The sequence below is a fragment of the Lampetra planeri genome, chromosome 4 (assembly GCF_965212315.1).
Source record: "Lampetra planeri chromosome 4, kcLamPlan1.2.h2, whole genome shotgun sequence".
Lineage (NCBI taxonomy): Eukaryota > Metazoa > Chordata > Hyperoartia > Petromyzontiformes > Petromyzontidae > Lampetra > Lampetra planeri.
In genome coordinates this window covers 9,122,955-9,195,043 of record NC_136110.1, presented here as the reverse complement: position 1 = coordinate 9,195,043, position 72,089 = coordinate 9,122,955, and positions in this window count along the sequence as shown.

The following is a 72,089-nucleotide window of genomic DNA, read 5'->3' as shown; positions in this document are numbered from 1 at the left end:
CTGGCAAATGAGGTTCCCATAGTGTAGATGCTTGCCCCGAGCTCTCATACTCTGATGGTGCATTGTCTTTGAGTTGTGCGCCTTTTGGCGTCATCTGGTCCAACCAATGTGAGACTAGGCTCTAAGGAAAGCTGTCTCGGGTGTGGACCAATCAACTTCAAGGACAGTGCACATTATCAGAGTTATGTTCTTTTGTTTGTATTATGACTGCAGGTATTGCGGTCTATGCAAACATGACTCCTTGTAAAAAGGTGTCAGTTTTGTTGCCAGATAGAAGGGTAAAAAAACAATTATCATATTTTTACTGGCAAATGAGGTTCCCATAGTGTAGATGCTTGCCCCGAGCTCTCATACTCTGATGGTGCATTGTCTTTGAGTTGTGCGCCTTTTGGCGTCATCTGGTCCAACCCATGTGAGACTAGGCTCTAAGGAAAGCTGTCTCGGGTGTGGACCAATCAACTTCAAGGACAGTGCACATTATCAGAGTTATGTTCTTTTGTTTGTATTATGACTGCAGGTATTGCGGTCTATGCAAACATGACTCCTTGTAAAAAGGTGTCAGTTTTGTTGCCAGATAGAAGGGTAAAAAAACAATTATCATATTTTTACTGGCAAATGAGGTTCCCATAGTGTAATGTACCTCGTCGATTATTGCACCTCTCAACGCAATTATTACGTAAAACTGCAAATTAAAAGGAGTAAAAAATATATTTTTTAAATAAAGGAAACAAAAGTTAGTTTACGGACATCTCACTGGGAAATATTTTAGAGAGTTGGGGAAAAGCAAACCACTGATTTTGTAATATAGAAATATCGATTGTAGGTAAACAAAACATTATAAAAGGGGATGATGACTGATGCTCGGAATTCGTGAGTCTGGCAGCCAATAAATGGAACGCGACTCATGAGAATGTCTAGAGAGGCGATGGAGCAAATCTCATCAGCTCGTGTGTTTGTGCTAGGTGGATAGGTGAATCGCGGGACCATCAGATACAGTGGCCAGCTTTGGGAGACCTTCATCCAGCAGTGGACAAATCATGGCTAATGATGAACTATTTATATATTTATTATTAATATTTTCTAAGTGAGAGAACAATTTGATTATTTTTTTTACTTCAATTGTATGGAATTTAATAATTAAAATGTATCGCCCATTGTCAATCCACTAATAGTCGTATGGGTTTGTTCGTTGTGGGAGATAATGGACTATGTTTCACCACACTGATCGGTTTCTCTCTGCTTGTGTGTCTGTCTGTGTGTCTGTCTGTGTGTCTCTGTGTCTGTGTTTTGTCTCTCTCAAACTTAGGTCTACCTGATGACGGTTGCTTGTGTTGCAATCAAAACGTCGTATTCTATTATTTAATTTATTTTCTTTCTACGTGCCTTTACCGAAAAAACCAAAGAGCATAGTCTACAGCTTTGTTACACAATGGAGCAACTACAGCTTACCACCACTTCCCCAACTAAGTTTTACAAGACACATCAAAAAGAAACAGAGACGGCCGATGCCTTATAACAATTTCCTTCAAACATTGCGACATTACTGTTGTGATAGTGAGGAGTCGATCTTGTCGCGATACCACGGTTCTCTCATAAAAGTTCCATAGAACTTTTGCAGAAATTTCCTCCGAATTAAGCATACCTTGTACTGACTGACAGGCTCTGACCTCAGGCACAATCTGTGTGCCCACATTATCTCAAGCGCGTACAGACATTTTCCGTGTCACAACTACAACAATTTTGGCTCTGGTCGAGTGAGCCAGATTTTTCTGCACGCAGCAAGGTGGTTCCTCACCAGCTTGCAAACAGCAACGTGGTTGTGCTCTCCAGGTGTCTTCTCAGTTAGTGTCCTCTCCCCAATGGCCCTGCACATGTATGTTGAACTTCTTTCGCACTGGGGGAAGGACAACAAACTAAACACAAAAATTAGTTCGAAAAAAATAGTTTTTAATCTAAATTTGAAATTTACATAGCGTTCCAGACGGCCACAAAAATGCATCTGGAAGCACGCGATGCAGTCACTGTCTTTGTTCGATGGCCAGACAAAAGCGGCTGCGAGGATGACAGTAGTTCGCGTGATGGTTTATGCTCATTTGCGAGACCAGCAATGTATTGTGGTTCATTTGTGGCACTTTGTGTGTAATGAGTGCGACCTATGTACTATCGTTGGCTCTATTGTTTCCAACGGCAATTCCCTCCTGCCAGAACGGGCTTCGGCCCGTCTTAATTAAAACACGTGCACATTGGCCTCTCAACCAATGAGAGCACGAGCGATTAAAATACATGCGCAAGGTGTCGCTTCGTACCTAATCAGATCCCAGCAGTATGACTCACCAAAAAGTTTGTTTAAAGGCTTTAATTCATGGGTCTTAAGTGACCTGGCACCTCGTGCATTATACCCTCTGCCTCTACCAGCAGCCCAACTCCACACCTTACAGTGCTTTATATTGTGGGGCATTGCAGGTGCATGCCTGTCATTCAAAGCTTTTGAGGCGAGTTTAGTAGATTACGCAGATTGATTGCATCATGCGTTCGACAATGTTTCCTGGGCATGGTACTACAGCAAATAGATTCTTAATCTCTCTATTCATTGGGGGTGCAGGTGCTAATTGAAACCGATAAAAGTACGAAAATGACAGACGGCTTGGGAAGGCCTTCATCCAGCAGTAGATAGATCATGGTGATTAAACACTCAATAAAATTTTACAAAACACCCCAGTACAGGAGGACCCTGCTGAACGTCTTGAGATTTAGTGAGGCATTCCTGACTACTAGGGTATTTATGATTATATTGCTCTGTGGGATTTTGGACATTGTTGTAAAGGCATCATGACCCAGCCAATGCCACCTTGCCTGCCAGAGGAACTCACTGATGGGAGTGTGTCCAGATATTTCAAGGATGTGACCTTACTCAATACAGCCTGGTCAAACCAAGATTGGATCGTAGGTAGGCCAGGCTGAATTTTTCAAACCAGTGCAGATTTTCCATGAGAGGGGTCCGCATTTCGCAAGCTGGAGCTTCGTGTGGAGTGACAGTCCAGGTAGCTTCCACACAGTGTTATGCAGCTGACGAAAATATGATGCTGCTCAGCTAATTCGGAGTGAGACCTCTACTGCTATACCGGAGTTGGTCATAAGCATACTGCCCAGATATAGAAACGTATTCACTCTCTCCAGAACTGCTCAATCACTCACGGGGAGTTGGGGGTGCAGTTTTGGATGATACAAAATACCCAGGCAGATGTTTAGTTTTGGTAGGGCGGATGATAAGGCCCAATTCTCTGAGTAACATGCTCCAGGTTCAGCAGCAGAACCTCAAAATCCTTCTCAGAGTGAGCAGCAACCACCAGATCATCAGCATAAATAACATGGTTAACAAAGACGAAGCCATCCCTTGACTACACCCGGACATCGATCAGCCTCCCATTGTATTTGTACCAAATATAAATTCCACTGGTACAGCTATGGAAAGCTTCTCGAACTTTGTGGTTGAAGAATATGTCAAATAATGTGAGCCAAAAGGCATCCCTTTCACACCCCAACATGAACAGGGAATATCTTTGATTCCCAGCCATGTAACTTTACCCAGGCCTACCCACCATCATGAAGGACTTAATGATTGTGAGCATAAAGTCAGGGACCCCAGAAGCAACCCAGAGCCCTGGCCTACCAATGGTATTATGATACCATTGGTAGGCCAGGTCAGTAAATCTTGACTGAAAGCTTTCGTGACTGCAGGAATTCATATTCGTTTGGTCTTTCAGTAAAGCCACGTAGGATAGAACAAATAATAAAAAAAAAGAAAAAACATAATCATATCACGACGTTTTGATCGCAACACAAGCAATCGTCATCAGGTGAGAAATATAGCAGGAGAGCTGCTGAAAATATATGGTGGGAACACTGCTAAGGCAGGGAGTTATAAAGGTTTGAGATGGGTGTAGCCCAAGGGTCAGTGGGCGTGGCTGGAGATGAAATTTGCATGTGGCTGATCATTGTTTAAACGCTGTGGGCACACACGAAATTGATTTTGCCAAGACGAGGGTACTCTGCAAGCCTACTGGCTATCAGCAAAGACTCGTTCATGAAGCCATCCAGATATATAAATACAGACACAATTTCAACCAAGAAGATGGGTACAAACTGAGCAATCATTGGAAGGAGGAAGGACGGTATTAACCAATTTAGGTCATAACTGGCTGTGATGTTCCCTCCTTACCTACCTATGTTAGCAGTTATTTTCGACTCTCTGAGTTACATTCACTAACACAGCCACTGTTAGCTGTATTAGTAAATGATGGCTTGCCATCCTTTTCCACCTCCATGTGGCGATGGCTCTTTCCAAGCTCTCTCTGAGCTTACATTTACAAGCAAATTTCTTACATTGACATGCTAATCTCTCACAGTACAATGGTCACCCCCACATCTTCGTTTGTCAATATTTTTCCGATCTTACATTTACATGCAAATTTCATCTCTAGCCTCGCCCACTGACCCTTGGGCTACACCCATCTCAAACCTTTATAACTCCCTGCCTTAGCAGTGCTCCCACCATATATTCTCAGCAGCTCTTCTGCTATATTTTTCACCTGATGACGATTGCTTGTGTTGCAATCGAAACGTCGTGATATTATTAATTTTGTTATTTGTTCTATCTACGTGGCTTTACCGAAAGACCCAAAGAATACAGGTCAGTAAAGCAGAGATGTAGGTCCAGTTGAAATTCCCTACACCTCCGATGCAGCAGACAAACAGAGAATATGACATCCGTGCAGGACTTCCATAAACTACAGTCGGGCTCTGCAAGCCTCTCCTCAGGCGTGCCTGGCAAGACGATGTTGAATAACCCTTGGCAAAACCTTTCCCAGTATACTGAGGAGGGAAATCACCCAGTCGTATATAAAATCTGCACGGTTCTCGTTCTCAAAGAGGGGGATCACCAGGGCATTCTTCCAATCCCGAGGATCCTGTTGTGTGGTCCAGAGAGTTGTGATGTGATATAGGGAAATCTGCACACAGACTCCACCCTCTCTCTGCATTATTCTAAGGAGTTCGTCCCTTCCCGGCGCTTTTTAGGTCTCAGACTCCGAATCGCCCCACGTACTTCCTCACCAGATGGCACTCACAGAGGGTGGCAACCTCTGCCAATATTTGAGGCACCGCATCTCCAGCAGGATCATCCCCACCTTACCCTATGATGTTATTTTGGCTGAGAAAATTCCCCTCTCCCAAGACCTCAGAAATGCTCTACAAACCTGCAGACCTGTTCTTGGGGGTCAGAGCTTGGATCACCGTTATATCCCTGAAGAATGATGATAGGTGAGGTGCTGCAAGATACATTTTATGGAATTAAAGAGTGATTTGTGATCCCGAGCTACCGAGGCAGATTCCATCTCCTCATCAACCCGTGCCCACAACTCATCCTTGCAGCGCCGCACCGATCTCCGAATCTCCGAGTGAAGGCTGCGGTAAACCTCCTCATTCTCTAACGTGGGATGTTGTAGAAAGCGGGAGTGGGCCTGCTATGTTCTCTTTGCCTGTAGGAACACTTCCTATTTCAGCCAAGGTGTCTGGGGAGGTCCGGACTGCATAACCAATGCAGCCATTGCAGCTGCATGAACTGCAGTCCTGAACCTCACCCATTTCCCCTCAAGATCATGAGAAGGAGGAGGACGATGCCAACGCCAACTGCAAGCAATGTTGAAATATCTGCTTGTATCTATCATCAGCTAGCTGAGACCAGGCGACTGTGGGGTTTAATGGGGTCCTAGATGGACACCCACCACCGCAGTGGAAGAATGACAGGCGCATCTTACCGATTATAAGGTGATGGTCAGTGGGAAGATCAGCTCCACGGTAGGTCCTGATGACAACAGCATATAATCAAATACTGTACTCCAGTAGTCATCATACCATTCATTCCACATGTGACCACAGGACAAATAATTATTATTACCTACATACTCTGAAAGTACACTGCCACATTGTCTTCTCATACATAGCTTTGTTGGTTTTGTAGTTTCTTAGGTTGTTGTTTATTTCGAAAAAAAAATATTTTTAGCAAGGAGGTGTGCATTTGTGTAAAATAAGGTAAGAAAAATATATGACCGTGAACAAAAAAAACATTTCAAAATCTACATTAAAGCCTTCTGTTCAACGTATTCAATCTTGACTTAAAGCTTTCGTGGCTGCAGGAATTCATATTCTTTGGGTCTTTCGGTAAAGTCACGTAGATGGTTCAAAGAAAATAACAAAAAACTACGACGTTTCGATCACAACACAAATAACAAAAAACTACGACGTTTCGATCATAACACGATCGCTTGTGTTGTGATCGAAACGTCGTAGTTTTTTGTTATTTTCTTTGAACCATCTACGTGACTTTACCAAAAGACCCAAAGAATATTCAATGTATTCCCAAATTTCTTCAAACACGGATGCTGACAATGAGCTGACATTATACAGTCACATACACAATGTGTATTATCTCATTTCCTCATTTAAGTTGAACAGGTCACAAAATACCACAGGTTTTGTATTTTTTGTCACAAGCACTTCACCATGCAAACGCAGTGTAATGCTCAACTGAAATATACAAGAATATCCAGAATGGAAAGTAATGGAGAGGTATTATGTCTGGCACTCCACCAGTCTGTGTTTACCGCTGCTGACAATATTTACTGTAAATATATTTTTACAGTAAATATATTTTACTGTAAATATATATTTTGTATTGTTGTGTTCAGAATCAATCTTTATTTATACTGGAGGAATCCGATGAGCTATTAAGCTCTTTTTCACATATGTCCAGGAGTGGTGGGTTTCAAGTAGTGGGATGAACATTATTTACGCATAACAGATAAATGCATGTTTCAGAAGAATGGCAGCCTTTACTTATATTTTATAATAGAATGATCTCGGTAAATAAGGCCCATGTGTTGGTGGACTTAAAAAGTAATGAAACAGCCCCCGGATGTTAATTATTCTGGTACATTATTTGGTCTTAAACATCTGAAGTTGGTAATGTGGAAAGGTCAATGTAAAGTGTACTCAAACATGTATGTGCCATTAAAATTCCAATAGTTTTGTTTAAATTAGCATTTATATGGTTAATTAATCATTGAATGCATTCAGTTACTGTGAGCTTTCGGTAAAGCAAAATTTAGCAGGACAACTTAAAACTAGATTATTCAAATGTTAAATTTGAATTTAAAACTTTCGTGACTGCAGGGATTCATCTTCTTGGTTCTTTCGGTAAAGTCACATAGAAGGGAAATAATAAAATAATAAAAATAAAACATAATAAATAAAATACAATTTTCAGAACAGGTCTGTCGGAAAGACAGCGTCAGATGCTGTCTTTCCGACAGACCTGTTCTTCACCTGAGGACGGCTGCTTGCGTTGTGGCCGAAACGTCGTGAAAATTGTATTTTATTATGTTTTATTTTTATTATTTTATTATTTCCCTTCTACGTGACTTTACCGAAAGAATCAAGAAGATATTCAAATGTTGCTATTTTTTGTGTGCAAATGCATCAACAATGCTTAATAGCCATTATTAAAGAAATGCACTTCCTCACTAATATTTTATTAATTCTTGTATCCTTTTTCATGAAGCGCATACTGTTATTCTTCTTTACAGAGTTTATTTTTTTCTTTCAATTAGCATGGTTCGTTACGTACGGTGAGAAATAAGTTCAACATACATACATTTGCACTTGGATTGACATTTTGGAGAGCTCACTCAGCCATGTCACCGAGTGATAGTTACCATAGCAATGCTGACATCCACAGGTCAGAAAAAATAAATTGCAGATGGCCTTGACAAGTGAACAGTTCAGCAAAAGTGATCCGTTGTCAGCCACACATCTGATTAAAATACAAATGCATTTCCTGTAGATTAAACAAACCGATTTGGCTGCAGACTATTTTGTACGGAGTCAAGCGGCCTGTCCACTCCATATGTTCCTTTGTTTACGTAAGTAAAACCTCAGGTGCTGCCGGGGTAATGGTTAGCACAATGGACGTGCACATCAGAGTTTTCCGGTTCCATATCGCAGCGCGTCCATAGTATAGGGGGCACTACGGTAATGAGACGTTAACTACCTCACCTGGTATGCAGGATGTCGTGGGTTCCATCCCGGCCCTGATGCCTGTATATTTGGAGTTTGCATGTTCTCCCCGTGGTGGCATGGATTTGTCTATGGGTACTCCGGGTTTTCCCTCCACATTTAGAAACATGTGTTTCGAGTATTTGTTTACTATACATTTCCACATAATAAGCCACTTCGCTGAGCTATTATTTGTGGCCAGGTCGCTTTTCCAAAAATAGCGATATAGCTGAGTGGGCCTTACCTGATAATATAATAAATGGGTACACCACAGTCGATCAGCAAGAGCTTTTGTAGCACCGTGGGTACTCCTCTGAGATCCATCGCATACGATAAATATGGTTCCCCCGAGGCAGACTTTTTAGCAGTGCGTATTGGGTGACTATACTCTTCTAATCAAGTCCGAATAAGGAATGAGCTGGTCAAACAGTCAGTCGGTCACATTTGCTCATTCATTTGATGGCCCAAAACAGGAGAAGAAAAATGCAGTTTCATCAGGATCTGTCGATCATTTTTTTTATAACACACAAAGGCCGAGTGCATTCTGTACACAGTTTTGTGTGTCGTTTGGTAAATTAGTTGTATAGCCTGCATGATTTTCTCTGTCACGATAGATTTATATTATCATTTACATATTTAATTACCATATTTATGAGCTATTAAAGCAGGGAGTATAATTTGTTTAAAAAAAATTCTCATCAAAAACTTGATCAAAGTTAAGCACCGCATCATCAATACTCTGATTTGCTTACACTCTCATCTAATGTTTTTGGATTCACATAAACTCTGAAAATGTTTAAAAAATATCCACGACTGACATCTACCCAATAGCCATCTTTATAACAGTGAAACGTAGTCCTGGCTTCTTTGCTCTTGCAACAACCAACCAGGAAAGCAATCACTTGAGGTTGCTGATATTATAATGCCGAATTTAAGCAGTGTATCAAGCAACATATTATTACAAAATAGAAAACAGCTTTCAATGTGAAAAGCAAATTACGTGTTATCCGATAGTTTAAAACAAAATAGCTCATTTTGCTTTCAATTGTATTCACATATTAAGTCTAATGCTTAGATATACGATTTCTTGCAAAATAACGTTGTGATTGGTGACGCCATTTTTAATTTATTGTGGTTATTGTTCTTTTGTCTGTGCTGAGAGAGTGACAGACTGGTAAGTGGGAAAACAAATATGACATTAATCCATGCAGCTAAGACCTATCGGTATTTATATATGCTGTATATATACACACATGCACATTTTACGAAAATAAAATACATGCATCAAAATTAAATTACGCCCATGGGTTATACGGGCTATGCTGATGCTGCAAATGCATTGACATTGGGCTAATGGTATACATATGCTCCCACCTTCCACTGAAAATTTGCCCTCACGACTGACACAAGGTTGAGAGGTATTCATCCAGCAGTAAACTGAGAAAGCTCAGCAAGTCAGTAACGTTATTAACGAAAGTACATGTATTAAAAAAAAATGTATGGGGAATTCATCATGAAGCAGTGGAACGCTGCAACACAGTACGTCATTTTATAAGCGATTGCCTTCACGATCAACAATGGTCCATGAACTGTCCACTGCTGTGCATGTTTCCTAAATGGAAAAAAAAAAACGCTTCCATCAATCTCTCCACTCACACCCGTTCCAATGCCCTTATCTTATCCGCCACCGCTACATACCTTCCCTCCAATCCACAGTGCCATGTTCATTCCTGCTCCCTGTACCTCCACAAGCCTCTTCTTTTTTTATGAACCTCGCTGCCCTTTTCCCTGGCACAATACTGTGACCCATCTCGGTCAGTGATCATTGCCGTTTCACACAAGAGGTGCTGCTGTTATGAGTTTTAAATGCGTCTGCGCATATCGATCTGTGGGGTTTTATCCTAATCCCATGCCAGCAAATAAACATCCATGGGAATAACTAGGGATTTGAACAAACAAACAAAAACATATTTTGTACGTTGACATTTGTGGCCTTGTTTTCTTCGCCAATCAGCAAGGCGGCATTGTAAGGCATCACAGGAGGCCAGTCCTCTATAATGGCATATCCATGTGCACAAAAGACCTTGCAAACTGCAGCAGAAGTCCAATTAAATATATATGAAGAAAAGGATTACCATATTTCTCTTGCACGCCATTGCAAGATTATATTAATCCACAGGAAATAAAGCAATGGATGAATGTTAGTTTGATGACAAAGTAGATATACTGAATTATATTATTCTTCAAGTTATGCAATGCATAGTGTGTACACAATGTGTTGCATCTTCAGCTACTACAGTATAAATGGTTACATTGTGGAATATGTGCATTTGTCATTTTTCAATGAAACTACGATCTTAAAAGCAAGGTAATGAATTAGATAACATTCATATGCAATCACCTTCATCAAAAATGATTCCAAACGACACGTTTGTAAGGAATCCCACGGCGCTGTGTACACAAACTGCTACAGTACTTTACAATACTGCACTGCAGTGTTGTATTGTCAATCAGCTCAATCGTTATAATCCAAGTTCATAGAAATAGACCTTTCAAATTAATGAATTTAAATGTCTACATTTTTTTTCATTTGACGCATCTTTCCCAGCAACATACTTCAAAAGCCACCTTCACACAGGCCGATCTTTACATCGCTAGTATCAGTTGTTAGCAGATCCACTCAGCTCCAAATCCTCCTGTACCACAACATCAGCCTATCTCTTCTCTAACCCTTCCCGTACATATGCAGACTTTGCTATCTCGCCAAACAGAAGTTGATCTGGGCATGAGGTGGCTTGACATGTGAGCTACTTAATCCAGACGTGCCGGAGGATCTTTCAAGAATGTGTAAATTGTCACAGAATCCAGTCTCGTTAAAACCAGGATGGACCTAGTCAAACCATCGCAAATCTTTCAACCAGGCACAGGTGTTCCTACAAAAGGACACAAGCTTTGCAAGTGTAGTGGTGGTATTGACGTGCGCCGACTGTGACAGTGATGGATCACGGGGCGGCGCGGGGTGCGGGGTTGGGCACGCGTTGTGGGCGTGGTGTGGACGCGCGCGCCGGGAGTGACAGATGACGAGGCGGCGCGGAGTGAGTGGTGAGGCACGATGAGATGTGGGAAAAGAGGATCGTAGCCAGCACCCGGCGATTGGTCGAATAAGTGGGTGCTCGCAGCGACGTCCGCAGGTGGGGTATAAAGGGGGACGCGCGAGAGCACTCGGGGAGAGTTACCCAGTTGAAGACCCGAAGACGGAGCTGAAGACCTAGTGAAGCCGAGTAGCTCAGTGGCGTTAGTCGCCGAGTAGCTAAGTGGATGTTGGTCATCCGAGTAGCTCAGTGGCGTTAGTCGCCGAGTAGCTAAGTGGATGTTGGTCATCCGAGTAGCTCAGTGGGCGTTAGTCGCCAAGTAGCTAAGTGGGTGTTTGTCACCCGAGTACTAAGTGGATGTTGGTCATCCGAGTAGCTCAGTGGCGTTAGTCGCCAAGTAGCTAAGAGGATGTTGGTCATCCGAGTAGCTCAGTGGGCGTTAGTCGCCAAGTAGCTAAGTGGGTGTTTGTCACCCGAGTACTAAGTGGATGTTGGTCATCCGAGTAACTCAGTGGGCGTTAGTCGCCAAGTAGCTAAGTGGGTGTTTGTCACCCGAGTACTAAGTGGATGTTGGTCATCCGAGTAACTCAGTGGGCGTTAGTCGCCAAGTAGCGAAGTGGGTGTTTGTCACCCGAGATACAAAGTAGGTGTTAGTCACCTGTAACCAAGTTTGATAAAATAAAGAGTGTGTTACCCGTGAAGTCGTCTCCCGTGGAGTTACTACATTACAACTGGCGTCAGAAGTAAACCTGTCTTCAAGAAGTATGGACACAAGGAAGACTACCCGTACCCACGAGCGAGGTCGGGATGACGACGGCGTACCGGGGACACCAACCTCGGGAGGAGAGGACGAGGAGTGGCCGCCGATGCAGCACCTCGCGGTGATGGCCGACGCTCTGCTTGCCTCCGACACCAGCCTCCAAGACGCACACTCCCGGTTGGCGGAGTTGCTGCTCGCCGCCGCTGCAATCTTGGCCGAGATCTCCGTTCCAGCGGGCGGGAAAATGGCTGCGGGGTTGGAGGAAGGAGCGAGGCTGGCGGGATCCCGCCAAACGGCGCTTCGCGCCGAAAGCCTGGAAGTTCCCGCCGTTTTTGAGGGGCCGCCATTGATTGGCGGGAAAGACGGACGCCACGTGGCCGGACACCTCCGCGCAGCGCAGCCCACGTCATCAGCGCGCGCCGGAGCCCTCCATTTTGCGCCTGACAACCGAGCCGACATTTTACACAACTCCAGCGGAGCGCGGGAAAATCTCTCCGACGTCGACGACGATCGGGTCCTCCAGCAAAGATTGCCCGCGCTGTCGGCGTTCAAGGCGGATGGGGGCGACTGGGGAGCCTTCCAACGAAGGTTCCTCGCTCATCAGGAGATGTCGGGGTGGTCCGACACCACTGCCCTGCGTGCGTTGCCAGCGATGCTTGACGACGACGCGCTTGCAGCCTTCACATCTGCTGCAAGGTCGTCCCGCTCTACGCTCCGGGCCGCACTACACCTGATGGCGAAGGTGTTCGGGCCGCCCTCCACGTGCCGCCACCAGTTCTACGATCGGCGGAAGGTGGCTGGGGAAACGACGCTAGCCTACCGCACGGCACTGCTCGCCTTGGCGGACGCGGCTTTTCCCCGCATGGATAAGGAGGGGAAGGACGCCATGGTGACGGAGCAGCTGCTGGTGTTGGCCCACGAGTTGGGGGTCCCCATCAACGTGGCAGACGAGATGGAGATCTGCTCCCTGGCGATCGCCACGAGCATTCACGCGTACGAGGTCCTCAAACGCAAGCCGGGGGTCGTCTGCAAATGGCCGGGGAATGTGGCACTGGCCGCCACGATCGCCGAACCTCAGCCAGCTGCGGTGCAGGAGCGGGGCTTCGCTGCATCGTGTCGGGGGGAGTGGAGAACGGGAGGTCGTTCGCCCACACGTTCGCCCCGCAAGCTGGAGCAACCGAAACCTACGACTTCCGTCGTCTGCTACAACTGCGGCCTTCGGGGTCACGTCGCAGCCGGGTGCCGGGCCCCGCGTCCGCGCGCCGCAGGACCACGTCGGGACGACGACCAGGGCCACAAGTCATCCCAACAAAACCCGGCAAGTCGCGGCACCTCACACGTTCGGTCCACAAACACGGCACATTCGGGTCGCCGCTTCGCGGTGGGGGGTTCGCGGCTGGGTGCCGGGGGTTCAATTCGGCGAGGGGGGTCCGTACGCGGCCCGCAAGCAGTCGAGTGGTCCGAATTGGCCCACAGGATCGTGGCTGCGTCAGCCGGGTCGTCCGTGGTAACGGGGTTCATTGACGGGGTTGAGGTCCGGGTGCTTGTTGACACGGGTGCGTCGGCCACCATCATCTCGGACCTTATTTATAACATTCTTCCCGTCCAAAGTAGACCCCTTCTGCCGGTAGACGTGCCATTTTATGTGGCGAATGGGGGATCCCTGGGGATCATCGGCCAGATTCGGGCGACTATTTGCATTGGGGACATTAAATTAGCGGGCCCTATTTTTGTATCATCATCGCTGGCCGTTCCCTGTTTGCTAGGTACGGACTTTTTGTCAAAAATGCCCATCAAAATTCTTATTGATCAGGCCTGCATAGAGCTTCCGTCAGGTCGGCGGGTTGCCTTCTTGTCGAGCCCTATCAAAGTGCGCACGGTTTGTGCGACGGTGCAGGCGCTGGCGACTCACACTGTACGGGTACCCCCGGGATCGCAAATGTTAGTACCCCTTCGGTTCAGGAAGCCACTCGAGGTGGGTGCGGAGGCACAGGGGGTGCTGTTGGGGCCGTCAAACAGAGCCAGTAAGGGCCTCGACTTAGCGGTTGCTCAAACCGTGGTGAGAGGGGACAGTGAGCCGTTCGTAATGGTCCTGAATACGGGGTCGCGGCCGGCCGTAATTGCGCAGGGAACGGTGCTGGCTCACGCCGCGCCGCTGCCCGTTGAGGAACGGCTCGTGGCTCAAGCAGATTTTACTGTCGAGTCGCATCCTCAAAGTGATGAGGGGACTGAGTGGTTGGACTCGCTGTGTGCGGGTTCTGATAACTTGTCCGGGGTGCAATTGGGGGCATTGAGGGGTTTGCTCATCGAGTTTGCTGACGTGTTCAGCAAACATAAGTACGATATCGGCTGCACTGACCTGTTGCGCCACCACATAGCTACAGGGGACGCGGCCCCTATTCGTCAGAATCCCTTCCGGCTCAGCCCGGCCGAGAAGGAACATGTGCAATCGGCGGTTAATGATATGTTGGCGGCCGATATCATTTCGCCCTCTTCTAGTCCGTGGGGTGCTCCTATTGTCCTAGTAAAGAAACAGGACGGGTCCTTGCGGTTTTGTGTCGATTTCCGCCGCTTAAACAAAATCTCGATGGCGGATGCGTATCCGCTCCCCAGGATGGATGAGTCGCTGGATGCCTTGGCGGGAGCGCAGTTTTTTTCCACACTCGATCTGCTTTCTGGATTTTGGCAATTGCCACTCGATAACGAGTCTAAACCTAAAACCGCTTTCCGGACACCTGGGGTCTTTTTGAATTCAACCGTTTGCCCATGGGCTTACATTCCGCTCCCGCCACGTTCCAGAGACTCATGGAATTGGTTTTGTCGGGCCTCCAATGGGATACCTGTTTGATTTATCTTGACGATATTATCGTCTTTAGTCGGACTTTCGAGGAGCACCTCCAGCGACTGAGAGCGGTGTTCCTCAGGATGCGTTCCGCTAAGCTAAAATTTAAACCGGCTAAATGTTTTCTGCTTCGGGAATCGGTCAGGTATTTGGGCCATATCGTGAGTCGTTCAGGGATCTCGACGGACCCTGCTAAGACGCATTGCGTCAGCTCATGGCCAACGCCAACCTCGGTCACGGAGGTTCGTAGTTTCATTGGTTTTGCCTCCTATTACCGTCGTTTTGTCAAGCAATTTGCCACCATAGCCAAGCCCCTGCACGCTTTGACGGCTAAGGGTGTGAGGTTTCACTGGGGGGCAGAGGAGGAGGATGCGTTCTGCTCCCTCCGTGACGCTTTGGTGCAGGCTCCCCCCTTGTGTTACCCCGATTTCACACAACCGTTTTTGCTTGACACGGACGCCAGCAATACGGGTATCGGGGGGGTGCTCTCACAGTTGGTCGGGGGGGTTGAACGGGTGGTCGCCTACGGTAGTAGGGTTCTTTCCCCCGCAGAACAACGCTATTGTGTAACTCGTCGTGAATTGTTAGCCATTGTGTTTTTTACACAGCAATTCAGGCCGTATCTTTACGGCCGTCATTTTACGGTCCGGACGGACCATGCGGCTCTACAATACGCTATGCGCGTGGCGCAGCCATCGGGCCAATTGTCCCGATGGTTGGAGGTCCTTCAAGACTACCAATTCACGACGATTTACCGAAAAGGGTTGCGGCACTCAAACGCGGACGCATTGTCGCGGTTGCCGCCGTGCACGGACTGCACATGTTTGTTGGGATCAGCGCGGTGCAAACCCCCGGTCGCCGGCACCCCGGGAGTTGCGCTCGCCGCCACTGACACCCCGGGAGAGGACGCCCCCACGGGGAGGGATTCGCTGTTGTCGTTGCCCCTCATTGAGTGGGGCCGCCTCCAGATGTCCGACAGCTCCCTACTTACGCTGCGTCGGAAAGTTGGCGCTCCCGAACAAGGGGAGGCGCGGGTCGGTTCCTGGGTGTGCAGACAGGGCCTGTTGATGAGGTGGGACAACATGTCCCGGCGTCACGTGCTCGTGGTGCCTGTTGCTATGCGGGGTAGGATTGTTCTGGCAGCTCATGAACGGCTCATGCATCTGGGTTTTCACAAAACGCTCGCCCTAATCCAGCGAGACTATTATTGGCCGGGGATGGGTAACGACGTGGCAAATATTCTTAAGGGATGCGTAGAGTGCGCCAAAAGGAAACCGCCACCATTGGCGGCTAATCCACCGCTGCAATCCATTCAGGTTTCGCGTATAAACGAATTGGTAGCGTTGGACATCTTGGGGCCCTTTCCGGTTACACCAAGGGGAAATAGGTTCCTGCTGGTTGGCGTGGAATACTTCACCCGATAGCCTATGGCATGGCCGCTCGCCAACCAGTCGGCTGCGGCGGTGGCGGACGCCTTTGTCCAGGGTTATGTGTTGGACAAGGGCGCCCCCGAACGCTTGCTGACGGATCAAGGGAAGAATTTTTCGAGCGTTTTGTTGCGCGAGGTGTGCGACCTGTTGGGTACAAAGAAAGTGCGTACTTCCCCCTACCACCCGCAGACTGACGGGATGGTTGAGCGTCTGAACAGAACGATTACGTCTATGTTGTGCCAACAGGTCTGCGACGATCAGGTTGATTGGGACTTACAGGTGCCGGGGGTACTCGCGGCCTATCGAATGGCCCCTCATGCGGCGACAGGGTTTTCCCCATTTTTTCTTATGTATGGGCGGGAGGCCGATCCGGCCATGGACGTCCAACTGGGGATTTCCCAGCCACGTGCAAAATCTAAATTGGCAGACCACATCAAATTTAATATCGCCAAATTGACTGAAGCGCGGGAGGGGGCAAGGTTGAATTCGCGGTCACGGCAAATTGCAAACGAGAAATTGCATGAGCGGAGGGTGCATACGCATGATTGGAAACCAGGCGATAAGGCCTGGCTGCATTGTCCACATGCACCGTTGGCTACGTCCCCCAAGTTGTTGAGACCTTGGAGGGGACCGGTGGAAATTGTGCGGGTTGCACGGCCCCAGAGTATACAGATTAAATGGGGGAAACGCCGTTGGTATGTGCACCCCTCCCGACTGAAGCCCTATGCGGCACCGTGTGACCCCGTTCTGTGCCGTGACGACCGGGCGTGTGATGTGACCGTCGACTCGGGGAGGGAGGTGTCGCAGGCTGCTCCTCACGTGTCTCCACCTGACCCACCCCCAGGTGCCTCGGGCTTGACGGCTGCTGACCATCGAGAGCCTGAACCCCGGGGCACGCACGAGTCCTCGATGCATGGCCGATGTCTTCCTGAACCGCCGGCACCACCGGACGTTCAACCGCGTCTGGTGCCGTACGACGGACCGGCAAGGCGGACTCGGGCTAGGTCTCAACAATTTTCATGAGGACGGTTTTTTTTGTGCTCTACACCGAGCTCGCCCGGTGTTCCCCTCTGCCGGGATAATGTCCCGTTGTAGGGACGCTCGGAAGAAAAGGGGACACTGCACGAGTCGAAAAAAAAAAAAAATTCCATTTATTTTTTTTGAATACACATTGCTATTGTCACTCGCCGGTTTGTATATATTGTTCTATTGTCGCGGTGGCATTGGTTGAGGGTTGCGGATGGGGGTGTTCGCGTCGTGTTGTGTTGTTAGCTTAGTTGTTGTTCTTGTTGTTGTGTTGTGTTACGGGGCACACAGGGAGGGTTTGTAATTTTTGTAGCAGCCGGGGCGGCTGCGAGCTATGTGGTAGGGGGTGATGTAGTGGTGGTATTGACGTGCGCCGACTGTGACAGTGATGGATCACGGGGCGGCGCGGGGTGCGGGGTTGGGCACGCGTTGTGGGCGTGGTGTGGACGCGCGCGCCGGGAGTGACAGATGACGAGGCGGCGCGGAGTGAGTGGTGAGGCACGATGAGATGTGGGAAAAGAGGATCGTAGCCAGCACCCGGCGATTGGTCGAATAAGTGGGTGCTCGCAGCGACGTCCGCAGGTGGGGTATAAAGGGGGACGCGCGAGAGCACTCGGGGAGAGTTACCCAGTTGAAGACCCGAAGACGGAGCTGAAGACCTAGTGAAGCCGAGTAGCTCAGTGGCGTTAGTCGCCGAGTAGCTAAGTGGATGTTGGTCATCCGAGTAGCTCAGTGGCGTTAGTCGCCGAGTAGCTAAGTGGATGTTGGTCATCCGAGTAGCTCAGTGGGCGTTAGTCGCCAAGTAGCTAAGTGGGTGTTTGTCACCCGAGTACTAAGTGGATGTTGGTCATCCGAGTAGCTCAGTGGCGTTAGTCGCCAAGTAGCTAAGAGGATGTTGGTCATCCGAGTAGCTCAGTGGGCGTTAGTCGCCAAGTAGCTAAATGGGTGTTTGTCACCCGAGTACTAAGTGGATGTTGGTCATCCGAGTAACTCAGTGGGCGTTAGTCGCCAAGTAGCTAAGTGGGTGTTTGTCACCCGAGTACTAAGTGGATGTTGGTCATCCGAGTAACTCAGTGGGCGTTAGTCGCCAAGTAGCGAAGTGGGTGTTTGTCACCCGAGATACAAAGTAGGTGTTAGTCACCTGTAACCAAGTTTGATAAAATAAAGAGTGTGTTACCCGTGAAGTCGTCTCCCGTGGAGTTACTACATTACACAAGCATAGAGAGGGGACATGATTGTGGCTGAGAAGACTCGGTTTCTTGAGAATCAGACAAGGCAAATACCACACAGCGTTATGCAGCCAATTAAAATAACACTACTCAACTCATTTGGAGTGAGACCTTCACCGCCAAACCAAAGCTGGCCATGAGCACACTGCCCAGGTATGGAAACTCCTCACCCTCTTCACAACCACCCCATTACTCGGAGAGAGTTGAGAGGGGTAAAGTGTTTTGTGACATTCAGTCGTCATCAGGCAGTCGTTTTGGTGAGTCTGTTGGCAAGGTCCCAGGATTGCGCTTTACGCCTTCTCAGCGGGTGGCGCATTAGCCAGCCACTTACAAGAAGGCAGATGTTTCTTCCAAACTTTGAGGTTCTATCCCTCGCAGGGTCTGCCCTCTTGCTCCTTGATTTTGTTCAGCCTGAGGGGTTTCCCCTTCCAGAAATGCACGCAAGAAAAATCTGCATACCAAATCCTGGGGGTTGGAGATCAGATCACAATTTTTTTCTTTTAAGGATAATAATAGGGGTGGCACTGCATGTTATTATTTTCGATTGTATTAAATGGAGATTTATGATCGTGGGCTGTGGAGGCTGTTTTATCTCCTCAGCAACCTACGGCCGCCACTCGACCTTGCAGCTCTATGAACCCCAGAGCAGATGCTGCAGTAAGTCTCATATTTATTCAGTGTGGGACAATTTCAAGATCAATGAACATATTACTTAATAAACCAAATAATGTATTTGTGTTTTATTATTATAGTGCAAATAGCAATGAAATGTAAAATATGGGCCCCTCCACTTTCTCTCAGCTAGTTAGAATAGGTCTGGACTGGGTACTCAGGACATTTCTACAGCAGCTGCATGAGCCACATTCCTAAACATCACTCACTTTCCCTTGGCATCAGTACTGTGGGAAGATGCAAATTCCAGTTGCAAATGATAAACAAATTGACCCTTGCTGAGACCATGCTATTGTGGGGTTGGAGTCCTAGGTGGAAACCAACGTCCACAGTAGAAGAATAACAGCAGGAGCATTTTACAGACAAGCCAAGAGTCAGCACACGGATCAACTCCACAGAAGGTTATATTATCAAAGACATGTAAAATATGCAAATTACAGTTTACAGTAATCATATGTAAACTCAAATACATGGATAGGCCCAAACATTTGTTTCAGGTTAATATTTCAATTGCTGCATTCATCTTACATTTATCATGCCTAATGTGCATATCATTATGAACATTACTTTTTCTCCCGTCATGCTACCAATTCTTTCAATTTGACGTTCAAAAATGCAATTCACATGAGTTTGTTGGTGTTTAAGTATAATCTTACGTAATTTTTTACTGTATATACAGTATTCTAAGTCTACGTAAAAAGATCTTTGAAGAATGTTTTCATTTCTTTTTGAGGAATGATTTGCTGACGAAAATAAGAAATGTAGTAATAAAATATGGACTTCCATTATTAGTATTAGCATGCAGAATTTCGTTCTATTATACATTTTGGAAAGATTTTGCACAACGTTTATAAAGCAAAAAGTTGCAATTAATAATTCTTAAAAGTGTGATTATTGAAAATCTGGATTTAGCAAATATATATACAAGCCCGCAGTTTTTTGCACCAAAATCCCATTTTACCACCAAAATCTGCAGCTGTTCCACAGATTCTTGTCTGTTTGTGATGCTGTAGAGAGGCTTAGAGAGGTGTGGATGGGTTTCCTCATGCGTGTATATATGATTTTATCTATTTTCTATTTCCTATATAATATATTTAAGCTGAGAAGACACCTCTGGAGAGAAAATGTAGTTTTACAACAATTTGCTCGTTTTGCTCATATTTTCCAAATAAAAATTATATTAACACGATTTCTGTATATATATGTAGAACCTATTTTGCATCATACATAGCCAACCGTGCTAAACGTTAAATTAAATTATATGTCCTTCAAATTGATACTACCTCCAATTACATTTATACAAAACAGTGAACATACAAAAATAAATACAGTAAATTGCATTTATTTTTACTAGTGTAGAAATCTTTTTGCGAAATCTATTGGTCATGATATTTCATCCTCAAATTCGAACTACATCCATGTGTATTAAATGTCGGAGTGAAAAGTTGAAAGCGTACAAACTTTTTTTAAAGCACCACACATCTCTACTACAGCAGTTTCATTGTGGCCATAAATCCTGTCGAAGCTGCTTGGCATTTAATAAATAGAAGACTTAGGAGCTTGCCTACTTGTCAGAGAACAGATTACACTTTACTGGCATCTGAAACTTTGGGAAAAATCAACAGATTCCATGGGCACCACAAAATACAGTTTTAAAGTTAAACATGTTCGGTATTTGCAATACATTTATTGAATTCAGCATCACACATGTAATTTGTCATGTTTTTATTGAGCTTGTACAGTTCGGGTCTAATTGGACTCTATTACTTGGTTTGGATCGGGACAATAATCCAACCCTGAACTGTTTGAGATCCAATCCTATTCATATTGCCATGGATCCAATCCTGTGGAGTCTTTAATCTAATCCTGATCGGTAGGAATGTAATTTTCTTCACAAATTTTTTTACAAAATTTTCATAAATTACATTTCGACTTGAATGACATGGAAAAGTGTGTTAAGCCATATTTTCATTGTTATTCAAGTATGAAAAAAATGTATACAAGAAAGTCTTTCTGAGCCTCAAGAATATTTTTCATGAGAACCCTGCATTTGAATAGTTGCTGCATTCTATCAATGAGTGTTTGGCTTGTGAGAAGATACCAGAGTACCCAAAACGAATCTATTCACATGAGGGTATAACATTAAGATCTACTGATGGGTTTATGAACCTACTTTATCCTGATGCCCCATGGCTATCTCACAGTGCTGTGGGTTTGGCAGTCTCACAAACCTCTATGTAAACCACCAACCCGTGCCTCCAAAGCACAGGTTACACATCTGCACTAAAACTTCATGGAATAATACAGTAAAATTATCAATTTTAAAGTTGAATCACGCCTCCAGTAGGCTATAATTTATTATACTAAATATATAAAGAATCAATTTGTGAATCGAATCATTACTCCTGCAGCCTTTATCAATTCTATTACGAAACGTTAGAAAAAGCAATCAATAACTCACATGTAATCTCAAGTCCTGCAGCCATTTTTAGCTCTTTAGGATTGAATTTAAAAAGTATGCTATCAGCCAATCAGGTGACCCGATGTTTATCGGGCCACATTCAGATTAAACCTCCTGGTCGGTCCAATTTGCCAAACCCATTCCGATTTTAGCTGCTAAAATTGGTTGATCCAATTTCATACCAATTCGAAACGCTCAAAGCAACGGAAAATTGAAGGAAAAAGGTCGGTTGAAGACCCCTTGGTGTAATTAGCGTTGGATTGGTTGAAGGGTGAGAAGTGGTTGAGAAGGTTCTAGAAGTGGGTCAGGTTAGCTCCATAAGAGCTGACATATGGCACATCGGGTCTCACTTGGGACTGTAAACTTACGTGATTTTGTTATCGGCAACCCCTAGTTAACGACGTGATTTTTTTTCTTATTTTCAGCTGTAATAAATTCTGCATGTCTTTTAGATGCATATAACCAACATCACCCAGAATGCCACAATCTCATCAGAATGTTGAAGCCAAGCAAGGTTGAGCCTGAATAGTACTTCGATGGGTGACCACCAAGTCACAAACTGGTTATCATCAGTATTGTGGGGGCTGTGGTGAGTAACAGTCCAACAAAATCCAAAATGTAACTATGCTTGTTTGTTTTCAGCTCTATGGCTCCCTACCTTCGCCAACCAGCATGGTGAAGTATGGTTAAGTTACCTTCGATCTGCACAAGGATGGAGGCCCTCAATCAGCAAGGTATTGACAAGTGTCAAACATTTATAATCAATACTTAATGTGTGGCCATCAAGGAAAACCCAAGGTCCCAGGACCATCATCACCAGGGCTGTGGATGAGGTAACGTGTTTTAGATGACGTGTCCTGTTTGTGCTCCTCAACCTAACAGACAACAAAGATTATGTCAAGGGTACAAATAAATAAATACGTGTCAGCCCAGGTTTACACAATAAAATCCATCCAAAAATGAGCATAAACCCTTACCAGAAAATGTTAATTTTTATACACAGTAATCCTTTTGAAAAAGCATGATTCTTTATAAGGATGGGTATCTCTATAAACTAGATATATGCACCTCCGGGAGCAATATTTTGAAAATAAATACATATAAAATCCGGGGAGACCCAGTTAAACAAACAAACATGCTGTTTGAAACTATTATAAATCATCATTGCTACATCTGTCCAAGCCACAATGGGAGGAACAGCTGCGGGAAAAAACCTGTTGCCACGAGGGCCTCGTAAAAAGAACCGTAATTCAATGCAACGTTTTTCAGCGACGGTGTGATGTGAGCATCCAGTCCCAATGAAGATAACCGAGCCAGCGGGACACAAGTCGTCCAATTTATCCTGAACTATGCACTAAATATCCTGTGCCTATTAGCTATACTTGGGTACTATTCTATTATTATGCATGACAATATGTTCAACAGATGTTGAGGTCTGCTAAACATGAGACAGCTTCAGGAGAGAGCTCATGAGGCTTTGCTATTCCTCCGTTGAAAGTGCATAATGACAGTGGTTTATATGATCAATAGTTTGGGTTGCATGACCACAATTGTCCTGTGCTGGTATTTTCTTTTCCCCCATTTATTATGGAAATGTGTGCATCGGCCTGTTGATGATTGTGATGCGGTTGATGGATACACCAGGGTCTTTGAGGAATGTCAAAGCCAGGCAGTGCGATGTCTGGGTCTTGAATGAGGTGTTCATTTCGGATGTCCGCATTGTTCCACTCTGGTCACCAGCATTCTTCTGGAACTGGGTGAGATTCTAGGATGGTGACAGCACCATGAACCCAGAAGAGGGATTGGGACTTGAGTTGGTGGCAAGGAACACGGGAACAGACCCCAGACCCCCAAGAGGGGGTTTGTACCCCTGGTCCCGAGCTACACTGGGGTTTACTTTAGCCTATCGGCCTCACTCATCTCCATCGGCCTCCCTTTTGCCCACTGTTGGCTCAAGGCCATTACTACGGGCCATAAGTAGCGGCAGTTACACACAACGATGGTTGTGATTGTGTAGGTGGTTGTCATTGGAAAGAAAACGTTTGCACTCCTTGGCAGTTTGCATGTCTCTGTGGATATTTGGTGGCAGACATTTAGCCCAAAAAGGGCGCCAAGGGATTGGATCAGTTCCCGGGTTCCAGTTACGATGAGTATTACATTTGTTAACTGTGCAAATAGCAGTTTTTTATGCTGGAGGGCAGTACTCTGCCGACGAGTAGAACAGTGGGTACTAAGACATTGATACTTCTATTTAACCAACTACTATTTTTATTTTACCAAGTAAGGCTCACTGAGCTATATATCTCTTTTTCAGAAGTAACCTGGCCACTAAAGATATAACGTGGAAATGTATAGCAGCCAAATACTCTCAAAGCATGTTTCTAAATGTGGAGGGGAAAAACCAGAGGACTCGGAGAAAAATCCACGCGGCCACACAGAGAATATGCAAATTCCAAATATACAGGCGTCAGTGTCGGGATCAAACCCATGACCTCACGTATGCCAGGTGAGGTAGTTAACATCTCACCACCTCTTACAGGCCAGCATTGCAGAGTAGGCCAAAATACCATTCTCGAGGGACTATCTTTAGCTCCCTTTAGTAGAGAGCACTCCACCAGCAGTGGTGTGAGAAAGTCATTGTCAGGCTGCACCTCTACCATTTTTGAGCAACATATTGTAAAAATTTCAAGTTAGAATAATTCGATTTTCTTTTTTTTTACATGAAGTTAACTTCACGGCAGGGACTTGCCTTTCCTTGAGACGATGACTATTAACTTCTATGGAAGCAGTGCTACTCCAATCCCATAATATACACCCCACAATTCCATTCTGACACGTCAAATATACCGCGCATTGTTGGGCACGGTATTCAATGTTTCACTCTGTGCTGGGGACCAGCAACCGAACACCATAGGCACAACCCGAAGAAAAACACATCGGAGTGCTACACAGCACAAGCGCGATTGCTCATGTTATATATTTTTATCCCCAATACCCTGGTTTGTCCACATACTACAGGGAATGATAAAGTGCTATTCAAAGACTATAATTTCCCATGGAAACAGCATAAGCAATCATCCTTATAGTGTTGCGAGGTTTGTCTTCATTTACTATAACTTGCAAATAGCAAGGGGGAAGGAAAATGAGAGTGGAGTGTGGTGGCAGACAACATGGTACATAATGACCTCTTCATCTTGATCACAGCAAGATGAAATGACTGCTGTGCTTTCCTGTTTATGCTGCATCATCGTGGGGGAAAAGAAATGTAAACATTCACTAAAATAAAAGTGAGATCCCTGCTCAAAATGTTTCATTCGTATCGTGTGCATTGCCTTGAGGGTTGTGCGGAATTACCCGAAAGATAATTTATAGAATAGGATATGCTGAGAAAAAAAAAGTTACTTTAACAACACTGTCATTTAACACGTAGGCTTTCACGACCAATATTATGATTCATTCCAGTGTGTGTCGTATACCCTCCTCCACAGCCAAATAAATTAAGTTTTCACAAATGTGCCAATGTATTATTGATTCAGCACACTGGTGTGTTATAGAGCAGTGGTTCTTAACCTTTTGACGACTGTACCCTTTGTTGAAATTTTTTCCAACCCAATACCCCTCTTGCCTAACCCAACACGGTTCTGAGAAAGACATGTATGTATAATGAATATTAATATTTCAACCAATTGTCTATTTTGTGAGGTATCCTAACTAGTTAGTAACTGCAAGCGAATACTAAAACATTAAATGGACGATCTTGATTTGACGCTTTCGTGACTGCAGGAATCCATATTCTTTGGTTCTTTTGGTAAAGTCACGTAGGTATTAAATAGAATAAATCACGGCGTTTCGGGCGCAACACAAGCACCCAAAACATTGTGATTCATTTTATTTTATACCTACATGACTTTACCGAAAGAACCAAAGAGTATTACATGCACACTCTGCATGCATGAGGTAATGTGTTCACGCACGCTGGTTACTCTTGGAAACCACATTCGTTTCAATCGACAAGTTAGAAAGGTATTTTATATAGTTCTAGGTGACCATATCGATTTAAAATGTGTAGTGGGTACAAAACATGAGGAGACTTCTTTCTTCTGGAGGCAGCACGTTTATTTAACATTTACATAACACAAAGGGGTACGGCCCCTTCCACCCGATACACTAAGGAGGTATTTCCTCCAGACTATATTGCCCTCACACTGGTTACACTCTAACCCTACACTGGTTCAGCTCTGACCCTACACTGGTTACGCTTTTGTCCCGACCCTAGCCAGGAGTTTGGGTTCTGCCCTTTGGGCTCTTCGCTTCGGGTCATCCAGGTAGCAGCTCCAGGTCTTCGGAGTGGCTCTTCGGTCTTCAGGTAAACGACGACTGCCGGTCCCGTTCAGGGGACCGGCTTTTCTACCGTTTTATGGCTCACTCCGCCTCTAGCCACTCCTCCCTCCTGGAACCGTCTGGAGGGACCTGGAGCGTGACGTCATACCCCTGGTTCCGAGCTACACTGGGGTTTACCTTGACCTAACGGCCTCACTCATACTCTTAGGTTTTTTTCCGGTAAAGTCACGTTAAAAATAAAAATAAATAATAAATAAAATAACAAAATCTAATAATAGAAATAAAATAATAAATCACGACGTTTCGGAGGCAACACAAGTCTCCGTCATCAGGTGGGACCGTCACAGCTAAATTTACTGTATCATCTCCATCGGCTTCCCTTCTGCCCCCTGTTGGCTGAAGGCCGTTACTACAGTCCATAAGTAGCGGCAGTTAGAACCAACGTTCAACGATGCCGCTACAAATGTATCAATCGTTTTTTTCTATATTTCCACATTCATAGATGATTATTCACCATTGACTCTCACGTATAATAGAATTTCACACATTTATAAACCACCTCGCGTATCCCCTGGGACATTGCCACGTACTGCCAGGGGTCTGTGTATAGACCCCGGTTGAGAACAACTGTTATAGAGCAATCCACAATATTTCATAATTTAGTGAGACGTTTCGCTGGTACGTTAAAACAAAACATCAACAGGTAATTTCCATAAGTGTGAAAATCTCCTCCAGTCTACATGGGTGGTGCGATGCCATCAACATTTCTCCTCGGGTGAGCTGGAAGTATCTTCTTGGTTCTTTCGGTAAAGTCACGTAGAAGGGAAATAATAAAATAATAAAAATAAAACAATAAAAGAAAATTATTTACTTTACCGAAAGAACCAAGAATAAATCGAAAAGAGCTGGAAGTAGTGTAGACAAGTGAAACACGCGGTGCACAGAGTTAACCGAGGGTAACTGAGGGCAAACAGGCGCCAGCCTGGCGTGAGCTTAAAGAGACACACGAGATGTCTCGGATAATTGGCAGGGCGATATAAGGGCGTGTGCGTGAGCGGGGAGTTGTTGCCGTCAACGAGACCTCAACCCTCACGCCGTCACCGGGTGGGTGTTGGCTGATCCCCCCGCCCGGGACAGACGGGTGGGCAGGTCTGATGGAGGGCAGCGTTGGAGATGTCGAGTTGCTGTGTGCAGAGACGCTGTGTGCGGAGTTGCTGAGAGCAGAGCTGACAAGTGCAGGATAAGCTAGGTGAAAGGTAGATAAGAGTGGTGAGAAGTTAAACACAAGTGACCGTGTGGATAGTTATAGAGTGCCTACAACTGGTGCAAGGGCAAATAAAGTGGAAGCAGGTGACTTGTTACAACGTGTCGGTGTGAGTAATTTTTGAAGACACTGCAGTAGCAAAAAATAATGCCTCGAGGTTAATGTATTCACAAACATAATATACGATGTTAGATTCGAATAAATTGTTATACAAGTTTATATTAAGAAATATACACTTGCATGATGATACAGGTTTAGTCATTGTGAATAAATGAATCATCACTAATCGTCAGTTTCTCAAGTGATTGCTCTTTCACAGTCCCTTTAAAAAATCAAACCAGAGCAGATTATATATTTACTGAAAATAGAATGAAGCTAAACTTTTTTGATCAAAATTAAATGTTTGGCTGCACGATAATTACATAATTCGTAATTTTGTTCCAATGTGTAAACTTACAGAAAGCATATTTGAACAGTAAAGCCAAATGAGATTGCATCTCTAATAAACACTTTCGGTTACAAACTACCAATTGCATTTGATAGAAGAGAGCCAAAAAATAGACAGAAAAAAAATCAATCGTAATTGCAACTCCCTAAAACCTTCAATTTTGCTTTTCTAAATTACTAAGCAATCCACAATTCGCAAGCAATCCATTGCAACAAATTACATTTGTTCTGCAACACCCAGAAGTACAATCTCAAGTTGAGGCTTCAACAGAATGTGTTTACTCATACAAAATTCCCTCGATGTATTACTTCCATGAGTATAAATAATAATTTCTTAAAATTAGTTTGCATGAACTATCACGAATATATTTACATGTCGATATGGTCGCCTTTTTCCATTTCAAATGTATTCACCTGCAGACTACACGACTATTGGAGATCTTATTTTCACCTTCCCAATGTCAATGCAATATCGTAGGCCCATTGCCAAGGCTGCGGATATATTTACCGGTGATGGCAGAAACAAACTTAAACATGCAAAGGACAATGTCAAAATGTGTAGACCTCAAAACCAGCAAAGCATACAATGTTAACGTTAAATGTTGCATTTTAAAAATGAGGACATATATTACAAATGCAATGAATCTATGCATGCCAAAGGCATGCATAGAGTCTAACGCACTGCCTTGGAATAGGACTTTTTTTGCAACCATAAGCATCTGTTAATATCGTGTTATACCCCAGCACTCACTTTGTATGTTTAATAATCATAACGCTAAGTTTTGTATTAGACCCACGGAAGAGACAGACTAAACACACATGCATGTGCAGACACAGGTATATGAATATTTTACGTGAACTAAATTATCTTTCAACTAAAATGTATGTTTTAAAAAATCAGAGCCGATTATATTTCTGTTGTTATTTATTATCAACCCCCTACCGAGCAGAGGAATGCACACGCTTCTCCCCAAGCCATGAAGCAAGTGTGGAACCCCAGGGCAAGATGGACACCCGAATTGATCGTCAAAGCTAATCGAACATCTTTGAGCTCTTTATATCAGCCAATAAACAGATCGCGTCTGCGGAATTAGCTGATATTGTCTTTTTTCGGGCACGTAAAGGGCCATGTCACAACACTGTGTACATCACAGCACGAACAATGTACTGTTAATTATTGTGCTCGACTGTCTTCCTATTGTTGAGCACACTATGGGCCAGCAGCAACCTGAAGAAGCGGTAATCTAACATAGTTGTCCCAGCAAGATTGGAAAATTGCTGATTATGGAGCAGTCAGGGAAAAGAGAGTGGAAAGTATTTAAAGCACTAAATATATATATAAATCAGACAAAAACGGTGATGAAAAAACCTTCCAGAATGTTACTGTCTAATCAATGGACTTTCTTTGCAAAGAGACTATACACTACTTAATGATATTTGTTGTATCTCTCCATGAATTTAACGTGTCGACATTCCAACGCTAGTTTTCAGTTGCCGGTGGAGGTGAGTGTTGCCCAGTGCTTAATTGAGCATGGACATAATTGTACCAACAACCATGGTAAAATCCACTCCTGGATAAATGCCTCCCCAATATGCCACCATCCCTTGCGATCCTGAATCGTAACAGTCCACCGAGCACCTGCACGCGATCTGATTTCATTACTCCATCTGTACGGAGGACACATCCTCTCAGATGATTTTTCCACTTCCTTGGCTGCCACTCCCATCACTAGTTGACCATCGTAATTCCAATTCAGTGTTTTCGTGTATTTGTGCTTTTTATGAACAAACAGATGAAGTTGAAAAGACTTATACGCCAAATAAGAAATAGATAATACGTATAAACTAAATCAAAACACAATCCCCTGCTTGACTAGGAAAACTGAAGAAGCAATCTCGTTTTGTAATCATAAGAATGCAATGTTTAGAATAAACAAAAGCGAGCATGCTCCCAAATATCAAATCTATTTCAGTTCCGCTTGACTACAAATACATAAAATAACATAGCCCTCTTGCTCGGATAAAGGAATGTTCAGCTTGAGCTACGGCAAATGATCCCATGATACTATTCACAATAATCGACCTTGGGAATTGTGGCAAAACTACTTTCCCCAGCGCCTGGAAAAGTAACACTCCACAATACATTAAAATGGACCCTCACCGAACAAACATTTCAACAATCTACTATGAGACTCTAAATACCCTTCACCCAACGTCAAAGACAAAAATAAGATATGCTGTGTTTATTGCTGAATCCAGAAAAGAGCATTATTTTTTTTGGTTATATCAGTAGCGTACCGAGTATCTACGATATTAGACAATCCCATTCGTCATCAGTTGTATTTGTAATATTAATTTCTTTAGAGTTTTACATTTTACGTATAGTATGTGCGAATAATTAGATAAATTACGACATAAATCTGCCATATCAACGAAAATACTGACTGCATCTACCATTTCGATTTAAAGCTTTCGTGACTGCAGGGACTCATCTTCTTGGTTCTTTCGGTAAAGTCACGTAGAAGGGAAGTAATAAAATAATAAAAATAAAACATAATATATATTATATTATTTTATTATTTTATTACTTCCCGTCTATGTGACTTTACCGAAAGAACCAAGAAGATGCATCTACCATGCTAGCCTTTACATAACCACGAACTACAGCACAGCATTTCTTATTCGCCGTAGTCAAAATCACAGCAACATGCATATTGTGCTTGATTTTCTACTTGCATACGCATCTCCGCAAATCAAATTTTTTTTACCAATACAAAGTGATGTATAGTATGAGTGGGGAGCTCAACAACATGGGACTTGCATGCAGAAATTAGTAAACTGCTGGAATGTCCTATGATTCAACTGGCTCTCCACCATCGGAATGTGGAATTTTCACCGCGGACCCAGGGTGGCCTGAAAAACATGAGCGCCACGCAACACTGATTTGAGCAACGAGACACGGATTTATTTGGGGTATATTCAGGTTTGAATTTCAGCTGGAAAATGCCGATATTTGAGGTGGGCTGTGAGAGGTTGGGAAAGCCCCAAGGTCACACATCTAACATCGCTGGGGCAGGTGGGGGGTTAGGATGGCAGTGCCTCGGTGATTAGTGCACTGCACTATTAACGCAGAAGCCTTCAGTTTGATTCCCTGCCGCAACATAACAGCGCCAAGTAATATCTGAACTGGTCTTCTCCCTCCCCCCTCTCAAGCTCACAAAACCAAGGCTGACCAGCACGGTAAAGTATGGAAAACACATCCCCGTCACTGACATGTTTGGGAGAGGCCTTCATGAAGCAGTCAATTCACTAAAAGCTGGAACGTGAATAGATAACAAAGCATCTAATTTGTTCACAAAATTGGCTTTTGGTCCCCTTGTTTTAATATCAAGACAAAACTGTATCCACTTGCATTCTGTTTACCATCACAACCTCCCTTTATTCCACTTTGACATTGGTCAGGACCTTCCAAAGATGAAACGCTAATTGGTTGTAGATAAGCGTTGTATGGTGACAGTGCAGCGAGCTGCCTGTAATGGGCTCATTTACATTTACAGCGATATATAGCAAGCACACTTCCTTCAGACAAACACGAATGATGATTGGATTCATCAAGATAACTCGGCAATTTTAATTCGAAAGGGAATAGTTAGCTACTGGCTGCATTAAGTTCTGAGAAGAGCAAATACTGGTAACGGGGCTCTTGTATGAAGTTATGAGGGTGAATTGTCCATATCTCAAGCATATTTTTTTGTTAAAGACCTTGCACAGGCTAAGGAGAAACCAGGGTTAGGAGGCAGAGTTTGATCGAGAGCAATTAGGTTTTTGTCTTTTTTAAGTGATTTAAAACATCAAGCTTTGCGGAGGAGTAAGGAGTTGTTCGATAGGAAGGTGACGCCCTAGGCACGATGCCGTATGCGTCGTTACAACATGTCCATGCGTGTGGACATATGCCCAAGTACACAGATGGAAACGCGTGTGGTATTTGTAATGCCCCATGCTTCACACCCTTCCCCCATAGATGAAAAAGCATTGCACCGAGCCAAATACTGCTTTTGTGCATTAACATGATTATGATTATGACAATGATGAAGGTGGCAATGTGATTATAAGTGTGATGGATGATGATAGTGATGACACCGGTGCTGCTGTTGATGATGATATTGACGATTGGCATGATATTGACGATTACGATAATGATATTGATGATTGCAATGATGATGATGATGATGAAAACAAACACAAATAAGAATGCTGAAAAACAGAGTGAAACAATACGGATATCCAGAATAAATACCTCAATCAAGACCCAAGCATCGAGTCTCCTGACTTTGACATTCCTCTTTGAAGACACTGATGCAACCATTAACCACATCAGAACACCAACAGCCTGATGTGCACATCTCCTTCATGAATGGGAAATTAAAGACACAAGACACAGTGCAACTGTGGCCATGCAAACCAGAATCTATGGGCCAAAACATATTGAACCGCTGTAGTCTGCGTCCCTTTAAAAGGAGAATGAGCAAAACTATACGAAGCCCTCTCATGGCTAGCAGACCTCGACGCTCACATTTAGCTCCTAAATATATTGCCACGTACAAGACTAGAATACACAAAACAACAAAATACGCGTTAAAATGTATGCAAATAGCCGTATAGGCTGCAGAGGCACGTTTTTATTCGCAAACACCAGTTAAAGCCATTGCAGCACAGGGGGTGGTGTGGTCAACCATTGCACCACCCCCCGATGCCTTTGTCTCCTCAGCACTTATGTGTGAAGAGCACTAGGTACTCATTTCAGGACGAGTATTTATGAGAGGCCCGGGACATGTTCAGATTCCACGTGCCACTGCTATGCATGGCTGGGAATCTCACTAAGATCACTGGGTTCATATAGTGCAGTGCACAGTTACTCTACGGACGTGCATACCAGGTACGAAAAGTGCTGAAGCTAACATATATATGAAGTACATAAAGAAATAATGCTTAGATTATTTTTCAACATAGTTACCCCCTCTTGCAAAAATGCATTTTTCATATCGTTGCCATGGGTTTTCAATTCCCTCCAGATATAGATTTATTTTTCAGTCCATTCAAGCTCCCCTGTACAGCCTCTTTCAGCTTAACATCATCCATAAAAAAACTCACATTCGCAGTGCAACCATAATGTAATCAATGTGTAAGGGCACAGCATTACAGAGGAAGATCGGAATTGAATGGAAGACCCGAACACAAGGGAAGGAGAGAAAGGACGATATTTAGTGGCTCCAAATGCACAGTTGAAGAGGAAGGTTGAGGAGAGACTTGAAATCAGCGAGAGGGAGGACCATGCAGAGTGGGAATTCCAGAGGGTGTGGATGTAGTGGCTAAAAGAGCATTCCAGTAGGTGGAAGTGGTGGTCATCCAATGGAAAGACTGGCCGCTGTAATGTGAATGTGTAATGTCATGGAATTACTATCTATACACACACATTACATCCCCAGCAAGACCCTCCTGGAAAGAGTAATCATTTAGATTCAAGGTATTCTTAAATAGTGGATATCATTGCTCAAGGGCACCTCAGGAAGGCTCTCATTGATTTCATTATTTTCATTTGTATCATTATCCTATTCGAAAACTATAAAATCTTGTTTATCTTCATCACATTATCTTCAGTACAAAATCGCATATCTAAATTTCTACAAACTGAGGTATGGTCGGATATTTGAACATATATACAAAAATGATAGTCACACCATTCACAATTACTGCACTGGGTGTGTATGGTTAATCGATTTCAAAATATTGTTACTTACCTTCAAGGCTTTAAATGACTTGGCTCCTCCATACTTAATTAATATACCCCTGGTCACAATCTGCGATTGGCTGATGTTGATCTTTTGCGTATCCCCAACAACCAAATTGTGAACTCTGCATGACAGACCCTTCTGCTCCTCTACCCCTGGGTTGCAGAATGCCCTTCACTAAGAAATAGGCACTCTCTCTCTGGGTGTTTTAAAATCTCATCTTAAAACTCACCTGTTTAAGATGCCTGTTTTTTAGGTAGCATTTAATCGTCTTTATTTTACTGTTCTCTTTGAGTTGACGTGTCAACAAAAATTAATATTATTATTAATTGTGAGAATTGGTTTTCCCCTTTTTTCTGGCAACAAAACAGGTGTTAAGATGTTAAAACACCAAACTGAAACCTTTAATAAGAAATCATGTCTGCATTAACCACAATACTTGTGGTCAAAATGCAAACAAAAAACACACTGATAATATACGCATTGTCTTTGAAACTGATTGGTCCACACCAGAGACAGCTTTCTTTTGAGCCTAGTCTCAAACTGTGTTAGACCAGAAGACGCCAAACGGCGTCATGGCAAAAGGATGATGGTTGGATTTTAGACGCTGTACTGTACATCCATTTCACTGCAACGGACCTAGGAGTGACAAATTGCCGTAGATTTGTGGTGGAGTTGTCACATCCACACAATGCTGCATTCAATGGTAATATCCCCAAACAATGCCTAATGTGATTTTGCAAGTGTTATAATCTTTAAGGATAATAATTTGCATTTATAAGGCACTTAAATTGCTCAGCGACTCAAAGCGCCTTAAATAAGATCTCATCTCAATCTTCCCAATTCCATGCCGCTGTCTAGCCAGACAACACCAGCCGGCAATTTGACGTTAATTTGTCCATAGGGTGTGATATTACTACCATGTTGTTTTTCACAATTAAATAATTTCTGAGTACTTAATCAAGTTTGGCAAATTTACTTGGCTCTGCGCTACCTCCACCACTCTTAAACCCACTTTTATCCATCACACAAGCAGGAAAATGAGCCGTGGAATGCAGCCCACCGATTGTGAAATCTGCTCTTCAGGATTTCCAATTCATAGATTGGGGAATGTTTTCACATATATGGGCATAATTTCACCAAAACAAAGCAGAATGGTGGATAATGTTATACGTGAATTGGATCTGACTTTTTGGAGAGGTTGTCACTGCTTTTTTGTACAGTGGTGTGCATATAAACTGACAAATGGGCTTTAGCAAACCTGGGTGCCAAATGTATTGGATTGCAGCATTTGCCGAGGCTTGAAATGCTACAAAAGCATGAAAATATAATGCTACTCAACATGAGGTAATTGAGGAGACATAGGGTACATTTGAAAGACATGAAAAGCCACCGAGAGCCTTGCAATTCCATGACATCTGCATACCATATTTCAAAGCAAAAAAAACACAATCTGCTTAAAAATCAAACCCTAATTAAGTCCCCTGGGTGTACACATGCACTGAAAGGCAGGGTCTTATAATGAGTCTTGAGCGCTGTGTAACTCCTACAAATAACTTCTACAGTTAAATCTCGCTCGATATATTTACAATAAAAATGTAATGAAAGACAGCGATGCTTAAATAATGCTAGAATGTTAAGCTCTGTTATTCCCTATGCGTTTTTTAAATGCACATTTTATTTGCAGTGTATTGATGTATTGCTCTGCTAAACATTGTATTCGTTAATGCATCATAAATCGTTCAAGTAAAATAGATGATGCATTTTTAAATGAACCATATTATTAGACAAAATTAAATTTGTATGTAACTCGTTATGTAATATCACGGAAGCAGTGGTAATGTAATAACCATACTGCAATGTTGTTTTACCAATGTAGGCGATTGTCAAAATTCATAAATAATGACTTTAAAGGTCTAAAGAATACAGTTTAGTGTGGTCAACCTGGTAGTGTTTGCTAAACATCTTCTTGCTGTTAATAGCTGTCAACATATATTTGGCTTAGTGACTGCATATTGGTGAGCAAGCACAAGCCATGAAGCACTTCACTACCACCAGCACCATCATCATTCGAGAAAAAAAGTATTAGGCAACTCAAGAGGAATCATTGATGTCACAATATTTCTGCTATTTCTTGAAAATAAATTTGCACACACCTCAATGAGCAAATTACTGGTGGAGCCGATGCATCGGAGAAGATGATCAGTTGACTGTCTCTACCACGTTGCAAGCAGGATGAACGAAAATGTGTAAAACACCCAACCAATTAAGCAAACCCGAACAATTGCAAATTCACATACATTAGCATTGCCCGGAAAAATACATGAGGAGGTACAAAACAACAGATGTAGTTTTTATGACTTAGAAAACACCTTTGTTTGGCATTGTACATTTTGAAAAACATGTGCCCCTAAAGAGGAAGATTATGGATTTGAAGTTTTCGTGACTGCAAGGATAGCATACTCTTTGGTTCTTTCGGTAAAGTTATTTTCACCTACGTGACTTTACCGAAAGAACCAAAGAGTATAGGAAGATTATGTTAAAGGTGCAGTCCTGCAGCTTCTTGCTCACGCCACTGCTGGAAGAAGGGTTTCCCCACGACAGGGAGCCCTAGAGAGCAACGATTTTGGCCTTCCACAATGTATCCATCCAAACTTGACCCGCCGATCGACTAACCTTGGTGTACCCGTTTATACTGCTGGGTGGACAGAGGAGGATTTAAGAACCTTGCACGATTGTATCGTTAACTGGTAATTAGCTTTCATAAATACAATTAATATCCTTATCGCCTATGCATTGCTCAAATACTCCCAACTATAATGAGAATACATGTATAGCCATATTACCTTGTCATCTCATTCTCATGTTAAATTTAGTGGCTTTCTCTAGTTGTTTAAATATTATTATGCAGACTGTTGGGTCACCATTTTAGTTTGTTTTAATTATGAGTTTCATAATATTTGCCAACATCACACTTACGTGGTTTCAAACGATGAGCACAATTTTTCTGCAATTTGAAAATCCTAAATCAACAAAATTGTACACATGTAGACTCATGCGAGGAAAAGGTAAATATAATGAAAATCACGAAAGCGACATGGCACTCAGGATCAGAATAACTCAAGTAATATATGTGCTCAAGTAATACATGTATAAGTATAAGCTCAAGTAATCAATGTATAACTCAAGTAATCAATGTAACTGCGGTAGCAGTTACATTGGGGAAACGACATGACATGTCTCGGACTGTGCTCGCAAACACAAGGACGATCTGAAACACGGCAGAACCAATACCTGTGGGCTCGCATGATATTGGTTTGTTCATGAAGCCATCCAGATATATAAACATAGACATAACTTCCACCGAGAAGATGGATACAAATTGAACAATCATTGGAAGGATGTTATTAACCAGGTAATGCCTTAACTGGCTGTGGTTGTTTCCATCGTACCTGCCGTTTACTAGTACATTTTCATTTCATTACCCCCCCCCCGTGTCCCACACTCAGCTTCCCACTTCTAGCCCCGCCCACTTCCCCCCCAGCCTCACGTCCTCTTCCCCTAGCACTCACGCAGACCCCCCTACCCCACCCCCTCTCTCTCTCCCCCGATTGCCTCCACCCTTTCTTACCTATACTGTATAACCTCTTGCCACGGCAGCTCTCTTGCCTACTTCAGCATTTTCTTGCTGTGGTTGTTCCACCTGATGAAGATTGCTTGTGTTGCGATCGAAACGTCGTGATTTGTTTTATTTTGTTTCTACCTACTTGACTTTACTGAAAGAACCAAACAGTAATATGTGTGCCTTCTTTGGAATGAGTCCCTCCAATAAACCAAATTAACTGTCATCAAGCAATTGTCCAGCAATATCAGAGCAATAATATTCGAGGAGTTTTTTGTTAATGCTGCCATGACAAGTTTCTTGCTGTCTAAAGCGATTCGACTTGAAAATGTGCAGCTGATACTGTGTCGAAAATAGCGCACCCCATTACTGAGCACATTTTCAAGATGATTGCATGAATAAAAGGAAATAATGTTTTTAATGAGCTGCAGAACCTTTAGAGTTTCATTAGCATGTGTGTGCGTTATTCTGGGTCCCAATATATATTGATATAGAGCACTGATGACAGGCAATGCATTGCACTTTTTATTCTGCGTACACATTATTTTTCTTCAAATGGAAGATTTTAAAACATTTACCCATTTAAATGTAAATTAAAGAGTCACAGAATTTAATTTTCAAATTAACTGAAAGATATTCTTGATTTATTGAATGTTTGGTGCCAACTCCTGACTTCCCACAACTGGAAGTAATGCTACAAAAAAGTATATCACTTACATTTCGATTTAAAGCTTTCGTGACTGCAGGGATTCATCTTCTTGGTTCTTTCGGTAAAGTCACGTAGAAGGGAAGTAATAAAATAATAAAAATAAAACATAATAAAATAAAATAATTCTCACGACGTTTCGGCTACAACGCAAGCAGCCGTCTTCAGGTGAAGAATGAGACACTGCCAAGCTAGGAGCTTATATATAAGCTGGGTTGGAGGTGGAAGAAGAGCGCCTTAACAAAAAGAATGTGAATATCAAGAGGAATTTACAATATTCATGGGAAATGCGTAGGAGGTGGGCGGGGGGGTTTCAAAGTCATATTATGCCCATGCATTATGCAGGATCAGCAGCACCAAGGGAGGGTGCAGGGAGTAGCATTAACAAAGGAAAGGAATGTTAATAGAATGTAGCTGCAGTTACTAAACAACCACGTAGAAAACTAAAGCATAAACTACATAAAAAACTAAAGTATAAACTGCATAGCATCATCAGTATACTTACTATACTCTACAATAAGCTGAGTTACTAACAGCAAGTTATACATTACAATTCTACGTCGTAAAAATTATATAATATGCTTCCATCTAAACTTTATTCTCTTACATCACACGAGCATACACCGTACTATATACTGCCATAGACAAACCCACCATTAAATTATATACTGTATTTCTATAAACCACCCTATTCCTTATACATTTTATTATAACACTCTGTATTATTCTACCCACCCTAATGTGTATCACACTGCTATATGTTTACTATACAATTACGATACTATATATTACTTTGTACATTGTATTAAGCATATAAATGTTATACTATTTGTTATTATACACTGTACCATTGACCGTCGTGTCAATGGGTGAGTCGTGGGGGGAAAACTTGCAGCGGAGCAAAGAATCCATTCCCTGCGGAGAATACAATGCCAGTGAGTGGAACGCGGTCTGAAAGTCACCGTAAACGTGAACACAATCAGTTAAGATCATTGAAGACTTGGTTCATCAAGGACTGAATGCTGGGATACCCCCCCTGGTGAGACACTGCTTAACCAATACATACTTCACCTGGAATGGAACTTTCTACAAGCAAACTGAGGGCACCCCAATGGGCTCCCCCCTATCTCCGGTTGTAGCCAACCTCTTCATGGAGAAATTTGAGACTGACGCCATCCAGACTGCCACTCTACGCCCGACCTTATGGAAGAGGTACGTAGACGACACTTTTGTCATTTGGCCACATGGCCGGCCTGCTCTAGACCAATTTCTCGACCACATCAATTCCATACACCCAGCCATCAGATTCACCATGGAAGTCGAAAAAGATGGCAAGCTACCTTTTTGGATGTCCTAATTAAAAGGAGACCTGATGGTTCAATGAGCCACTCTGTCTACAGGAAAGCCACCCATACGGATGCTTACCTAAAACCGGATTCCCACCACCATCCATCCCAGAATAATTCCCTCATCAAGACTCTATACCATAGAGCCCAATGCATCTCCGACCAGGAACACATTGCCAGTGAACTCAAACACGTATGCCAAGCTCTTAAGGCTAATGGTTACTCCGACTACACAATCCGCAAAGCCATCACTCCAACCATCAAGAAGGATCCTGTTGAGGAGCCTTTAAAGACCATCACCTTACCCTACATTGCTGGGGTCACAAAAAAGATCTCCAAAATCCTGATTAAACACAAGATGCAGGTCCGATTCAACACAGTACATAAAATCCGTGATCTGGTCCCGTCTGTAAAAGATGTGGTTCCAGACATACAGTACCCTGGCGTCTACAAACTAAGTTGCCTCTGTGGTAGCAGTTACATTGGGGAAACCAAACGACATGTCTCGGACCGCATCCGTGAACATAAAGCAGACCTGAAACACGGTAGGACAAACACCTCAGCCGTGGCAGATCACTGTTACAACTCAGTGGGCTCACATGACATTGACTTCTCCAAGACAGAGGTTCTCTGCAAGCCATCTGGCTATCATGAGAGATTCGTTCATGAGGCGATCCACATATACAAACACAGAGACAATTTCAACCGAGAAGATGGATTTTGGTTTAGCAATCATTGCAAGGACGTTATAAACCATTTCGGATCTTAACTGATTGTGTTCACGTTTACGGTGACTTTCAGACCGCGTTCCACTCACTGGCATTGTATTCTCCGCAGGGAATGGATTCTTTGCTCCGCTGCAAGTTTTCCCCCCACGACTCACCCATTGACACGACGGTCAATGGTACAGTGTATAATAACAAATAGTATAACATTTATATGCTTAATACAATGTACAAAGTAATATATAGTATCGTAATTGTATAGTAAACATATAGCAGTGTGATACACATTAGGGTGGGTAGAATAATACATAGTGTTATAATAAAATGTATAAGGTATAGGGTGGTTTATAGAAATAAAGTATATAATTTAATGGTGGGGTTGTCTATGGCAGTATATAGTACGGTGTATGCTCGTGTGATGTAAGAGAATAAAGTTTAGATGGAAGCATATTATATAATTTTTACGACGTAGAATTGTAATGTATTACTTGCTGTTAGTAACTCAGCTTATTGTAGAGTATAGTAAGTATATTGATGATGCTATGCAGTTTATACTTTAGTTTTTTATGTAGTTTATACTTTAGTTTTCTACGTGGTTGTTTAGTAACTGCAGCTACATACTATTAACATTCCTTTCCTTTGTTAATGCTACTCCCTGCACCCTCCCTTGGTGCTGCTGATCCTGCATAATGCATGGGCATAATGACTTTGAACCCCCCCCCCCGCCCACCTCCTATGCATTTCCCATGAATATGCTAAATTCCTCTTGATATGCACATTCTTTTTGTTAAGGTGCTCTTCTTCCACCTCCAACCCAGCTTATATATAAGCTCCTAGCTTGGCAGTGTCTCATTCTTCACCTGAAGACGGCTGCTTGCTTTGTAGCCGAAACGTCGTGAGAATTATTTTATTTTATTATGTTTTGTTTTTATTATTTTATTACTTCTACGTGACTTTACCGAAAGAACCAAGAAGATATATCACTTACCCCAAATATAATTTACCTAAGCTTCCAACAAATTACTATTTGGAAGGATCACTGTCATTGGCATGATAATGGGAAAAGAGAGACAATTCAGATTTTAGAAATCTTAAAATTCCACAAAATTATCAGATATTTGCAGGTGCTCTCAAAGTTAAAGTTTTACGGAATTTAAATACACATTAAGAGTATCTAATTTTGTGCACTGCCAATAGTTTAAGTTAATTTAAAAAGGTCAAATTAATACTGATGTAGCGTCGGATTGCGTACGCGCATGTGTAGCGCTGTAGATGGGCTGCACTTACCCGCAATGGCGGACAGTGCCCATCAGGGGCGGTACCTCGAGCCGGCAGGGAGGTCATTACGATCCCCAGCCCGGGAGGGAGGGGGCTGCGGGGTGTCCTGTGATCCCCCGGGGCCCCCCTCCTGGAAAGGGGGCGTGGCCAGAGGCTGACACACCTGTGTATAAAAGCCAGACCTCAATACAGGCTGGGGGCAGAGTTACGAAGACTCAAGACCAGCTAGACTAGGACCCTGGGACCTCGAGCCCGACGTCCTTCTCAGGGCCGGGCCGAGCTTGGACCAGTGGTCGGGACCCGTACCTTGGCTGGGTCGGGTCAGGTAGCCTCCCCTAGGACACAGATAGCTGGAGAGCTGGGAGCCAGCAGGGGGCAGTATTTAGGTCACGATAGCCCAGAGGCCATACCTTCCTAGATAGGGGGCGTAAGGGAGTTGCTGTGGTTAAAAATAAACATACCGTGTTGCCTCTACCTCAACGTCTCCATAAAATAACCCACTAAACTATTCTGCATCAGAATACCAAAGTTGACCATATTTGGGACACTATATAAAACAGCTATTCTTTCTACAAAAATGCTAAATTCATACAATACATTAAAAAAGTTGCTGCTGACTTCAAAATGACTGTGATGCTAATGCTTCCATTACCTCTACCCGAGTGTAAGGTTAAATATATGCATAATACAGGTTTTTTGGATGGTTAGATCACGTAAATATATACATTTGTCGTTAAACCCGCCACCATACATATCATATATTTATGCGATATAACCCAAAACAAAACTGTATTATGGATGATATTGGTTGCAAAAGCCTATGTGTTAAACTGAAGGTTAAATATAATTGACATTTTCAATTTACCACTCACCCCCATAGCCACTTTTAGGCTACCTCGATTTCTGCAAAAAATTACCAAAGCACTGAATCTGCTCTGAATTGGGAACCATTTACAAAAAATAAAGCTTTGGTGTTCTACTTTCAAAGCCTAAATATATATATTTCAAAAAAATAACTATACATTATAGAGTAAAATGAATACGGCCATCGCTAGCACATTGTACGAGCAATCCAGAGGTTGTCGGTTCACATCACTCTCCCAGGTGGGCAAAGTTTCTCAAATCCAAGGAAATAGTGCGTTCTACCACCTCTTCCAAGATGTCAGGCCAATGTGAAAGAGTCGGCCAATATCCTCTGGAAGGCGCTTTCAAGCTCCGTATAGTGGAGCAATGGTTTGAACAAGTAATTTCAAAGCTGTATTTTAACCTTTACCTATTATTACAAAATGGTGGAGAGTTTGTGCAGCAGTTAGTGCACTGCATTATAAACCTAAAGAACTTATTTGGATTCGTGGTTAGAGTTAACATCAGTTACGAGTCATTTATGAACTGGTCACAAATCTGCACTAATCAACATCGCGAAGTATGGTCAAAACAAACCGCAAGAACGACCTAGCATGGAGAGGCTTTCATCCAGAATTGATTGACAAATGGTGTGAATTATTAAAGTTCAAATGTACAAAATAATAGGTGTTCCTACATCTTAAAGGGCTCTCCTTTGGTTAAATACAAAACATGAACCAATCATTATATTATTATTAACAAGATTTAAGGTCAGGATCCCAGCACATAGAGGATGATTAATAAGGCCGAATATGAATGAGTTTAATTACAATTTTTGTTACAAAAAAGCATGCTGGTACTAGACATCTTATTTGGCCCATGTAGTGCAGAATACACGTTTGTTTTTCATGGTCAAAGTGAAATAGGAATCTCATCATTATGATCATTTCTGATATCCATCATCGCAAAGCTGAGGTGGCACTGAACAGAGCTGATACCTAATTTGAATGCTTATTTGTGCAGTCAGTGAATGGGCTGAAGCAATCAAATGTTCTATACCTGACAAAATCTATATAGACTTGACCTGTGACCTAAACCCATGGATGTCTCATTGGTGCTGGCTTAGTGCTTCAATGTGCTATATTAGATCAGTGCATCAAAAAAACCTATATTAGATTTAAGTTATTCTATTACTGGATATGCTGCCATTGGGTTATGGTTAGCGCTCTGGACTTGCAATGCAATGCAAGTCAAATATATTTTTTTGTTTAAAACACGTGGTACCTTTCTGATACAAATCTGCTCCTGAAAGTACCAATCCAGAGGTCGCCGGTTCCATCTCACAGTACAGATGGAGGGCTGAACTTTATGCGGACAACTTCTTCTTTTGCTGTCGTCACTTTATTTTATCAAACTCAGCACATTCCGCAACCAAGACTTCTGCACGTTCTCCGCTCGCTCGCCGCGCTCCGCTGGCCTCGCTCGCTCCGTTCCCTCCCTCTCTCTCTCCGTCTCTTTCTCCACCGACTCTCCTCTCTGCTTCGCCCGTCTCGGCTTCGACCGTCTCGCTCTCCCTCGGCTTCTCCATCTCACTCCGACTGTCTCTCTCTCTCACCTCCGTCTCACTCCAACTGTCGTTCTCTCTCGGCTTCTCCGTCTCACTCCGACTGTCTCTGTTCCCGTTCTACTGATATCCTATCCTTTCTCTCATCTCTTCTTCTTCTCCTACTCCACTGCTACCCTATTCTATCTCTCATCTCTTCTTCTCCATCTCTACTGCTAACCTATTCTTCTTCTTCTGCTCCACTGCTACCCTATTCTATCTCTCATATCTTCTTCGTCTCCGTCTCTACTGCTAACCTATTCTTCTTCTTCTGCTCCGACCGTCTCCGTCCAGCTAACAGCACAACTCCCCGTCTCACTGTCACGCTCCCATATTTATCCCCATCCTCATTAATTTCCAATTAATTAACTGGCGTCCCCCCAACGCCCCGCGCCCGCGGCCCCCGCTGCGACCTGCTCCCATCCCCAGACTTGTTGGCGCCACCTTGTCCCTGACAACAACCGGCCAATCACTGCCTTGCATCCCATAATTACCTAACGAGCCATCTCTCTCCGGCCGTTGTCCCCCAGCAACACCTGCTTGTCCTAATACGACCCCACTGTCCATAGCCCGCACGTGTTTACAATTTCCTCCCTTGGCGCGCGTTAATCCACTACACAGAGATTGAAACAACAGGGCAAGTTGCTTAAATCGCCCCCCCACCTCTATCCACCAAGCAGTATACATGTGTACTGAGTCATTCAGATACACTATTTAGGAGGCAACAACGTTTATTTTACACTTTATACAACACCGTTACACACGGGACTAAATACACCTATCTCTCACTCTTGTTACACATAAGACCACAATACACCTATTTCTCTCGCATACCGGATAACTATGATCGGGTTAGAGCAGCCAACGTGCTGCTTGACTCACAGTGTCAAAGACGGAGACGAAGACGTAGCACTTAGGTTCCACTTCACCTGCAGACAACCCCGATATACGATCAGAGCTTCCCTTTTATCCTCCTCGGCGCGGCCTGTCTCCACCCTCGGCTGCGCCTACCTCTGCAATATTCCCGACGGTTCCAGGCTCCATCACACCTGTTCCTCTCTGGCTCCGCCCTTAACCACGCCCCCTTCGGGAACCCTACAGACATTTCTCAGCTACATTACTCTTCCTGTGTCCCCTCATTCACCTTTAGCCCACATTCCTCACCCCGGCCCATCATGTGCTTAACCCGGTGCCGGGGTGACTCATCCCCACATGCCCCCTACCGTCAGCCGCCTCCACCACATTCCCCCAGTGACTGACTCTGTGGCGATTACCTGCGGCGCTGGCGGAGGCTACTATCCCCTACTCTGCCAGTAGGACTCATCTGGCTTCCTTCTGCTAGCACCCAGTACCATACCCCTAGTGACCCACTCTATGATACTGCACGGTGTGTTAGCCTCTGCGCCCATTTCTATGTCACTTGGCGCTACGCACCGTAGTGATCCATTTAACATCACTACACATGAGTATGTATGTAGAACTTCTTTCGCACGGTACATAGCCAACTATGCTAATTAGAGGTTTGGGGAGAAGGACAACAAACTACACACAAAGTAAAGTGAAGTTAGTCGATTGGCAGGTCTCGTGTGGTGGGATGAAGTCTGGGTACTCCTACCTCTTCCAAGATGTTTGCTCAGCATGGAAGAGATCTCTAGGTGCCCTCTAGGGCTCTATCTGGTGGAGGCCCTACCACCAGCAGTGCTGTGAGCAACCAATTACATGGCTACACCTTTTCCTTACTATCTATTACTATTTATCCATGACTTTGGCTTATCTTTATGTAAAAAAATGCGATAAAGTTTGCACTAAGTAATATAACAGCAGTGACCTGAGGATGGCCAGTTTCAAAATTTGCTTCTGCCAAGATTCAACTCAATAAAATGAAGGCCATTTGAGAGCAGCCACCCATAAAGCTGCTTCACAGAGGGCAGTCAGCAGTAAACATTGAACACAATGCAATAAAAGCAGAGCAAGCAGCAGATCTACTTAACCCAGTCAATTTTAAAGAGGCTCAAAACTTTGAGATATTTTATATACAGTACTCAATTTTAAGCCAGAAAAGAAACTTTTTTTTATTGCAAATAAAGCATTTATTGATTGATGGGTTTTTTTTTACTGCAGGGTGCTTTAGTGTTTACAAAAAAAATCTCCAAAACAGTTTTCAAACATGACAATACATTAATTATTGGTTCCAGAGGCCATCATGTCAAGAGGACAATATGGTCAATGTCATAGATGCCCCTCGAACATTTCCCTCAGTTCTTAACTTAACATAATAATACATATGGAGTGAGTTCAACTGAGTCGCAGACACACTTCTTGGAGGCAACACATTTATTAAAACCAACACATGAGGTACTTCTCCTTAACGCATTCACAACCGATGGCAGTGGACCACCAGGCAAACTACACTAATTACACAGGGGTCGGCACTGCACGCAGAGTGTGGTGCCACTCAGCAATGTCAGACAGCGCCCAACGAGCCCCTCTAGGGCCGGAATTACACAGTCACTACATCACCCCCCCCCCCCCCCCCTTTGTAGCACTCAGCCGTCCCGGATGTCAACTTTCCCTTTAAAACGAACACAGTAACAAAGCGAATGAGTGAGTAAAAACTGAGTAAAACCCCTGTGTGCCTCAACAATAACAATAAACAAATAAATACCCAAGCCCACCTTTACAATATATACACTATCTACAAATGTACAGTAACAAATGGGGAAACGGGTGGAAGTACAGAACAACAACACGAGAGAAAAAAATGCAGTAAAATGCGAACGCTCGGAACCCCCTCCATTACCAACCTCTCCTACCCTCACCGTGTAACAACACCCACAAGCACAATAAAGGCTAGGTTCAGCCAATAACCGATACAGCTTGCCGAGTGTGACAACCAACTAATGGAGTGGGAGCGTGTGTGTATGGGGATTACGAAAACCGAAGAGTCTTTGATCGAGTCCATGTGGCCGGGCCCCCAGGGGAGGTGGGCTCGCTCTCCCTGGAGGTCCTGGGGGAATATGCAAATGTCCCGTCGAACCCAGCTCCTCACGAAGGAAATGTCGACCAGGTGGACGGGTTCTCCTCTCTCGAAACCAGTGGCAACGGTGCAGGTGGCGGCTTGGGGGACGTTAGGCGCGCGGCACCTGAGGAAGGGATCACATGACTCCGCTGAGGAACAACCTCAGCGGGAACACACCTCAGCTCGCCGGAAACATCTGACACTCGGCTCCTGCGGTGTGGAGTTGGAACAAACTCACACGGATCAATGAAAGGCTTGAGGCGTGATGGATGTACAAACCATCTCCGCCGACCAAAAAGAATCTGAACACACTGTGGTCGAACGACCCGAATCACATCAACCGGCCCCTTCCATGGTTTAAACAATTTGGGCGATGTTCCCACCGGTACCTGTGGACAGTGCCACTAGGCTCTGTCCTCTGGCGCCCACTCTTGTGTGGAAGTATGGGAACCCCTCAGCCGTCATTTCGCAATTGGCGCGAATTGGAATTTTCTCTGGAAGCCTCCAAAATGTTTTATTTAGCCTTGTTTGGCGCGGCTCGTAATTGGACATCAATCGGGGGGTCGTGTTCTCTCCTGTACATTAAAAAAAAGGTGAGCAGCCGGTGGATGTGTGAGGAGCCATCCTATAGGCAGCCAGCACTCCGGGAATATGCAAATCCCAGTCAAGTTGGGACTCGCTGACCTAATAACTTAACATCGAGGTCAGAGTCCTGTGCAGCCGCTCAACCATGCCATCCGTCTGTGGGTGAGATGGTGATGTGCGTACTTTGTTTGTTCGCACCAAATCGCATATCGTTCGCAGCAATTTCAAGGAAAAATGTTTGCCCTGATCGGAAAAAAGACGTTCGGGAGCACTCTTGTCCATTATGTAGCCATTGAGGAATGCCTCAGTGATCGTCGCCGCCGACTGGTTGGGAAGCGGCCAGGCCACCGGCCATCGTGAAAAGTACTCAACTCCCACTAGCAAATATTTATTCCCACGTGGGGTAGTGGGAAATAAATCAAGAATGTCCAAAGCAACCAGTTCCTTTACGCGGGAGATCTGAATCGATTGCAATGGTGGACAACAGGATTTTGCTGGCGGTTTCCGTCGTGCGCAGTGTACACAACCTTTCAACAAATTAGTGACATCTTCCGCCATGCCAGGCCAGAAGAAGTCCAGCTGAAGTGTGGCCAATGTCTTATGCACACCCAAGTGCAACGGTCGCTCGTGTACCGCCCAAATTACGTTACCCCGCAGGGCAGTGGGCACAACAATATTATAACGGCGCAACCCACCGTCCCAATGCATGAGCAGTCCACCTCTCAAAGTAACAGAGGCAACACCCCGTCGATCTGCACCCCCATCAGCCTCCCTGACCCGGCGTCGCAATTTAATCAGGGATGCATCCTTAACCTGGAGGTGCCCCCATTCTTCATGGTCCAACCCAATGACGGCGTCGCGCATCACCGGACCCTCGGCCACCTCAGAGGTTCCAACCTCGGCCGATGCCGCAAAGGGAGGGGGCGAGTGCTCGGTGGGTGGCTTATAACGCCCATAGCCCCAAAAACATGCGCACCCATCGATCGTTGGTAATTGCGACAGCGCGTCTGCGTTCGTGTGTCGGGAGCCTTTGCGATACGTAACAGGAAAGGAATAGTCGTGGAGAACCTCCAACCAAAGTGAAAGTTGGCCCGACGGCTGTTCAATACACAGCGCGTACTGCAACGCTGTATGGTCAGAGCTCACCTCAAAGCGTCTACCATACAAATAGGGATGCGGTGTACATCTAGTGGCAACTGCCAAAACCAGGACAGGAGGTCAAGAGTGGAAAAAACCGTGCTCTTGCTAGAGCATCCAGAGAGTCATCCATCCGAGGTAGAGGGTACGCGTAAGCAACAGAGATCATATTAAGCTTACGAAAGTCAACACAGAAGCACAAGCTACCATCCTGCTTTTAACAAGTACAATTGGGGCTCCCCATGGGCTAGTGGACGGTGAAATAATATCCGCGGCTAACATTTCGTCAACCGCCAGCCGAACGTGTTCTTTTCCATAGAGCTCAGCCGGTAGGGATTCTGCTGGATGGGAGCGGCGTCACTCGTATCAATGTGATGACTCAAAAGCGTAGTGCGGCCGATGTCAAATTTCCCTTTGCTAAAAACATAATAAATTCGCGCAAAATAGCCCTCAATTTCCCCCTCTGGACCTCGGACAATTCCGCATTTTCCGAACAAAGCTTATCTATCCACCCTTCATCAGAACACTTGTGCGGCCGATTATTTGACGCAGCACCCACACTGACAACGATGCATCCCTCATGAAGCACTGGCAGCGCATGAGCTAGCACGGTACCTTCTTGAATGACCGACGTCTCTAACCCTGCATTAAGGACCTGAATAAAGGGTTCCTGACCGTTGGATACCAATATCTGGGCCCCTACTAATGTCAATCCTCTACTGACTTTATTAGAGGGTGCCAAGAGGATTCCTCCCGCTGTCGCCTCCTGGTCTTGCGGCTTCCACAGTCGCAAGGGGACCAACATTTGCGCGCTAGGGGGAATCTTAACCGTCCTACGTGCAAGTGCCTGCACGGTAACATAAGCTGTGTACAAGCGAATGGGAGAAGGCAAAAATGCCATTTGATAGGTGGATGGTAATTCAATGCACCCTTGGTTGATCAAAATTTTCAGGGGCATCTTCCCCAAAAAGTCAGTCCCGAGTAAGCAAGGAATAGCAAGGGATGTCGACACAAGAACCGGCCCCATCAATTTGACATCCGCAATGTACGTTTGCAGCAAAGCAGGGCGCTTCGACAGGACATAAGATGTTATAAATCAATGGTGGTCACTGACGCACCGGTATCAACGAGCATCCTGATCTCAACCCCCTCTATCAACCCAATAACAGCATGCAAAACCTGCGGTCGAGGCAACCACTCTATGGGCCAGCTCTGACCATTGACCTGGTCGGAGCAGCCGGTCGACCCAATCAAAGTCCGGACCCTTCCGCACCGACGCACGACCGGCACAGAACCCGAATGAACGACATGGGTGAGGTGGAATCAGGGGAGGAGTGTGTGATGTGTTGTGACTCGCCTTTGGGTGTAGTGAAGTAGAGGACGGTCAGGCGGATGACGGTGGTGGTCCGGTGAGGCATTGTCGCGGCATGCGGCAGCCCGACGAGACGTGTCCCGGCAGGCCGCAGTTGTAGCACACGACGAGCCCGCTCCCAGGATGAGATGTCTTCCGTCGTCGTTGGTCATCTGCCCGTCGCACCATGCCATCCCCTCGCCAGCCTCCGCGCTGGATCGATGCGCAAGCTGGGACGGGCTCCACCTCTTCAGGTGTATCGCGCCTCACGAGGTGCGGTACACGCCGCCAACACCTTGTGCTGTTGCAAGAGCTGTTGCGCCTGGATGCATCTTGCAACCTTGATAGACGATAGATCGTCATCGTCGACAGCTGGCAGCACGATGTTGAGGTCCTTAGCTAAAGCCAGCAACCTCTCGAGGGCCAGTGAGTCGACTCCGTCGTGGTCCTTCTTTGGAAAGGCAACCTTCGCTAGCACCAAAAGTGCGCTACGGAAGAAGAGGGGCATCTTGGTTTCCCCTTTTCTTCGCGTAGTGAACCTGTGGCGCATGTTCGATGGCGGCTCGTAAATTGCCACCATCTGGTCAAAGGCTTGAGTCAGCATGGCCCTCTCCGACGGCGAGATGGTGAGAAACGCCGCCAGGGCGTTGTCATCAAGGGCGGCGGGCAGTGCTCTCAGTGCCTCCGCCTCCATCCACCCTGCCAAATCGGCGTTCGTCAGGAACCACCGCTTGAAGGCCACCCAGTCGCCTCCGGTGGCTGTAAATTCTTTCACGAAAGGCAGTGATCGCTGGAGAGATGGAACGTCCACATGCAATTTCGACGCATCTTGGGATTTGGAGGGCTCCGCGCTCCGATCTTCTGACAAGATGGCAGCCTCTAGCGCGGGCTGCGCTACCAAGGTGCCCGCTTGGCGAGAAATGGCGGCGGAAACTTTATTTCCGCGTGGCTCCGCTGCACCTCCGTCCACCGCTGGCTCCTCAGGGTGGAGTTCAGCGACGATGGACGTCGAGGCTTGGAGGAGTTCCGCCAGGCGGGGAGTGTGCCGGATGGCACACGCACGGTTCGCTGTGCCGCCGACAGCACCTCGCCTCCCTCCTCCAGGGTCGCCATCCCCGGGGCTGTTTGAGGGATGAGGTCTTCATCTTCGTTGTCTGACATCCTGGTACGTAGTCTGCGTCGCATATTCATGACCTAAGATTTCTAACTTTACTAGAGAATGTTTGGCCACTTCCGACACCAGTTCAAGTGAGTTCAACTGAGTCGCAGACGCACTTCTTGGAGGCAACACATTTATTAAAACCAACACACAGAGTACTACCCCTTCACACATTAACAACCTAGGGTGGTGGACCACCAGGCTAACTGCGCTAATTACACTGGAATTATCTTCGACGGACCGGACTCTGGCCCGGGTTCAGGTCCACGTGTTGTTGACTATTGTCGGACGTAGAACGTAGAATGTAGATTCTTCAGGATGAATAATAGCAGCCGGTCCTGCTCGGGGACCCAGCTTATATCCTCTGTGGCAGGGCTGGCTCCACCCTTCGCGATGACCACCTTCTAGAATCCTCTAGCAGGTTCTCGACCCTGACAATGACCACCCCTAGCCCCCACCTGGGGCCCCTGTGTAGACTTTGCCGGTAACGTGTCCTTCGGGCTCAACCAGAGTGCCATGGCCCTTGGTAACCCCATTCCCATGTCCGGCACTCTCATACCCTATCCTGTAGGGGTCGGTACTGCACGCAGAGCGTGGTGCCACTCAGCACTGGTAGACAGCGCTCACCGAGCCCCTCTAGGGCCGGTACTGCACTCACATATACGTGGTGCCCGCAATGGCAATACATCGCACGCCGTGCCTCTCTAGAGCCGGCATTACACAGTGACATCCGCAATGTCACTCACATACACAAACTAGTGAGCATGCGCTGTACATCTGGACTTTTTTATAACAATAGTAGCAAATGATGCAACCGTGACAATAAAACGATTGCCAGCTTGCATTTTGGTTTTTGCACGTGAAAACTAATTATGAAAACAAGAATTATAATGTTTTGTTGCCAACACCACCATTACAAAACTGTACGAGATGGATTTTAGGACACCATGTGGTACAATATGACAAAGTAATTATCAAAATATTAATAGGTAGAATTTGGACATGAAATGGCAGTGCAGAGATCAATTCACTGCACCATGAATATTTCATCTCAGTTCAATTTTCAGCCATAGCTTACAAGAATCACGAGTGATATCTGAACCGGTCCTGGCCCCACCAATTCACTAGTCTGTACTGACTGGCGTCTTGAAGTAATGTTCAAACAACCACCAAAAACTGACATGATGTAGGGAGGCTTTTATCCAGCATTGTATTAAAAAGGGGACTGTATATTTTAGCATTCTACATATTTCTGAATTTTTTCCTGAAAGGTACTGACAGCATATTGAGAGGTAAAATAAATGAAAGGCTATTTGGTGAAATTGCACGAATCCTGAAGCCAGCACTTACCAAGTGCCTCTTTACTATGTCTGACTCTTGATCACAGAAAATTACTATGCCCACTGGCCAGAATAAGCTATAATAAAGTCCTAAATCTTTACCAACAAAACTCTCTCTGCTTTTATAATGATGACCGTCTGTCGAGGTTATTTAAAGATGTGCCGTGATTCACGAATGCAGGGTATTGTACAGATAGCATATAAAAGTACTTGAAGAATCCTGTGGAAATCACGAGTTAGTTTTTTCATTTCTTTGGGTATATGTATAGTTTGGAAATATACTTATTTGCCCAAATGTATTCTTATAGAACGCAGGTAATTATAACTTTATCACTAGCAATGTTGGTATAAACACAATATGATTGTGCTCAATGAACTAAAATTCCAATACACTTCATGAGAACATAAACAAACTAAATTTGGCAAGAAACATAAATACAAATGTTTTTACAATATTACATGACTAGCATTTCAAAGAATAAATTCATATGAAAAACACAAATGTGGAAAGTTTATTTATCTATATATATATATAAAATCGCAAATCTGTCTGTCTGTCTGTGTGTCGCCGGACCATACGCAGTTTCATTGGACGGCGGTTGCCCCTGGCAACGGGTAGCGACGCATTCGCTGCGGGGTGGACGCCATTTTTAATTCCCGTTAAAAATATGCGCATGCATTAACACGCGACTCTGAGGTAAATTCATCAAAGTTTCATGTCCTCTTCACTCCCCCCCACCACAATGTGTGCAATTACTATTATAGGGTCGGTAGATTATAAAATTATATCGATTAGACAGTATTATTGTAGCGCGGGGGGGGGGGGGGTAACGGCCCCGGTACCCAGCCTCAGCCGAGTGGGCAATCTAGGCGAGGCCGGAGGCTCTGCACGGTACTAGGCCTCGACACCCCACCACACTATAGGCCGTACATATTACTGCACAGCGGCCGAGGAGATCGTGCCTGGGGGGGGGGGGCAGGGGTAGCAGCCCATCTGTGTATATATGTAAGGTTATTAAGAAATATATTTTTCACCCGGGCAACGCCGGGTACTTATGCTAGTCATATATAAATATTGCATTAGCTTTGAGTGTTAAGCTCAAGGGAGCCAATGCCTTTGGCACCACCACAAGCCATACCCTCGGGGTATTGAACTATAAAAAAAAATACTATGGAGATATCCCAAACGGCACAGCTTTCCAACAGATTAAATTATGCAAATAATTGTATACAAAATGCAAGTTAAACCCTTTAGGATGCTGTGATTCCCTTCGTCACAGGGATTTCAAATGCACTTTAGCTGTGGACATGGAAATGCTCACTTTTTGCCACACTGCTGTCAACGCGTATTTACAGTACATAACTGCTAAAGTGACGTCGGTGGCAGTCTTTGTATTAATTCCATCACACCAAGTCACGATTGTCAAAATATATCCAAGGTCATCGGAACAAGAAGCATCTCCACAGGCATATACCAAAACAGAGAATCATAAATTACTACAATCACAATTTTTCAAAATAATTAATATTTACATAATTGTCATTATCATCGGCCATTGTCAATCCACTGCTGGCTGAATGCCATACCATTAGGATCCAATATGGTCCGGCGATGCCACAATCCCACCTACTTCTTCAAATTAACCGATTGTATCACTCCATCTCCATAGTGAATGTCCTGTCATGTCTAAGCAGCCTACATTCATAATATAAAAAATGAAAATGTACGTCCGATTTAATTGTCGTAATTAATAGCCTCATAAAATAAATGTATGGTGTGAAAACGCTAAATAATAACTGGGAATTCTAGCTTTCTAGTCATGGCAGAATGACAATGAGTTAAAATAAAATACCATTTGGTTGTTGCAATTATAAAAGCTATTTTCCTTACATACATTAATTATCTTTTGTAAAATATTGTATCATATACGCTATATATGTAAATATGTATTCATTTCGCCCCGTACTGAGCCAACCTAGCTAATTGGAGTGATAACTTAAATTGTACGCCAAACAAAATATGAGTGAGTTTATCCACAAATTTGTTTACCAGATTGCCAGTAAAATCTCTCAGAGAAGTAATTTAAACAATGAGCAAGTTCTTAAAATCCCCCACCTTTACCCATACAAGGTTTACCACAGTTAGTTGGTCAAATTTAAAGTGTATTTAGTTTAAACGTGTGAGAACCCAAGAGAGCATGAAGGTCTCCATTGACAAGAGTGACCTGGGGCATGTCAGTCAGCAGAGGTAATTATATTATATTATTGCATATGGCAATATTTTCAGCAGCGTGTTGTCCTTCTCATGTACCTTCAATTAACACGCTTGACTACATATGGCGCGAAAGAAGTTAAACATAACATTAAATGTTCAGGTGGAAAGCACTTTGTGGTGGTTTTAGAAAGATTTGTTTGAAATCTCAAGTCATGGAAATATGCCTCCAATAAAGTTAGGTCAGCTGTTCGAGCATTGACATTGTCCTCAAGTTTTGTTGTCCTATGCAGCAAGGGTTATGTTATCTGCAATTAGTAAATGTGCAAGATTATGTACATGACAGGCCACTTATGTTAATTAGTGACGGTGCAAGTACAGAGCATTGAGTGGGGCTCTTATTCATAATTATCTTGCGGTGGTATTTACCAACGAGGTGTAACCTGAACGTGATCGTTGCTGAGCATCGCATCGATTAGGTGTACAGTAGAATGGCATCTGATTAATTTAGCCTCACTTCAGGAGCGGGCCACGCTGCCAAAAAGTGTCAGAGGCAGCAGACAGGTCAATCATTTTTGTGCCAGTTTTGTGTTGATGCTAGAGACCAGTTGCAATGAGGGTGGTGAAGGCAACGATCTGTTCACAGCAGCTATGCTCATTTCAAAACCCGGCTTGTTCGGGAGGCAGTTAGGGGTCAATAATAGGGGAAAGTCTGACAAGCATGGTGCATTCCGTTCATTTTTAGGCGGAAGACATGATGGATATACAGTATAGCCAGGGTGCAAGTCTTGCGGCTTTATGCGTTTCAGAATGGTGATGGCTTTAGCTTTCTTCCATTCTTTTTGGATTTTGTCTGTATGACGTTGAAGAGATTGGCGAGGCATTGTTGTTCATATAGTGTGAGGTTCTATAGGAACTCATGACACAGGCCATCATATCGCAGTGCCTTGTTGGGCTTTGTTGCCCTGAGGTATGCTACCAAATCAGTGACAGTGCATGGTCTTGTTAGATCTGTTGCTTGTGGTAAGTGATTCATGAGGATGGTGAATTGTTTCCAGACTGCTCTTTTGGTGAACTTTGTACAGAATGGTATTTGGGAAGCCACAGCGTTCGCTGTAGTTTTTTGTGGTGGTGCTCTGTTCGTTTTGAGACACCTGGGTTCTAGATGAGCTGCTACACTTTACTGCTGTAATGAGTCAAGTCCAAGTCTACAATGATGTCTTCCCAACGTGCAGAGTTCAGGGGCCCCCAATCGAGTGGTGCCCTCATCATGGCCATCAGTTCTGATCTTTTTCAAGAGTTGTTCTGTTTCTGGTTGCCAACATGGGGTATCACTCTTCCGATAATTACCCTCAAGATTATGGGGTTTTTGCGGCAGACGTCAATTTTTTTTTACGAAGATATAAACGTTTTCAGACTTTGGCTTTCAATTGGGCTTTGGTTTCCTTTTCACAGCCAGGCCAATTGGTCTTCCGACAGTTCCAACATGGCCATGGTTTTGAGTTTATGACCGGCATCTGTAATCCAATGTGCATCTGTGTTGGCAATTCGTCGCTGTCCTTTTTCCAATCGAGCTGAGTGAAGTGTGCCTGGTTGGTTAGGGTCATATACAGAGGTGTGGACTCGAGTCATGTGACTTGGACTCGAGTCAGACTCGAGTCATGAATTTGATGACTTGCGACTCGACTTGGACTTGCATAACAATGACTTTGTCCCACCTATGAGATGTGGACTCGAGTCATGTGACTTGGACTCGAGTCAGACTCGAGTCATGAATTTGATGACTTGCGACTCGACTTGGACTTGCATAACAATGACTTTGTCCCACCTATGAGATGTGGACTCGAGTCATGTGACTTGGACTCGAGTCAGACTCGAGTCATGAATTTGATGACTTGCGACTCGACTTGGACTTGCATAACAATGACTTTGTCCCACCTCTGGTCATATATAAGGAATGCGTCTTGTGTCGATGACCATTCCTCGAGCTTCTCTCCATCTTTGTCACTTTCTGAGTAGTCCTTTTGTGTGTGGTGGCTGTCGAAGTCACCTGCATTATACACCCGAGTGGCTCACTGCCAGAAGTGGTGGATTATATACATTGATGACCATCACATGACCAATTGTGACAGTTATTGTCGATTTGCTGTCACTTGTGGTGGTGGGCCTGAAAGCATAGTCCTTTAGGCCTTACCAGTTGAATGTGACGAGGCCATGTTGAGGGTGGTAAATGGCAGCAACAAGGGGGCAATGATGCAATGTATGATCCCAATTGAGTAATTTGTGGGTAATTTTATAACGTGAAAAATGTAGACCCCGACTCCGAGAAACAATGGCCTTCTTGTGCAGATATTTAACATTCACTATGAAACAGATAGCGCATATTAATATGGTTGTTACACTCACAGTAATAATCAGGGTGGCCATTGGATTTGAACCATGAACCTCTGCAACAAGCAATGAAGACTACTACTCAGTCATGTGAACACCCACGTCACCGATTGGCAGATCACGTGGGGAGGTGAAGTATGGGTATTCCCACCTCTTCCAAGATATCTGTAAAGTACAGATGAGTAGACCAAATAATCTATAGAGGGCCATCTAGCAGTGGCCCTTCTGCCAGCAGTGCTGTGAGCTAGTTAATTCAGGGCTGCACCTCTATATTTTAAACATGTCAACATGAATGTTCCCATTCAGCTGGGCACCAAAATGTGAATGTTCAGGTCAGATATTAAAAAAAAAGAATTACATTCAATATGTGCTCAACAAAATGTAACCACACAAAACATTTCAAGAACCCATGACCCTTTTATCCCCAGGTTCCATGACTGGCTCCAAGCACTCACTAACCCACAAAAGAGTACATATTGGTTTCAAATAAAAATGTACATCATAAAAATAATTAAGACATTCATTATGAGCTGCCTTGCCTATGTAAACCTTCATTATCCCTGGAAACATTCATTTTTAAATGCATGTGCAGAATACAAAAAGTATACATAATTTTTCAGTCTATTAATTATAATCTATGCATTTCCTATGAAGTCAGCACAATATTGTTTGCACTCAGGAGATTATTAATTAACCATATTCAATTGCAGCCTTCTGTAAATCGACTCCTTGATGAAGGCCTCCCCATGTCATGTCAGTTCATGGAGTTGCATGATCATACCTCACCATGTTAGTTACAGTCAGTTAAGGGGATTAGGGTAGACGAGGACCGTTTTAAATATCATCTCCGTTGATGTTAGCCATGGCCAGATTCCAAGCGTCTGCACTAATCACTATGCCACTAACCTATCCAGTTGATAATGAGTACCTTAAAATGTAATATTATCAAGCGTTTTCGTCAATATAATGTATTTGTTTTGTTATCTTAAGAGTATACTAATTTTAAATAGTGTGCTTCGCTACATAGTGAAACTCCCTGTTGCTTTTAAGAGGATTAGTTAAAGAGGGGATAAATATAAAGTTGCGCGTGAGTAATATGATTATGGAAAAACAAATGAAAAATTTAGCATATTTGGTGGAACACTAATCCTTTTGTGTTTAAACACTCTCTTGCGTGCTTAACATCATTAAAACCTGGTCTCAAACTCCAGGTCATTGTCCTATTCTGTGCTGAAATGTTAAGCATTATTTTTCAGTGTTACTTTTAATACTGTCTAACACGTTTTCAATACAAATTAAAACTAAAAAAAGATAAGGGCTCTGGTTTTTTTCCATCTCACCTTAACATTCTTGAATAGAACATGATGCTTTTCAATGGAGGATACATATAACTGCCTTTTTAATTGCTGAAAATCACTGTTTGCGGCTATAATTCAAGATTGAAATCACGATACCAACACATATGAGTGCCGAGTTTTATTGGCCCTCCGAGGCTGGAACTAATTTCATTCTAGCTTTTAAAAGATAAATGTATGCATTCATTTCAAGGGTGAGACAAGTAGATATCAGCCTGAAAATATAAACCACAATGGATTGCTGTAAAACTTAAAATCGACTTCCTTCGCCCTTTATACCAAGAGACAGGAAGTTAATACTTTATACAATACTCTTTGGTTCTTTCGGTAAAGTCACGTAAGTATGATACAAATAAAAGCGAGTTAATGGACACTGGCTGCATAGTAAGAAACACTGTTTCCATGAATGGCACTGTGACAGTCTGAAATAAATTCGAATCATTTTCAATGCGGATTTCAATGTCATTGAAATACCTTTAACAGTAACAGTTCACAATCTGACAATAAATACAATCAATTTAAATATATTAAACGCCAATTAGATGTAATTACTCGTAATTGCTACATATTTGGATTCAATTAACTTAAATGTATTTCAGAATGTGTGGCTTTTAACCTAAATGTTTTGAGTGCAATTGTCAAGTTGATGTCCGCACATTAACGCCACACAATTTGGACCTTTTTTTGGGTGATAGCAGCATATGCAATAATTCATAACCCGCCTGTGAGTTGTAAATGTTAACAACTGAGACAATATTTATGTTGAGGATTATGCACAATAAACCATTATGCACAGATAATGTGCAGTAGCTCAACTCGTCTGCCAGGTTAATTAAGTGAAGGGATAACCTTTATGTTTTCTAAACAAAGTGCATTATAGTTCAAAGAATGGTTCAATTTATTTGCACCTTAATTAGTTTCTTAATGGATACTGTGATCACAGCTGTAAATTAGGTACCTTCCATTAGCCATTCAATGTAAGACTGCATGCTCATACTGATCGACAATGCATCACGTGACAAAGAGGTGATTCCATGGCATTAGGCACAAACGTTGGAGAGTTCGTGCCGCTGGGCATTACAATAAATTGTGGTGCAGACCTGTTTGTGCGCCTTTTTTTATTGTAATGCCACTTAAAATGGCCGCACATACATTGTCATGATTCGATTAGCATAATTACCATTTGGTCAGAAATATTAATAACAAATGTTAAAAAGAGTTCAAACTACAATTCGGTGCCAATTTCTGCATTTAAAATACGGGACAATTTCAGGGAATTGGTAGTGCATTTTACATTGAAATTTCAGATTTCCAGGACATAACAGTTTTGCATCTAAATGTTAAACATGCTGTCATTTCTATAGATAGAGCATTATAGACCAACATTAAATTAAACGGGAATGATCTTGCTACTCATTGTACATTGGAAATGCATTGACATTATCGACGAAATAACCTTTAACTTATTTCAGATACGAGCTGTGGCCTAAATAATTGAGTTTACTTAATCCAGTCAAGACTGTTTTAAGAAAACTACCAGGTATTATTTTGTTAGTATTATAGAAAGTACTGTAACATATAGAAATGCACACCAGCGTTTGGTAAGCAAATGCAAATAGAAAAGGACTACCATACAAAATATATAGCATGCCTATGATGACCGCAAAGAATAAGAATTTAAAAAATACAAAGCTGACGCAAAACTGCATGCATTGTTGGTGGATCTTGTCAAGGAAATTTAAATAAATGTACACATTCATAATTTAGTTCAGTTATATATTTACAATTGCGAGTGTCGCACTGATATTTCCACCAAATTTATGAATTTACATGCCATTCAAAACTATTGTCACACAGCAATCTTAGAAAACACAAATCTAATTATCTTAGTATCTAAATTTGACAAGTTTTATTGAATTAGGATTAAACTATTTTATTGAGATTTATTTAGTTTCAAATGTTATTTTGCAGGCACACAAATTAGCAGTTAAAAAAATGTTAAATATGGCATATGCTAAGACGAAGGGGAAAAATATAAATTTTTGTAAATCAACCTGACTACCCATAATAACTGGGCCCTGCTCAACAGGTTCCAAGCAGGCCAAAACCCATGTGGAGATATAAAGCCTGCACAGATGGGACTGAGACGACAACGCTGAACTGGCGATGCAAGACAGACGATGAGGCCACACATTGTTGAAGACTGTCCGCTAACCGAGTCTAGTGACGGTCTGAAAATTACGACGACAAAACCACCACCGCATTCTGATGAAGCCGATGCCTGGCACACGTTTACTATAAGACTCCCAAATCACCAGGTCATGAGTTCAAGTCCTGGCCAGGATGCGCTCAGCACATTGTAACTTTTTGGACTGGTAAAATAAGCTGAACCTGGTGGACGCCACATTGTGGTAAGTCAATAGCAGTTTGTCCTATGCAGAGACTGCGTCTTTGCCATCGGAATGTGTCATGTTCAACGTTAGCAGCTCAGGTGCTTCTAAAGAGATTGCCATTACCCATTTATTACACTATGTAACACAATTTTTCTTCCTGGGTGGTAAGTGTTATTTCGTAATTGCTTATGCCTAAAAAGTATAGAAAATGGCTATTATTCCCCACGAACTTTTGTGACCAAGAAAGTGATATTTAGAAATGTACCTATTTTCAATAAGAAACACGGGCGAATTTGTGTATTTTCGTTCACATAAAGTCAGAAAAAACAACATATGAATCAAATTTAACATGTATTTATACTACAGTAATGCAAAAATGACTAAAAACGATTTAGAAGTGAGTAGTTTTTCGAGATTTACGATTATACTGTAAATCACTTTCACGAATCAGCCCCCAAATGCAGTTTCCCATCATGCTCTCGTTATACTGTCCTTGGTAGTGGCGTTCAAAGTCCGGTATATCCTGGTGGAAGCGCTCACCTTGCTCCTCCGAATATGCTCCCATGTCCTCCTTGAATTTATCAAGATGAGCATCGAGGATATGGACTTTAAGGGACATCCTACAGCCCATTGTGCCGTAGTTCTTCACCAGAGCCTCAACCAGCTCCACATATTTTTCGACCTTGTGATTGCCCAGGAAGCCACGAACCACTGCGACAAAGCTGTCCAAAGCCGCTTTTTCCTTACTAGTGAGCTTCTTGGGGAATTCATTGCACTCCAGGATCTTCTTTACCTGTGGTCCGATGAAGACACCGGCTTTGACCTTTGCCTCAGACAGCTTAGGAAAGAAGTCATGAAGGTACTTGAAGGCTGCCGACACCTTATCTACAGCTCTGACAAATTGTTTCATACGGCCCAATTTGATGTGCAGTGGTTGTATTAGCACCTTCCTGGGGTCCACAAGTGGCTCCCACTTGATGTTGTTCTTCCCCACCAAGAACTCAGTCCGCTGTGGCCAGTCTCACCTGTGCTAGTGAGCCTTGGTGTCCCTGCTGTCTCAAAGGCAAAGATAGCAGGGAAACTTGGTAAAACCACCTTGGAGACCCATCTAGAATGCCACCATTTTGAAGTCTTCGATGACCTCCCAGTCGTACTCATCATATTTCAATCCTCTTTGAGGTGCACCGAGTGAGCCAGGGGAAGAGATGGGTACTTGTTACCATTATGGAGCAGCACGGCTTTGAGGCTCCTGGACTGCTTCTCCACCACCGACTGGAACATGTTTAGAAAGGCAGCCACCTACAACAACACCGTAGACCTCCAGGTGTACACGGAGACCGTCACTTCCTACATGAGGAAGTGCATGGAGGATGTCACGGTCACCAGAACCATCTCCATTCGGGCCAACCAGAAGCCATGGCTGACAGGGGAAGTCCATAGGCTCCTGAGGGCTCGGAACGCCGCCTTCAAAGCTGGCGAGGAGATGGGCCTGAAGACAGCCAGGGCCAACCTGTCGCGAGGCATCAGATTGGCCAAGAGGCAGTACTCCAGGAGGATCGCCGACCGCTTCAATGACAGCAGAGACACCCGGAACCTGTGGCGAGGGATGCAGACCATCACGGACTATAAACCCTCTCCGCAGACCTGTGACAGCTCCACCTCTCTGCTGAACTAGCTGAAGGATTTCTTCGCTCGCTTTGAGGCAGACAACAGCACCCCAGCACAGAAGACTCCACCACCTCCCGGCGACCAGGTGCTGACGCTATCCCCAGATAGCGTGAGGGGATCCCTCAGAAGGACGAACCCAAGGAAAGCCCAGGGCCCTGACAACATTCCGGGTCGTGTCCTGAGAGACTGTGCGGAGGAGCTCACAGATGTCTTCACCGACATCTTTAACACCTCGCTGAGACAGGCTGTTGTACCTACGTGCCTCAAAGCTACCACCATCATCCCGGTCCCGAAGAAGTCATCACCCTCCTGCAACAATGACTACGGCCCGGTCGCACTCACTCCAATCCTTATGAAGTGCTTCGAGCGGCTAGTCCTACAACACATCAAGTCTGTCCTTACCCCCGCCCTGGACCCTTTCCAGTTTGCGTATCGGTCTAACCGCTCGACCGATGACGCCATCTCCGCTACCCTCCACTCAGCTCTCACCCATCTGGAGACTAAAGACTCCTACGTCAGAATGCTGTTCATCGACTTTAGCTCAGCATTCAACACAATCATCCCCCAGCAGCTCATCCACAAACTAGACCACCTGGGGCTCAACACCTCCCTGTGCAACTGGCTGTTGGACTTCCTGACAGGGAGACCACAGGCAGTTCGAGTTGGCAGCAACACCTCCGGCACCATCACACTGAACACAGGGGTCCCCCAAGGATGTGTGCTGAGCCCCCTCCTCTTCACTTTGCTGACCCACGACTGCACACCATCATTCAGCTCCAACCTCTTCATTAAGTTTGCGGATGACACAACTGTGGTGGGTGCCATCAAAAACGGGGATGAGACAAACTACAGGAGTGAGGTGAGCAGGCTGGCCACGTGGTGCAAGGACAACAATCTCCACTTGAATGTTGAGAAGACGAGATTGTTGTGGACTTCAGGAGAGTGCACACCCAGCATACTCCGCTAACCATCAACGGTGCTGCAGTGGAGAGGGTGAGATGCACCAAGTTCCTGGGTGTGCACATCTCTGAAGACCTGTCGTGGAGTCACAACACTGCATCACTGGCCAAAAAAGCCCAACAGCGCCTGTACTTTCTCCGCAAACTGAGAAGAGCAGGAGCCCCGCCCCCCATCATGCACACCTTGTACAGAGGCACCGTTGAGAGCATCTTGACGAGCTGCATCACCGTGTGGTACGGCACCTGCACCGTGTCCTGCCGCAAGACTCTGCAGTGCATAGTGAGAGCAGCTGAGAGGATCATTGGTGTCTCTCTCCCCCCTCTTCTGGACATTTATAACACCCGCATCACCAGCAAAGCAATCAAGATTGCAGGTGATCCCACCCACCCATCTCACAGCCTCTTCAGCTTGCTGCTGTCAGGGAGGAGATTGCGGAGTCTTCGGGCCAAGACCAGCAGGCTCAAAGACAGTTTCTTTCACCAGGCTGTCAGGAGACTCAACTCCCTCCCTGCTCAACCATCACTCCCCCCCTCTGCCCACCCTCCCCCCTTTGCCCCCTGACCCCAACCCCCACACACACATTCACTCGTACATCCTGATCTCTGGACTGCACATTGCACTACATCTTACTACCACACCGGTTTAAATATCTTATTTCTTTAAATATTTTATTTAAATAATATTTAACATTTTATAATTCTTGACTGTTGTTTATTTTAAGTCTATTACATTTTTGATTATTTATCTTGTGTTGATCGCCGATTGTTTATTGTTTATTTATGTCTGTTAATTGTGATTCATTTTTTAATTGCTTGGTTGCACCGTGGGACCAAGAGAGAGGACTGTAATTTCATCTGTGTTGTATGTCATGCATGTAACCCTTTTGACAATAAAGTGACTTTTGACTTTTTTTTTTGATGAGTTGTCAATGAAGAGGCACCACTCATTCTGGTTACAGGCGATTCCGATTGCCTCGAACAGACTGGTCAGATTGTGGCAGAAGCAGAGCCCATCTTGATGGGTGAAGAAGTTGCACAAAGGTTGGTGATGCTTCCTCTGATCTACAACTTGCACACTTTCATCCAACAAGTTCCACTGCTTGAACCTAGACATCAAAAGCTCGGCATTGGACTTGGTGAGACCAAGATCTCTAATCAAGTCGTTGAGGTCTTTTTGGTTGTGGTAGTATGGGTTTCTCTCCTCAGCTCCACCTGAAATTGTCATCTGGATCTACGTCTTACTCGCTCTCTGACTAGCTGCTCTCTTCTAAAGACAGCCGCTCTCTCTCCGGAGGAGTGGGTATGGGGAGATCATGGCAGTGTGGCACCGGGGCGATGGATGAAGGAAGGTCCAGATACATGATAGCAGGTGCATTCTTCTTCTTGGTTCTTTCGGTAAAGACACGTAGAAGGTAAATAATAAAATAAACATTTTTTACATAATAAAATGAAATTATCACGTTTCGGCCACAATGCAAGCAGCCATCATCAGGTGAAGAACAACAGGTCTGTCGGAAAGACAGCGTCTGAATGAACACCACCAAGCTTGGCAGCGTATATTTAAGCTGGGTTTAGAGGAAGGGCGCCTTGACAAAGGAATTTGCATATCAACAGAGGAATTTAGCATATTTATGGAAAATGCAGATATGGGGTCTGAAAGTCACCGTAAACGTGAACACATTCAGTTAAGATCCAAAATGGTTTAATACATCCTTCCAATGATTGCTGAGCCAGAATCCATCTTCTCGGTTGAAATTGTCTCTGTGTTTGTATATGTGGATCGCCTCATGAACGAATCTCTCATGATAGCCAGATGGCTTGCAGAGAACCTCTGTCTTGGAGAAGGTGCATTCTTGCCAGTCCAACGTTTGGAAGGGTCCACCATGCAGAAGTAGCAGTTGCTTGAGTGGTCAGTGGGTTCCCACCAAATTCTCTGGATAGCAAACTTCATGGCTCTCTTTTCCCCTCTGTACCATCCTACAAAAATACATTTATTTCACCCATGACGAATGTGTAAGATATTCTCGCAACAACTGTCCATCTTACCTTCCAGAGTTTTTTTGCATTGCTCGCAGGTGAAATGAGGTGCCCAGGCTTTGTTTGGATCCCTGACAGGCATGCCGAAATAGGCCTTGTAGGCCCCACACATCTTAGCAGATGCTTCCACAGAGTACTTTTTTGCTCTTGTCTTGATAAATTGGCCGCAGACATAGCAAAATGCGTCTGCCGGATGCTTGTAGCCTCTTCATGCCATCTTAGAAAAATGAAAATATGTATCCACTTAGGCAGCTGGAACTAAACTGAACTGGTGGGCTTAAGGCCCTTGCATTTACACTACTATTTATATTACTGGAAAGTTCTAGAATGTTCTAGAAGTTACTCCATGTTTACTCAGCACTGAATCTATCTGGAATGTTGTGGAAAATAGATACATTTCAAAATATCACTGTCCTGGTCACATAAGCAAAGTTTGTTGGGAATAATAGCAATTTTATGTACTTTTTAGGCATAAGCAATTAGGAAAGAATACCCAGGAACAAAAAAAAATACAAAAATTGTTACAGTGTTATTTGACCATATGGATGCACTCATTTGCAACCTCACCTCAAAGAATTAGTTCAACTATCAACAGTAAAAATTGGTAACGAACAAAGTATATGCTAGTCTAGAAAGCAATCAACACTATTTCATGTTATATATTTAACGACTACATTTTATTCATAAGAGGTTTGTTGGGTTAGATCGTGTAAATATATAAATGTATCGTTAAAACTGACTACATTTTACACTCATTACAGTGTATGTAAAGCCTCGTTTATGATACAATAAGTCATAGATATTTGTACTGTTGTGAGGGAGGATTCAAAATTACATTTTGGCAAAACCTCATGATTTTTACTCACTGTGAAGGTAGGATGAGCCAGTGATCTTTTTACGATCGGTGTAATGAGTTTTCTGGCTAAAGGCCAAATTAATTATTTTTAATAGCGGATAGGGGAGAGTGGAGGCTATGTTGAGAAAATGAGACGTGCCAAAGATAGCCGCGGTGAGCAGTCTGTGAAGAAGGCCCTTTGCCCCTAATGGCCCCCATAAGAACACCTCCCATTTGTATCAACTTGCCACAAAAACTAACCTTTGATTGAAAGTAATCACTGTACTTCCGCGGTCATAGTTTTTACAATGGGAGCGACCAGGAAAATCAACAAAAGGTCCTAAAGGAAATGCACTAAAGTAATATAACACAAAATAAAAAAACACACAAAGCCTTATGGGTTTCTGTGGAAGTATGCTATATACATACACATTGTATAACCCAGCAAAAATTTGGCAATCTCATCAAAACCCAAACGCTTGAGTTAGGGTTGGTCAGCCTTTGCATAATAGAAAATGATATTAACACACAACACCCTCCATAAAAATGTAATATGCTGTAGCAATCTTCAGTATAACACAGACACTATAACCCCATTGTCTTGGCTAGACTGCCAAGGCAAAACAAATGTTGATACAGTAGTAGTATAATAGTCTGAGTAAACTCATTGGCTAATTTCTCAAGTGTTCCATTTAAAGTTGGACACAAATCAAACACTACAAATACATTTCAGTCGAACCAGAGGAATAAGCAACAAGCTAAAACACAGTCAAAAATATGCATGGATCAATTTACGCAATACGTAGAGAACGCCTGTATCCGTTTAATCAAAGTAAACTAGATCTTCTAGGAATTTTCAGGGTGGCTCAATTGGGGAAAAGTCAATCTAGGAGATTACTTCAAAACTAATCATCATTCGCAACTCGAGGACTGATGAGGTCTCTCAACCATGAAAATACTGCGAGGCCTTCTGCAAGCGGCAACCCATCACAGCCACTCGATAGCTCTCATGTCACATCACTTCCTGGGTCGCTGACATCAGCCCCCCTTGGTTTAGGTGTGTGCAGAAAAAGGGACTCGTGCATTGAGCACCATAAACTGTGGGTACCCAGACTCCTCGGTCAATCCATCGATCATTAAAATTAATTGGTTGCCGCATTGAGCAGCGTCTCTCACACACACTCCTACACCAAGCGGTGGAGGTGGCAGTGTTAGAGCTACATTTGTTGTGTTCACGCTACAGTGCAAGCCACGGTGCTATAATCAATTTGCGCAAAAATTATGGGCGCATTTGTCACTAGTGTTTCCGCCACTTATTTATCAGTAGGAATGACCGTTTAAGCAGCACTACAGCTGATTGTGTTTTTTTACACTTTATATAAGCATCTAGCACTTTGAACCCCAATATAAACCCCTTCAGCCCTTCATTAATGCAGGGCTGTCCTTCAGTCACCCTTTACCATGCACTAGGCCTGCCCATGATGTTTGCAACGTTGAGGACTTGGGCAGGCTGCAAGGCTATGCCCCGTGCTCTTCGTGTCAAAATAAAAATGCTTACAATTAAAAATTTCTAAAGCATTCTTGGCAATTGGGAGTTATCACAATACTGTAGTGTTTGACATAGGCGTCCTGTGCATATTAGTCCCTAAAAAATAATTTTACTTCGATCCTGTAACCAATTACACGATAGCTTGAGACAGCAGGCTTATTTTCGAACAAGTGCACTTGTATTTTTAGCCGTAGGTTAATCAGTTCCTAACCGTGCTTGTGATCTATGCAGTACAGGAAATTGTGTGGGGTGTTTACAATGCAACCAAAGAATATTCCTCAAAACGTTCATCTGAACATATGCAGATACTGCATTCTCTCTGGGATTGTTTGACAATCACGTTTGATCAGATACAATTTAGAGCGTGTTTTTGTCATATACAGACCATTTTGTCAATTCACAGGACACTTGGATTAATTTAATTTATGATGCATTTAGGACAAACCCTTTACTATGCACTGTTTGATTTTCATTTTAAAGCATTACAATTTATTTATTCAACAATTTATCAAAACTGCTTTCCCAGTTTCCCTAATGTCTTTGACTTCCGTGCGTCGAAATGCACTCGTGCTGTTCACCCACAGCTTCGCAGCGTTTTCCTAACGTCTAGTCAAGCAAAGATGCAGGAGTAATTTTGCAAACATTACCAAACATGACACTTAACTGCATTACTACATCACATTCTAATACCCATGGTCTTCACTCTAACGAGAACACAGCGTGCATAAAAACATATATCCAGCTGAATAATACAACTAATTTACTTGTGTCACTATTAAAAGCACTAATAATATATCAGGTGCTCTGCGTTTAGTCAATATACACCATTTGACTCGCAAAACACACAATTTATGTCCGTGTGCCGATATTACCTAGAAAAGTCATACCAGTACATGTAGACATAGCACTCTGTAGTGGGGGTAAAATGCAAGATACATAATCTGCCATTTTATTCTGTGCACCTAAATGTACGTATTCGGGTGTTTTGGTATTTGAGGTCAAAAGTGACGTCCAACAGACAAGGAAACCAGCAACATTATTAAATTTACCTATTTTTATATTATTTAATTACCAGGTTGATGAATGGATAGCTGGACAGAAAAAATATAAAAATGACCTCCAGGATGGATGGGATTCATGACTAGATGCACAGGTGAATAATTGAAAGAATGAAGAAAACTGGATGGACATATGACAAATGAGTGGATAGACTGAGACTGAGAGGAAGACTAATTTCAAGGGCAAGAGGTGGATTGATAGGTGGTACATTACTTACAATCGCTGGATTGTATGGTTGTACACGTGTGGATTAAGGAGCGAGATATGTTTTATTAATTCTTACCAACTGCCTACACTTAATATTACCTGTGGACACGAAGTTTTGGGTCTGACACTATGTAAAATTATTACCTTTCTCATTCCCATTCGATGGTGTAGATCATGAGGGAAGTCATCTCATTAAGGCAGCCTTGCCACTGTGCAGAGTAACCCTGCTACACCAGTGCCACCAAAATGTATCCATTGGAAGTGGCTTTTTGGTTCAAAAGCACTCATCAATTCAATTTAAATGTGAATTAAAAATTCTGCGCTACGCGACCACTTTATATTTTTATGCATTTCATATGACTGCTCCACATGTTTTTCTCCAAAAGGTGCATTGTATACCCCTGGATGACGTTTCCAGAGGTGAAGTAGACATCTCCTGCAAAACAGGCAATTAATCAGCAAGAACATTAAATGCCACATTATGTTGTACAGCATCAAAGACCAACTGTTTGTATTTTAAGTTAGAATGGCAGTGTTTCTTTCATTAAAATATATATAAGGATAAACTACGGTATGAAGTAGATGCAGCAACAGAACAAAAAACACAATGAGGAAAGCAGTGGTTTGTAAATAATGACAATTAAGTTTCAAATGAGTAGATTTTTTTTTGTAATAAGGCTTTTACTGAAAAGGCAACAAACCCTAATTAACATTATAATTAAGTGTTCCCAGTATTGTTTATATTAAACTAGTGGGAAGTACCCGGCGTTGCCCGGGGGAAAAATATATCTCAAAACAAAAAAAAACATATACACACACACATACTAAGCTATTGTGAAAGCCCGGCGTGCGGTTTGTCTGTCCATTTGTCCTTAACAAAATTATACGTCCAAAAAGTTATAGAAAGTGGGGGGTGAATAGTTGATCTAAAAGGTTTCCGAAAATTGTCGACCCCCCCGCCACCCTGGAAAAAGAATTTACCCCCGCGTAGGCATATATACCTAAACACCCTACATACAATAGAGTGAGTAGTATAGTAGTATCTGGCTCTACAGTAATAATTATTGACTGCAGTAGTATCTATTGACTATAGTAGTACCTACTGAATCTATAGTGGTATTTATTGACTCAATAGTATCTATTGACTGTAGTAGTAACTACTAACTCCATAGTAGTATCTGCTGACTCTATAGTAGTATCTGCAGACTCTATAGTAGTATCTACCGACTCTGCAGCAGTATATACTGACTATAGTAGTAACTGCACACTTTGGGGTGGGAGGGGGAGAAGAGGACGTCACACTTTGAAGAATTACCTCAACGTTGTGTCTTTTATTATTATTATTTTACTTTTACACGCTTTTATTTAACTCACTCTGTCTGTTGTATCCTCAAATCTTGTAACTCAATTTTTACCCACTTCCCAATGTGGTATCGACTGCAAACTTGGTATACGTATGTCATACTGATGACAATACTGTATTCTATCATAAAAAAAAAAAAACATATTTTAAAACATTATTTTACACGCTTCTTATAAACTCAATGTCTGTTGTCGTATCCTCAAATCTTGTAACTCTACTTTAACCCACTTCCCAATGTCGTATCGACTGCAAACTTGTTATACGTATGTCACGCTGATGACAATACTATATTATATCATTAAACATTAAAACAAATATTTTTAAACAATCTTTTTTATATGTTATGTTTCGGCTTAGGTCTAACTGTCCAAGCTCAACTCACGTTAGCTGTAAATCACCGCAGTCCCTTACGTTGTGGCAAGCTTCGGGACACTTTCTCGAGTCGTGGAGTTCTGCCATTACTAGTGCATTTATTAAAGCGTGTTTTTAAAAGAAGTATTTTTAAATATTACTTATTTTTTGCATTAAAGCGAATGAGATTTTTTCCCCGCCCCCACCGATCGCTCGTGTGCGTTGCTATGGGAACCACGTTTCGTCCGTTGCTATGGGAGCCGCGACGTTTCGTGCGTTGCTATGGGAACCGCGACGTTTCGTGCATGCGAAGGTGCGTGCTTTGGCGCGCGCTCAGCGTCGTAATATAATAATTAATAGTACTAAATTGTCAATTTAGCTACTTTAAAGTTAGAAATGTAAACCCCAGTTTGTGAGTTAAAAGCGTCGCAAGTTGCGTACACAGACAGACGGAGAGACACACAGACAGACAAAAAATGGCTTTTATAGGTAAGAATTAAAAGTACTTCAAATAATAATTTACCTAAATACATTTTTACATAAAAGAGCCTTTGGCATTGTACCGTTTAGCCATGTTACTTAGGGGGAAACGTTTAAAGTGCTACATGTAAAGTTTGCACACAATAACCCTAATCTTTATAAATTATATAATTATGTATATATTTTTAAGCAATTTAATGATAAATGAAAAAATAACTTTGATCATTACCTGATTAATTAAAATAAAACCCAACGCTTGGTGAAAAATAATCTGACGCTCGCGCGCCAAGAATCGATTCTTTAAATCGAGCAAAGGAATCGAAGATTGTAGATTTCTTTAGAATCGGACAATTCCCGTTTAATCGATACCACAGACGCTCACCAGATATCGATTCTCGCCAGTCCTGTATACCTTTTACATTGTGTACAGTATGGGAGCTACCCACATGCCAAATTTCAAGTTTGTAGCATGTTGGAAAGTAAGCTAAACAATTTCGAACAGGCACACATCCACAATTTTCCCTTTCATAGATATAGATTCGTATGCTTTATTAACGTAAATTTTTTTACATTTTGAAAATGTTTTAATCCGTTAAATTAATATAAAACATTTAGGTCCTCACCATTGCAATGTACATTAAAACAAATCCCATTGCAGACCCCCAAGAAGAGCAGAGGACAAACCTCTCATTGCACAGTAACCAGTGGCCCTGAGACGACTATCCCAAGCAATACTGCAAGGGCCCATCTTACACAAGCACCAGACTAAACGATCTTCAGCTATAGATAAATATGTTTCTCAGAATCTTGGGTAAAGACAAGTTTGTACATGTTTTTGTTCGACTTTGTGACCATCCTGGGACATGTAAAACGCAGTACAATGAAGAGATTGGTTTTATCTCAAGTAAACGTGACGTATTGTTTTTATAATTACCATTGGCCCTCTGAGCCACGGAATCGTGGAAATTTCATTTTCAAACGCAGAAATTTAATTTAATTTTAAGCAACCAAATAGAAATGTCTAAAATACATTTAATCTTGAGTGCTGTCA